At 38.8% G+C, this 65,460-nt stretch overlaps 7 protein-coding genes and 1 non-coding gene across 16 annotated transcripts; 5 read left to right on the top strand and 3 right to left on the bottom strand.

The window, feature by feature from the left end:
* The first annotated feature begins 19,254 nt into the window (after positions 1–19,254).
* LOC104113741 (uncharacterized) lies at positions 19,255–21,819 on the top strand. Its single transcript, XM_009624003.4, has 4 exons — positions 19,255–19,653; positions 19,998–20,059; positions 21,104–21,221; positions 21,522–21,819. Exons 1-4 carry the CDS (start codon positions 19,424–19,426, stop codon positions 21,598–21,600), a joined length of 489 nt encoding a protein of 162 aa, XP_009622298.1. The 5' UTR covers positions 19,255–19,423; the 3' UTR covers positions 21,601–21,819.
* A 531-nt stretch (positions 21,820–22,350) lies between these two features.
* Positions 22,351–23,845, bottom strand: LOC104113740 (uncharacterized protein At4g14100-like). The gene is made up of 2 exons (XM_009624002.4): positions 23,265–23,845; positions 22,351–22,647 (listed from the first exon to the last, which is right to left on the bottom strand). The coding sequence occupies exons 1-2, from the start codon at positions 23,749–23,751 to the stop codon at positions 22,457–22,459; spliced, it is 678 nt and encodes a 225-aa protein (XP_009622297.1). The 5' UTR covers positions 23,752–23,845; the 3' UTR covers positions 22,351–22,456.
* Positions 23,846–24,238: 393 nt separating this feature from the next.
* LOC104099523 (succinate dehydrogenase assembly factor 2, mitochondrial) lies at positions 24,239–28,976 on the bottom strand. The gene is made up of 5 exons (XM_070197678.1): positions 28,696–28,976; positions 28,514–28,618; positions 28,291–28,417; positions 24,697–24,765; positions 24,239–24,608 (listed from the first exon to the last, which is right to left on the bottom strand). The coding sequence occupies exons 1-5, from the start codon at positions 28,800–28,802 to the stop codon at positions 24,462–24,464; spliced, it is 555 nt and encodes a 184-aa protein (XP_070053779.1). The 5' UTR covers positions 28,803–28,976; the 3' UTR covers positions 24,239–24,461.
* Positions 28,977–30,872: 1,896 nt separating this feature from the next.
* Positions 30,873–33,391, top strand: LOC104099524 (uncharacterized). The gene is made up of 4 exons (XM_009606534.3): positions 30,873–31,141; positions 31,674–31,932; positions 32,018–32,212; positions 32,625–33,391. The coding sequence occupies exons 1-4, from the start codon at positions 31,050–31,052 to the stop codon at positions 33,018–33,020; spliced, it is 942 nt and encodes a 313-aa protein (XP_009604829.1). The 5' UTR covers positions 30,873–31,049; the 3' UTR covers positions 33,021–33,391.
* Positions 33,392–34,961: 1,570 nt separating this feature from the next.
* On the top strand, positions 34,962–43,497 carry LOC104099525 (calcium-dependent mitochondrial ATP-magnesium/phosphate carrier protein 2-like). Of its 3 annotated transcripts, XR_004507852.2 has the most exons (8): positions 34,962–35,898; positions 37,743–38,528; positions 38,616–38,706; positions 39,416–39,445; positions 42,768–42,812; positions 42,900–42,980; positions 43,081–43,149; positions 43,229–43,497. XR_004507852.2 is itself a non-coding variant. In XM_033656951.2 (6 exons), the coding sequence occupies exons 1-5, from the start codon at positions 35,499–35,501 to the stop codon at positions 42,782–42,784; spliced, it is 1,389 nt and encodes a 462-aa protein (XP_033512842.1). In that variant the 5' UTR covers positions 34,962–35,498; the 3' UTR covers positions 42,785–42,812; positions 42,900–42,955. The 3 variants fall into 3 exon arrangements, 2 of the variants coding, with proteins under 2 accessions (XP_033512842.1, XP_033512841.1); XM_033656951.2 differs by lacking the exons at positions 43,081–43,149; positions 43,229–43,497 and having other exon boundaries at positions 39,416–39,510; positions 42,900–42,955; XM_033656950.2 differs by lacking the exons at positions 39,416–39,445; positions 42,768–42,812; positions 42,900–42,980; positions 43,081–43,149; positions 43,229–43,497 and adding an exon at positions 38,822–39,400 and having other exon boundaries at positions 34,965–35,898.
* Positions 43,498–46,899: 3,402 nt separating this feature from the next.
* On the top strand, positions 46,900–46,981 carry TRNAS-AGA (transfer RNA serine (anticodon AGA)). The gene has a single exon. It is a non-coding gene; the product is annotated as a tRNA-Ser (tRNA).
* A 53-nt stretch (positions 46,982–47,034) lies between these two features.
* On the top strand, positions 47,035–48,758 carry LOC104099528 (pentatricopeptide repeat-containing protein At5g61800). The gene has a single exon (XM_009606542.4). It carries the CDS (start codon positions 47,106–47,108, stop codon positions 48,723–48,725), a length of 1,620 nt encoding a protein of 539 aa, XP_009604837.1. The 5' UTR covers positions 47,035–47,105; the 3' UTR covers positions 48,726–48,758.
* LOC104099526 (sucrose nonfermenting 4-like protein) lies at positions 48,668–55,449 on the bottom strand. Of its 7 annotated transcripts, none has more exons than XM_070197676.1 (14): positions 55,092–55,449; positions 54,880–54,967; positions 53,897–54,079; positions 53,602–53,736; positions 53,442–53,501; positions 52,020–52,109; positions 51,073–51,210; positions 50,641–50,782; positions 50,459–50,533; positions 50,215–50,278; positions 50,032–50,101; positions 49,454–49,550; positions 49,257–49,372; positions 48,668–49,039 (listed from the first exon to the last, which is right to left on the bottom strand). In XM_070197676.1, exons 1-13 carry the CDS (start codon positions 55,157–55,159, stop codon positions 49,281–49,283), a joined length of 1,302 nt encoding a protein of 433 aa, XP_070053777.1. In that variant the 5' UTR covers positions 55,160–55,449; the 3' UTR covers positions 48,668–49,039; positions 49,257–49,280. The 7 variants fall into 7 exon arrangements, 6 of the variants coding, with proteins under 6 accessions (XP_070053777.1, XP_070053775.1, XP_070053776.1 ...); XM_070197674.1 differs by having other exon boundaries at positions 50,357–50,533; positions 53,897–54,040; XM_070197675.1 differs by having other exon boundaries at positions 50,357–50,533; positions 53,897–53,983.
* Between the last annotated feature and the right edge of the window lie 10,011 nt (positions 55,450–65,460).

Below are 65,460 nucleotides of genomic sequence, written 5' to 3'. Positions count from 1 at the left end.
CTTTAGGCCTCAAATATTTTACTTGTCACAATCCAAAAATCACTAGTCGTAATGGTACCTAACTCGACCCGCGAGGTAAGCCAACTAATAGACAATACAATCCAAATGAAATTGTAGGAAAATAATGAAGAATTATCTGAACTTTTACAAATTAACCCAAGAACTGGTAGTACGAATCATGAGCTTCTATGACTTAAAATTTATAAAACTGATACAAATAATTACACGATCTGTTTGAAAGTTACATAAACAGATTAACAAAATCAAAAGCTACAAAGGACAAGTGGCAGCTATATCCGGAATGCACGAACATCTTCAGGGTCAGCTCCCGACATCACCAACAGCTCCGCTCCAAAAATCTGCACACAAGGTACAGAAGTGTAGTATGAGTACAACCGACCCCATGTACCCAGTAAGTGTTTTGTCTAACCTTGTCGAAGTAGTGACGGGGCTTTTTAGTAAAAAGATGCTCAATAACAAAAATCTGCACCGAAATCTAGCAATAGAACTATACTACAATATAATAGGATAGAGTACACGAAACGAATGTATAAAGCAATAACAGAGTACTAGAAAAGATCACAATTCAACAGTTTCCAATATCTCAACCAATCTTTTCCTTAGAGAGAAACCAATAAACCACAATAGTCACCCCATAACTTTCATAACGTGAGGAATATATTCTGATATCAAGTCAATTGCACGGCAATACCCTTCGTGCATTTATCTCATCCTCACCAAATATGCATACAACAGTACCAACCGGATGGCAGAAATGCCGATAACAGAAATGACAAGTAGGAAATACGCAAGTAGCAATAATGAACGAGAATGTACATAAGGGCATCAGTAACAGACTAGGCGGAAAACATAGAGGTGATGACAACAATCAGGAAAAGGAATGTAACGTTAAATAACTAGCATGGTGGATGCATAAATACAAATATAATGAATAAGAGGGGAACAGATGATCTTTATGCGTTAACAAGTAGAAGCATGAATGAATAACACGGTAGAAGGCATGTACTAAGTGAAACCAAAATAAATATGACAAAGATATAATTATGACATCAGGAAGTAGGCATGGTATTTGCAAGTTTAGCAAGTAGATAGCATGAGTGCAACAATAACAAATAAGATAAAGAACAAGAATAGGGCATTAACGACAAGTCACATAAGAACCATAAATACAACAATAACAGCTCAATGTAACGGTATGAACATATACACAAAGGAAAGATATTACAACATAATGCATGTCCCCCGTCCTCACCTGCACGGAACACCCATCGTGCCATGAACTCATGATAATTTAAAATATGATAATATAAATGAAATGGCACGACATCACCCTTCGTGCTTTTACTCACAAATGATATGGTACGGCATCACCCTTCGTGCTTTTACTCATAAATGATATGGCACGGCATCACCCTTCATGCTTTTACTCTCAATAATATGGCAAGGCATCACCCTTCGTGCTTTTACTCTCAATAATATGGCACGGCATCACCCTTCGTGCTTTACACTCTCCCTCACATGATAATGTATAAACAAAGGCACGACATCATCCTTCGTGCTTTACACTCTTCCTTACCAAGCATATGTATATCAATAACAAACAAGACAGGAAGCATAAATAATGTCAAGGAGAGTGTTTAAACGAATATTCCAAATGAATCTCAATCACAACTTTTCAAGCCAACAATAGTTCAATAAATCCGCAAGAACCTTATTATTCAAGTATTCCAACAAATCTCACAAATGATCTACAACACAAGTATAGAATCTAGTATCTCAAGAATATCGGCTGTAGCAATGTATTAATGATTATGCATATTGATGACCGAACTAAACACACCAATATATTCTCATAATTCCGTCAAATTCGACCAAGTTATAATAAGCTAAGTCTTAGTTCTAACATTTAATACTATGTTCTTAATATCTAGGAGTCAAGTAAGGCATGAGGCAAGAAGGTCACGTGATTCTACAAGACACAATTTATAACATAATTTACCCTCGAGCATGGTTAAAACTAGCACATGCATATATGCTCGTCACCTCATATATGTATCACCTCCGCATGTAGCAACCAATGTTAAATAGTAGAAAATATTCCCTCAACAAAGTTAGGCAAGACACTTACCTCGCTCCAAAGATCAACTCAAAGCTCAACCACAGCTTTTTCCTTTCAAACAAGCCTCTGAACCAATAGAATCTAGCAATTTACCAACCAAACGATTCACATTAAGCCTTAGGAACTACCCACGATTGCAAAAGATTCAATTTAGGCCATTATTAAAAAAGATAATAAAAGTTAACTCATGGGCTCGCTTGGTCCAAACCCGAAATTCGGACCAAAACTCGAGTACCCATTCATGTCCGAACCCGGTTATGTAATTTGTTTTAAAATTTGACCTCAATTTGAGGTCTAAATCTCAAGTTTACAAAAATCTCTAATTCTACCCAAACCCCCAATTTTCACCATGAAAACACTAGATTTTAGGTTGAAAACTTATGAAATGTAATGAAAGATTGAAAGAAAATAGGTTAGAATCACTTACCAATGGATTGGGGGAGAAGAGTTCTTTGAAAAATCGCCTCTAGGGTTTTCTAGTTTTGAAAATTTGAAGAATGAACAAAAATCCCATTTTTCCTTCTTTTACCTAGCTGCAGTTATCGCAATTGAGACACAAAGTTTGCAATTGCGATAATTCCTCGCAAATGCGAAGAATCTCTGAGCCTGCTATCTTCGCAAATGCGACGCATATGTCGCAAATGCGAGCCAAGGTCCTTCGCAAAAGCGAACTTCTGACTCGCAAATGCGAGTCTGCCTTGATCTGATTCCAGTAGCAAATGCTACAATATTCCCGCAAATGCGAACCCTGCCCCCATCGCATTTGCAGGCTTCTCTTCGCAAAAGCGAAGCTGACCTAGTCCCCTCCCTCTTTGCAAATACGAGCCTGACTTCGCATTTGCGAGACTCGCATTTACGATCAAGTCCTCGCAAATGCGAGATCTGCAGACCTGGTGCACCAGCTATATTTTTTTCTAAGCCTAAACCACTTCATAGCCTATCCGAAACTCACCCAAGCCCTCAGGGCTCTAAACCAACTATGCACACAAGTCTAAAAATATCATACGAACTTGCTCGCGCGATTAAATCGCCAAAATAATACCTAGAACTACGAATTAAACACCAAAATCAAATGATATTTTCAAGAAAACTTTAAAACTTCTATTTCAACAACCGGACGTCCGAGTCACGTCAAACCAACTCCGTTTCTCACCAAATTTGACAGACAAGTCATAAATATAGAAATGAACCTATACCGGGTTCCGAAACCAAAATACGTACCCGGTAACAATAATTTCAAATATCGATCAAACCTTTAGATTAATTAAGCCTTTAAACATCCAAATTTCAACAAAATGCGATAACTCGAGTTAGGGACTTTCAAATTCGATTCCGGGCATACGCCCAAGTCTCAAATCACGATGCAGACCCATCAGGACAGTCAAAATACGGATCCGTATCTGTTTTCTTAAAACGTTGACTAAAGTCAACTCAAATGGGTTTAAGGCAAAGATTTCATTTTTTAATCAGTTTTTAACATAAAAGCTTTTCGAAAAAACACTCGGACTGTGCACGCAAATCGAGAAGGGCTAAAATGAGGTATTTAAGGCTTTGTAACACAGAATTAGGTTCTAAAACATAAAATGACCTATCAGTTAATCACATAATATATCATAACGACCAGTCGGGGCGTTACATCCTCCACCACTTAAACATACGTTCGTCATCGAACGCGCCGGGAGTCATTCTAAAGCTATCAAATCACGGTGTAACCTACTATGCATATATCTGGGGGTGATCCCACATCACCCTGCTCCATATAGGCCTGCCAATGCAACATAACTAGAGATCCATACTTCAACCTTGGTCCTTAAATCTTAGAACCCAATCTCTAACATCCCGAATTCATTACAAGACCCGAATCTCACATCTACACACTGTATTAGCCTGAACAAGCTGTATTAGGTCATAACCATAACCCCAAGATGTAATCACATGGTACACCCCATCACTCAGACATTCACAGCAGGAGCTGCTGACCACCATTACTGCCCAAAAACAAATCCGGTGCCGGTAGCAAACCTCATATCAATTGGAGCCTCGTTCAAAACCTTCATACCCTACCGATGATGAAAGAAACACACATAACCTCTTAACCACTCATCTGATCAATAAGCCAAGAAACTCACTTGTCCGACCAGGGCCATTGCCTAAATCCTCAGCAAAATATGGTATTATTCTCCCAAACCTTCCTCATCCCAATACAATAGTGCAAATCTCAAGTCTAGAAACCTCATCCCAGCCAATACAAGCAGCCCCACCGGCAAGTATCAACAATAATCATATGGAACCCCACACAACACGGTCCCGAACACCAACAAGTAATAATTCAGACATGACATATAACAGTAAGAGAGTTAAATAAGAAGACTACTAAACAAGTTAAGCAGGCAGAGAAATTTTAGCATTTTCCTATGAACTATTTTCAACAAGGTGGAAGCAAAACTACACGAAGTAAGCATCAGAGGTTACATTTCATCACAGTACCGTTGCAGTGTGCAACCCGATTCCATCATATCAATCCACATAAGATACCTATCGAGCCATAATACTCGAGCTCACTGATCACATGTTGCGTATAGGGATTTCCTCCTGGATGAGATCAAATAGAAGGTTTCTGACCGATCGGGATTGAGTTTTGCATGTGCAGGGTCATAATTCAGTTTTGAAGGGAAGGTCATGAATTCTTAGACAGCACGGATGATTTCAGATGTCTAGATGGATGCTATTACTACTTGGTATTGCTTGAGAAGGATGTGCATTTCATAGGGCACATTGTGTTTTGACTTACGGATGCATCATTGATATTGCGGTGCTCGCCTGGTTAGTCAATTGCTGAGATTCAGATTTTGTTATGTGGCATGAGAGAATTATAGAAGTATTCCTCATGGGATGATCGTATACGAGATATGTGTTAGATATTTGGGCGGTGAAGTTAGGATCAGGTAGGGTAATTCGTGTGTTCTATGGATTTGGAGATTGGGAGTTCTCAAAAGCAGATTATTTCGTGGTTGTGGACTGTGAAATATGTCCAAAGCTAGCCAGAGTGTGTGTTATGGTTATGTCCTTGCAGACTTTTGGAGGGCTATTTGTCCGTTCGGGGATGACCAGAGTTGATTTGAGGGCCCATTGGTAGGCCCAATGAGGATGTGTATTCTATATCGGATTGAATTTGATTGCTCATGCGCAGCTGTTACCACAGGTATATCGTCAGGCGGAATAGATGCTATTCGTGCCTTGGTCTGTGTTATGTGTTCCTCTCTTATGCCGTGACGGGTTGTGAGGGTTACATGGTTCTTCGTACGCATATTGTAATTCAGTTTAGGCCTCATGGCGCTATGGGCGAGATGGCCTTCGTGATGTTGATTTGCTTATTGCACCATAGCTGTGCCTGTCCTTCTTATTATTGTGTGTTCTTAATAATTTTATCACAGTTATATTAGAAGTAATTTCTTCACGATCCACCCTTGATGCTTATTTGAGTCATTTGTGCCTTAACTGAAATTGTTATCTCTTCTATTGCCGTGTTATCTTTCCCCTAACTGCTTATCTTTATTTGAAGTTATAATTATCTCTTTTGTAATTGTTCATCCTTAATTAAGGCTATGATTATCTTTCTGCTGCTTATCCCTAATTGAAATTGTTGTATCTATTTCTTAATGTCCAACCTCAAAAGAAGTTAGATATTCTATATTTTAGTTGACTTGTCCTTATTTGGAATTATTCGCCTTGTGTTAGCTCCCTTGTTGTCGAACTGTATATTGTGGACCATTGTTGCATAATATTTCCTTTCTTGTTGAGTTGTTCTTATTATGACTAGCATTATCTATTGTGGCCTCTCCTTGTGAATTAATTCCTCTGTTCCTTTGAGTTCTGAAATTTCTGAGTTGATTTATTTGTCATACCCTTGTATTAGTATTATTGTTGTTGTTGTACTTGTTGTTCTTGCATATTTACTTTGGGACTACGAGGCGGTACCTCGGGAGATCCTCATATCTTGCATATTTACTTTGGGACTACAAGGCGGTACCTTGGGAGATCCTCCTATCTTGCATACTTACTTGTGGGACTACGAGGCGGTACCTCGGGAGATCCCCTGTTGAGCATTTACTTTTGGGACTACAAGACGGTACCTTGGGAGTGCCCTTTGTTGACATCTCTTTGTTATGGGGTTGCACGAGGTTTCTGCCGTGCTATTGTTACTATTGATATTTGCACATGCGGTGTGACAAGGCGAGATATATATGTAGGTTGTGCATGTAGAGAGACAAGGTGGGAACATTATTATGTACGTGTGGCGAGACAAGGCGGGCATTCACTTTACTATTGCACACATGGCGAGACAAGGTGGGCTATGTCAGGGATTGATTTGTGATGATTTGTGATGGCCTTGGGACATTCTTGTTGTTGATATTTGTGTAGTGGTACACTTACCTGTGTGAGCTTTATCTTGTGAAAGTTGTGAGAAAACATTCTACGTGATGTCTGTTCTTTTCCTTATGCTCACTAGCTGGTATAAACTATGTTAGGACACTTGCACAAGCATACACGTAGTTAAGCACTCTTATCGGATAAGAAGTTTTCTTGATATTGTTGAGTATAAATGCACACCCTTGCTTACTTGCCTTCTATGTGAGAATGGCTCTATTTGGCACGCGAGTCGTCAGTGCGGTTATGAGGTGTAATGAGGGCACAGGATGCCAAGTGTTAGGGTTCAGGTATTGAGACCCGTGAGTTGTGATTGTCCGAGGTTCGGTACCTCGTGGAGTTTATTGACTAAAACCCGATGTGAAAGTTGTCATATTGTTGAGTTGTTACTTGTCCTTTCTTTATCTGTGATTATCGGACTTAGTTTGTGTTTCCGTTCATTCTTCTATGTCATTATTATGGTGTTCCGCTGATAGTTGTTGTTTTCCTTCCTTATTGCAATTACCGTATTAATTGACACTTCGCGTAGTCTTTATGTAGATATCATACTATGTTGTTTTTATACTTATACTTGTTCAGGTTATTTAGTCCAGTAGGTGTCTTGACTGTACCTCGTCACTACTCCATTGAGGTTAGTCTTGATATTTGTTGGGTACTGCCGTGGTGTACTCATACTACACTTCTGCACATTTTTGTGCAGATCTAGGTATTTTCGAAGTCTGTTGATCATTAGCTAGTTGTGCAGATTATTACTGTGGAAACTCAAGGTAAACCTGCTACTGCGTTCGCAGGCTTCGGAGTTACCTTCTGATTTGTATTCACACTGTTTACTTTATTTAAAACAGTTGCATTTAGAAAATTATAACAAACTCCGTAGAGCTTATGACTTATGCTACCGGTTTTGAAAATTATAAATTTTATAGAGATTTCTATTTCAAAAGTTGTTAGAAATTTATTATTGTTGTTATTTCATAAATGTTAGGCTTACCTAATCCCTATGAATAGGTGCCATCACGATACCCAACGGAGGAGAAATTGGGTCGTGACAAGTTGGTATAAAGAATAAAATTTATAATTATTTTTTTTGTTATTAGTTGATGTACCAATTTATTCTCATATTAAAGTTTCATAAAAAATTTCCTCTCGCGCAGTATTTCTATAACTTAATTCCTACTAATTTCTCTTTATTCGTTTAATCGCTTATGTAAATCTAATAATTCAACTTACTCTCATTTGTTTTTCTTTACATAGACTACATTTTTCATGAGCCACCACAAGACATCGTCGTTGGAAGGCTGTCCAGGATGCAAGTGACAAAGTTTGCAACATCCAACTCATTCAATTTTTTGTATTTTATAAAATCAAGTTCTCATTCCCCTATTTCAGTTTCTTATATTCATCTATCTATTCGGTAAAACGTCAAGGTGTATGAGTCAAAATCTATCTCTAGAATACTTAAGTATGGATGGTATTAGCGAAACATTCCCAGGCCGCCACGTGTCGAAGTGGTTTAAGGAACAATAAAGGTCGTGGTCGAAGAGTCAGCTAGGACTGAGGTCGAGGAGTCAGCAAGGATCTAGGCCGAGGTCGAATACCCTCGATAGAGTTTAAACGGCTAGTTTCAAGAGAAGACATTAAAGAGAATATTCTAGTGGATATTCTCTGCACTTGTACTATTAAGGATTCTAGGAACATGTTCCTTATAAATAGAAAGAGACACAATGATAGAAGGGGACATTTATTTTTGTAAAGAACACTTTGACTTTATAGAAGAGAATTTGGTCTTATTACAAGCATACAAAAATAACCTTTTTACTAAGATTCTTGTCTACACTTTTCCACTAGATCCGAGAATAACTCGAATATTCAACGGCTTATCAATCATCCATCATTGTCCAAGAGAACATCTACTGATTTCATTCTTTCTTGGGTGTCTCATCCGTTTTATTTACATAAATGCTATTTATTGTTATTTATTACTATTTAATGTCATACTCCATCTTTTAGATCACTGAATATCACTATTTTCGCTCATATTTATTACCATCCGGATAGGATACATTATTTATTTGGTTTAACACACGTAGCTCTATCTATGGATATTATTTTTAACTAAGATTAACTCTTTCTTTGAACAAATCTAATTGGTTGAGCCAAAATCAATATATTTTGGTCAAACGGTTTGGCGCCGTCTGTGGAGATTTCTTAGTTAAATTTTTAGCTTCCTTTAATCTGCAGCTAACGTGAGTCGCTAAACCTCACATACCCCAAGATCTTTCTTTACACGTACAAAAACTTACATGGCAGGTAACCAAGGAGAGAGGATCAACCTCATGAATGCTATCAACGAAAGCTGTGAAACCCTAGGCGAAGATGTGATGCCCACTGCCTCTCTTAGTTACGAGAGGTCACCTCCTCCCAATTGTAGCATAACAAAACCCAACGGAAAAGGGGCTTCCACATCCACAGAAGAAGGGACGCCACCAGCCGTGAAAAAGCTCCTCTAAGCATGGCTGACTCATACGCTAGTAAACGTATTCAACAAGCATGTTCCATGGACAACTGCAGAAATCGCAAGAACCTGCACAGTACAAAGAGCAGACGAACAAAGACCAGACCCTACGACACTAGGTATAACTCACAATGCTACTAACAGTGCAGGTGATAGATCCATCATCGTTGTTCTAAAGAGGATGGAGGAAATGGAGAATGAAAATAAAGCACTCAGAGACTAAATAAAAGAACATTAAGAACGAGTCAACAAGATACCAGGCTCCCCTAAGCTATTGCCAAAGAGGGACGCAGGCAGGTTCGTAAAACAGTCGTACATCGAAGAAGCAACCCCCCATGCCATACCAAAGACCTTCAAAATGCCACCCTATCTCAGAATATACGACGGAACGACCGATCCCGAAAATCATGTGACTCATTACGTCACCTCCGTGAAAGGCAATGACCTCACCAAGGAACAAGTATCCTCTATTTTGCTGAAGAAATTTGATGAAACCCTCATAGGAGGGGCATTGACATGGTACTCACAGCTACCAGCCCGCTCCATAGAAACTTTTGAGGAAATGACCGATAAGTTTGTAACGATCCATGCCGGAGCCAGGAAGGCCGAAACAATGGTAAACAATATATTCGCCATCAAGCAATCCTTGGGAGAAGGACTGAGGGACTTCCTCGCCCGATTCAACAAGGTAAGGATGACTTTACCAAATGTGTCCGAGGTGATGGCGATCGCGGCCTTTCAGAACGGGTTAAGTAGAGATTGTTCGAGAGCAACTAGAAAATTGTTGAGCTGATTGATGAAATATCCTCTAACTACTTAGGACAAGATCCATAATGCTTATTGGTGCTGAAGTACAAGTAGATGAGAACGACCTTAACGGACCAACCTATCGGTTCGTCTCGGTACAAGCCGAGTCCAGAAAATAACGAAGAGACAACATTAGGAGAGATCACCCGGTCTCACGATCCAACAGAGAACGAACCCAGCCATATGTTAGGGCCCACACCCCACATTCTCTCCACTATGAGGATGCCCCATTATTATATGCTCACAATTTTTGCGTATCACCTACAGAAATTATCTACGCCCTGGGGAAGCTCGGAACGAAGGTAAAGTAGCCGTCAAAGATGGAATCCGACCCCAGCAACAGAAAATTCGATGCCCTCTACGAGTTTCACCAAGAACGATGGCACAAGATAGAAAATTGCATCACCCTCAGGCAAGAAATTGTGAACATGTTACGGCAGGGACACCTCAAAGAGCTACTAAGCGACAAGGGGAGAAACAACTTCGCTAGAGGACGTGAACACCAATGACCACCTAAGTCGCCATCACCAGCTCGTACTATCAACATGATCATCGGCGGCAGCGATGATGCCTCTATCAACGACGTGAAATTCACCAACACTCACAAGCTCAAGCGATCTATCACCCGCGAACGGTATGACGAACTCGAAGAAAGTATCATTTTTGATGAGTTGGATGCCGACAGTTTGACTTTCCCTCATAATGATGCCCTCGTCGTTACTTTACACAATTTTGATACTGATGTCAAATGTATCATGGTGAACGATGGAAGTGGAGCGTGCATTATCCATCCCCGAGTCCTTACCCAAATGAGACTCGAGGACAAGATAGTGCCACGCTGCATCACACTAACCGATTTTAATAATGCACTTGAGCAGACATCAGGAGAAATTACTCTTCCCGTCTTGACCAGTGGCATGACGCCGGGGACGACATTCAACATCATGGACCAGGCCACCGCGTACAATGCCATAGTGGGACGACCATAGATACATCCCATGAGAGCCATACCCTCCAGCCTATACCAAGTAATCAAATTCCCAACACCTTGGGAAATATTCAGCATACGCGGAGAACAACGTACATCCTGGGAGTGTTACCACATCGCCTTAGACAACATGATAACCCAACATAAAAAAGACAAAGAAAAAGAGACATAGCAACCAGCAGGGTCGAGGTCGACACAAGATGAGACCAGGGACGTCATCATAGATCCCGAAATGGTCGAGGTTGCGGACTCGACCATAGAAGACCTCGACCCGTCTAATTAGACCCCAATCACTGTAGCAGAAAGGCCTACATCGACTACAAATTCCGAGAGCCAGGTAAATTCCGTAATTCTTAATGACTAATGCAAATTTGCTTGCCTTCATCCATGCAAATATGCCGGACATCCCCAGGGATATTGCCACACACAAATTAAATGTCAACCCAATCTACCCCCTCCCCAGTAAGGCGGGTCAGGCGTAAATTCAACCCAGCCATCAACGATGATGTCCGCGATGAGGTGGAGAAACTATTAGAGAATGGCTCCATCAGGGAGTCAAAGTACCCCAAGTGGATCGCCAACGTAGTGATGGTCAAGAAGAAGAATGAGAAATGGTGGATGTCTATGGATTTCATAGACTTGAACAAAGCATGTCTGAAGAATTCGTTCCCATTACCACACATCGACCAACTCATCGAAGCAACGAACGGGCACGAGTTATTGAGTTTCTTAGACGCTTACTCAGGCTATAACCAAATACTTATGGAGGAAGAAGACTAGGAGAAAACAACTTTCATCACCTACCAAGGAACATACTGTTATAGGGTCATGCCATTTGGGCTGAAGAATGCATGAGCTACATATAAAATATTAGTCACGAAGATGTTCAGAGACCAGCTCGGTAAAACCATTAAAGTATATTTAGACGACATGCTGGTCAAGTCCGTAAAGGTAGAGGATCTTATCGGTCATTTGAAGGAAGCTTTCGACATATTAAGACGGTACAGAATGAAACTAAATCCAGAGAAATGTGCGTTTGGCGTAGCCTCTGGAAAGTTCTTTGGTTTTTTGGTATCACAACGGGGGATCGAGGTCAACCCAGAAAAAAACAAAGCTATCAAGGGGATACCAAAACTCTTGACCACCAAGAAGCAAGTCTAAATATTGACTGGTCGAATCGCCACCCTATCGAGATTTATCTCGCGGTCGTCTAATAGATGTCATAAATTTTTTTGGTGTGCTTAAAAAGGACAACGGTCTCGAATGGACTCCCGAGTATGTCCAAGATCTGCGAGAACTGAAGGCATACCTATCATCACCACCTCTGCTTTCAAATCCCGAAGCTGGGGAGCACCTACTCATTTATCTAGCCATCTCCGAAGTAGCGGTAAGTGTAGTTTGATCCGTGAAAACAAATGTACGCAATCTCCCATCTATTACATTAGCAAGACACTCGTTGATGTCGAGACGAGGTACCCGCACCTCGAAAAACTAGCTCTGGCATTGGTCGTAGCTTCACGAAAGCTTAGACCATATTTCCAGTGCCACCCTATCTCGGTCGTTATAACCTTTCCCCTGATGAGCATTTTTCATAAACTCGAGCTATCAGGGAGGCTGGTCAAGTGGACCATCGAGCTAAGCAAGCACGATATCACATACCAGCTGCACACGGCAATAAAGTCGCAGGTGCTCGCAGACTTCAGTGCAAAGATAATGCATGAAGTTGAAAAGGAAGCCGCCCAAGCTTTCCTCCAAATATGAGACCTCTGGGTCCTATACACCGATGACACATCTAACACGTCATGATCCAGACTGGGACTCGTACTTGTGGTCCCTATAGGTGAAGTGATTCGCTAATCCATAAGGTGCCTGGATATGACTAACAATGAGGCCGTAATTGCACGGTTGAAGCTAGCACTCAAATATGGGGAGAAGCGGTTGAAACTCCGCTGTGATTCCCAGCTCATAGTCAAACAAGTCACAGGGACTTTCCAAATCAAGGAACAAAGGTTGCAAAAATATCAGACCAAGATTTACAAGCTACTGCCTGAGTTCGATGAATGTCAGCTCGACCATATCCCATGAACAGAGAATGCTAAAGCGAACGGCCTCGCCAAACTAGTCACGGATACCAAAAGCATCACAATCGGGGATAAAAGTGTAGTCCACCTCATCACTAGACCAAATCGAGGTAAGAACCGTAAGCTTAACTTGGGATTGTCGCAATCGTATTATCGCCTATTTATAGGACGACACTCCCAAACGACAAAAAAGAAGCCAAGCAGCCAGATACAGTCTCCTCTATAGCGACCTATACAAAAGAGGACTTATAACGGCCCTCTAGAAAAATGCTTGGGCCTAAACCAGACCCAGCGTGTCCTGGAAGAAGTCCATGAAGGCCATTTTGGTGCTCACTCCGGCAATCGAGCACTCGTCAGATGCCCCATATGGGCAGGATACTATTGGGCCACCATGAAAAAGGACGCATCAGACTTCGTGAGAAAATGCAAAAAATGCCAAAAGTACGCCCCTATGATTCACCAAGTAGGCGAACACCTCTACTCGGTCACCTCCCCGTGGCCGTTCATCAAATGAGGAATGGACATCGTGGGTCCCCTCCCAACAGGGCGAGGTAATGTACGATTCCTTTTAGTTTTAACTGAATATTTCTATAAATGGGTAGAAGCAGGAGTGTTCGCACAAATACGGGAGCAAAAGGTAATCACTTTTATGTGGAGGAACATCATCTACCGATTCGGCCTACCAAAGGAGATCAGCTGCGACACCCCAGTTCACGGAAAAGAAAACCGCCGAATTCTTCGAGAAATAACATATCAAGAGGATACATTCAACCCCATATCACCCAGCGGGTACTGGACAAATAGAGTGCTCCAACAAGTCCATACTAAACATCATGAAGAAAAATCTCGAAGACGCCAAGGGACTGTGGCCAGAAGTACTGCCAGATGTATTATGGGCGTACCGAACAACTCCGAAGACGAGCATAGGAGAGACGCTCTACTCTTTGGTCTATGGGACCGAGGCAGTAATATCGGTCGAAGTCGGAGAACCCAATCTAAGGTACTCCCACGAAAGCGCTACGAGTAATGATGAGAGTAGAAGGCAGGAACACGACGAAATCGATGATCGAAGAGATATGGCATACATAAGAATGGTCGCCCAAAAACAATAAGCAGAACGCTATTACAACAAGAAAGCAAAGGTAAAGTCGGGGACTACATGCTCAAAGCCAAAACTCAAGCGAGCAAAAACTCATGGGAAGGCAAGCTGGGAACAAACTGGGACGGTCCGTACAAAATTACAGCCAAAGAAAACAAGGGTTCATTCCAATTAGAGACAATGGAAGGAAAGCAATTACCAAATAATTGGAACATTAGCCACCTCAAATACTTCAACTTCTAAGAGAACATGTGTCCCCCAAGTCGTACTCTTTGTCCCATTTGGGTTTTATCTTGAGTTTTGTCCCAATTGGGTTTTCTCAAAGAGGTTTTTTAATGAGGCGGCGAAGGGAACACTTAGAGTCGAAGTACGCGAGGGAGGGACTATTTTTACTCTTTTATTGCCAGACTCCTCTATACTCTCCAAGTCAAACAATGAAGAGACTAGGTAGACTGGGACTAGGACTGGAACGCCAACCAACACCTAAAATTTATAACTCTCTCAAAGTATATACCCAAAGCAACAACATCGAAGTAATAAGTACGTTTATCAGGGACACCTTTTTGTGTTAAGGGTATGTTCGACCACACTCGAAGAACACCTATCGGCCTCCGACCGCGATATAAATAAAAGGTTAAGTTTCATCCAGTTCGAGAAACACCTATCGGCCCTTGGCCAGGACAACGAAAAGGTTATGTTCGACCCCGCTCAAACAACACCTATCGGCTCTCGGCCATGACTATGAAAAGGTTATGTTCAACTCCGCTCGAACGACACCTATCGGCCCTCAATCGCAATTTAATAAAAGGTTAAGTTTGATCCAATTCGAAAAACACCTATAGGCCGCCGACCACGATCTAAATAAAAGCTTAAGTTCGACTGAGTTCGAACAACACCTATCGGCCCTTGACCGCAATTTAATAAAAAGTTAAGTTCGACCCAGTTCGAACAATACCTATCGCCCCCCCAGCCGCGATCTAAATAAAAGGTTAAGTTCGATCCAGTTTGAACAACACCTATCGGCGCTCGGCCGCTACTTAACACAAAAGGTCAAGTTCGACCCAGTTCGAAGAACGCCCACTATCCCTCGGCCGCAAGTTAAAAAGGGAGAAAAATCAACCGTCTGAATAACACCCATCGACCCTCAGCCGTATTTCGACAAGCTTTGACATATACAAGAATAACAACAAAAGTACGAAGGAGCAAAACATGAAAAATACAGAAATAAACCACAATAAATAAAAAGGTGCAGATGAAAGCAAAACCAACTCCGATATTTATAAACAAAAGTTTCTTACAAAAGGCTTATGAAGACGAGAACAAAAATACACAAAAATATCAAAAATACAAAAAACTGCTACTGGCCACAACCATCACGATCTGTGACACCCTCGTCGGCCTGACCTCCAATATCTTCCCCGTCCTCGCCTGGAGGGTATATGGAATCATACCAGGCCTCGTCCTAAAGACGATTTATAGCTTCCTCGTCATCCCCATCTTCTTCACCAGGACGAGGCATAGTTGGGTCATAGCCACAAGCGACCCGAGTCTCACGGGCCTTGACCCTAGCATCCTCAAAATTCGCGGTAGGAACAGAACTTCCATGTGTAACTCATGCAACACGTCTAGTCGGGCCTCGGCATGAATCCACTCTTCATATAACTCGCAAGGAGCATTGGGGAAGCCAGAAGCTGAAGATGAAGAAGGCCGCATAAGTAATTTGGCCTTCTCAGCCTCCAAAGCGACAACCCGATCATAGAGCTCAAAAGTCTCTTTCTCCAACTCCCCAATCCTTTCATCAAGACGCTATTCTTTAAGATTCGCTGTCGACAACTCATTTTCTCGTTCAGAGCAAAGAGTTCGGTTCGCCACTTCAAGAGATTCCGCCCTCATCTGAGCCTCTGACCGAGCAGATTCCACCTTCTCTAGCTCCTCCATCTTCTCGGCAACCTCGCCACAAAGAGCCTCCTCCCTGTATTGACACTCCTCAAGTTGGCCCCGCAGCAGGACCACTTGGGCTTGGAGATCACTGCACTGGCTTTTACCCCCTGCTAAGCTCAAGCTCTTCCTCTTTGCTCCTCAATATCCCTTCGAGGACGCTACATTTCCCCACGACCTGCACCGACTCTTCGTCCCTTTCTTTCAAGTCATCCCTTAGCTGGCGCACATCGCCGCTTTCGTGGAGCCGACACCGAATCTCCCGATACTTCAACTTCGCATAAATGTCTTTATGTTTCTGCTCCCGAGAGCACTCTCGATCTCCAAAATGATCGCCTGAAAAACGAACGAAAGGAAATAGAACCTACGAAAGAGAGAAAACGTAAGGAAAAGAACGGATAACAAATGTACTTACCCGAAGGGCGACACCAACAATGTTATTTAATAGGGTGCTATTATTTATAGTCTTGAGGGTCGTACCCTCAATTTCAGAATAAAGAGGACCGAGGGAGGGAACTATCTCATCGGTGTTCATAAGAAGATTACGATCCATTGGGATCGCAATAGTCCTGGAGCCCCTTCCAACCTCACCTCGAGTTGAGTGAGCCCCCCATCGATCATTCTTAACTCGTTTACGTCCATGTCAGAGTCAGATCTGATATCCTCTTCTATGACAGCTTTCCCTCTGCCTTCGGTCGTAGAAGAAACTTCTGCCGCAACCCCAAAAGACGAGGCCCCCTCTTGTCTAGGAAGAATAGGGTCGTCATTGTGTACCTCGCCCTCGACTGTGTCCTCCGCAGGACGCGTGCTCGTCTCCCCCAAGTGCGGAGCCTCGGGACCCTCATTGGGGCTCTCTCCAATATGCACTGTGGCCGTCTCTCAAAGAACAAAGCCACAATTCCCCAAATCTACGGCTATCGACCTCCCCTCCCCTCCCCCCCTCCCCCTGCATCCACGACTCTCCTCTTGCGAGGCACTAAACCACCATCGTCAGGAGAGACGTCGTCCTCATCGACTAGTGAAAAAAGTTGAGGGGTCGAAGTAGCAGGTGGAACGAAAACAGGCTCTCGAACTGCGGTAGCCGAAGAAGAGACATGTACGAAAAATGCGGGAGTCGCGACCGGGATAGAAGCTGAAGGCATAGTAGCCTTCCTCCGGAAAGAGGGTACCGGTGCCCGACTCCTTCGAGAAGATCCCTTGCCTGAGAAAAAGGCCTCAAGTTAGCAAAATGAATCTACACTTAATGGGACGAGATCACAGTCAAAGAAACGAAACCACCTGTCGAAGGAAGAACAAGTTTAAACTTCTTGAAGAAACTCGACTAATCACGGATTCCCACGATATGGGGGAGGAGTCGTTCGACCCAGTCAGAGATGTGAGCGACCAAAGGAGGAGGCGAGCTCTTGGCTACAGAAAAAGAAGGCGAGAAGTCAGAATTTGGGATCGAACAAATATAAAGGAAAAACCAGGTACTTACGAGTATAGTTCCAAGATTCAAGAAAGCCGTTGATGCTGGACACAATGTCCTCGGTTCTGACAAAAAAGAAGTTAAACCATAATTGACGACTGGCCTTGTCATCCATTTTCACCACCAAGCTTTTGCCCCTCGGTAGCGAAGGTTCAGCATTGTTCCCCTATAAAAGCTAGGGGTGAATAAATGTAATAAGTGTCTCAGTGTCAGTTCGACCACGGCCAGCTCGGCAAACTTAGTGAGCATCTTTATAATTTTATAAACGAACGGTGCGAGCTGAGCATGACAAATGTCGTAGTAGCGACAGAACTCCTCCACCAGCGGAAGGAGGGAAAAAGAATAGCCGATTTGAAAGGGGTAGGCGTAGAGGGCGCAATACCAAGGACGGTGAACCTATACCGTATCCCCCTCGGCCGGGATCAACTCGATATGATTGGGAAGGCCGAGTTTGGCTTTGAGCTCCGCTAACTTATTTATCGTCATTGTTGATTGAAAATCTCCAGGCGCAACCTCTGGTGCTTTGGTCAAATCAGATCTGGAGTCAGAGTTACATGGGATTATCTCCTCCACCAACAGGAAAGCTTCATCCTAAACAATGGAGGAAACGCCCTCCCCATGGGGGGAACACCACCGCCAGGGGAGTAACACGACTCCCTTCACCAAAATCATAAGACACGTTTGACATGATTCAACGTAATGGAGAGAATAACAAGTAAAGAGGAATGAAGAACAATATAAGTCAACGAAACAGAGAAAAAAATTCGGAGAAGAAGAGAGCAATAGAAAGGTATGGTGTTTCGAAACGTTAGAAAGTGTAAACTCCAAAATTAGGTTCAAGGATCTCTATTTATAAAAACCATGGCACCAAAATCGAAAACGGTTCATCATGATTGGCACCAGAACCGAAACGGCAGGTCTAATCAAAGGTCACGCGTGAAACGAAGCGATGCATCGGGAATGTGCATCATAATGACGCATGACATCATGACGTCATCCTAACCCGTGGACAACTTAAATCAAATAAATCACACGAAAAATTCGAAGCATTTAAAATATGCAGCTCACATAGGGCCACGTCGCATGCTCGTTGCAATAACCACGACCCGTGTAGTCCGCTTGATTAGCTCGACCACCAATAACATGATCCGCTCATCGAACCCGCCCGCGAAGTTGGCCTCAATAAGCGGAGGGACTAACTGTATGGGTCAAAATCTATCTCTAGAATACTTAAGTAAGGATGGCATTAGCAAAAAATTCCAAGGCCGCCACATGTCGAAGTAGTTTAAGGAATAATGAAGGCCGCGGTCGAAGAGTCAGCTAGGACTGAGGTCGAGGAGTCATCAAGGATCGAGGTCGAAGTATCGAGGTCGAAGTTTTTAACTGAGATTAACTCTTCTTCAAACAAATCTAATTGGTTGAGCCAAAATCAGTATTTTTTGGTGAAACACAAGGTTCATCGAATATTTTGATTTTGCCCATTCTTTCTTAAATTTTTCTCTAAACTCTCACTTCAAGTAAAAATATGTATGAATTTTACTAATATATTTAGAACATCTTATTAAGGGTCACGAATTATAAATTATTTATATCTGTATAAACTAATTTAAAGTGAATATTTACGCAGTCAAGTATGAAAGTTTAATGTCTCAAGAGAAATTACTAGCGAAAATATCGAAGCATAGAGAAGATAAGAAAAAAGTGTCCAAAAAAGTGGGTTTGTATGGGGAGCAAGACAGCCACGCGTTCGACGTACAACTTGTAGATACGATAGGCATCAAACCAATTACCTCAACGCAAACACAAATTTTACCACTGAAACATCACCCACTTATTTCCAATCTCCCCCCTACTCTTCTACTTCTTCTTTCTTCGTTTCATCAGTTCATCAAACAGCTAGCGAGCAAAGAAAAGGAAACTGCAAAGGAATAACAAAATTTAAAGGCCAAAATTATAAAGAAAATGGCCCTGCAAACACCCACTAGAATTCCAGCTACTCCTTTAGCTCCAAATGGTGGCAACAGTGGTCTTCGGCAGCCACCAAATAGTTTAGCTCTGAAATCTTCATTCTTTTCTCCATCTGTTCATCTATTGCTCCCACCTCCACCATCGTCTCGTGCTGCTCCTGCTACTGCCCCCAAGTTTTCTATGCGTGTTGCCTCCAAGCAAGCTTATATTTGCCGGGATTGCGGGTAATCTACTAATTAATATTAACCCCTCTGTCTTGTTTCTACTTAGTCTTGAGTTGTTGTTGCCAATAGCGATGAAATTAGGATTTAGAGTTTGAATTTCAAAGGCGTAATCAGGATTTGAAATTTATGGGTTTTAAAACTACGATTGAACTCATACCGAGTTTAATTACTGGATTTGTCTGAACTAGTAGCTGGCATTGTAACTCTGACCCGAGTGAATTTGATGTTAAAGCAAAAATATTGGATTCAGTTAAACTCAAAAAACTGCTCAAAAGAATTCTGCTTTATGCTTTTCATGGCATAGTAGTAGTACTAATCTATGTTTTGGGATGAATGTGGTGCAGGTACATTTACAATGACAGGACTCCTTTCGAGAAACAATTACCTGACAAATACTTCTGTCCTGGTAAATACCCTTTTATAATCATTGCATCTAACCTTATACTAGTAACTTAGTTGTAAAAAGACCAGCATCTCCTGCCATTATCGTTATTTGTGATTGTGCAAAATACTTGGGAAGCAGTGTCTATGGTCACAATTAGCTAACAATATCTTATGTTTTCTTTGGATTGAAATCAAAGTGGAATCTTTTCCTCTTGAATAATTAGCGATACCACAGAAAATATGTTACTACACTAATTTGGCTTTGTGGCCAACGAAATTTTCTATGAAAGATGAGCTCATACTTAAATAAGATAGGAGTAGTATTTATCTGGAGTATAGACACCATAATATGAAGGTTCAACATCGATAAACTAAGAATTTGATCAGTCTAGGTGTGATACAATACAAAGAAGGGGACCTTGGGCCTAGTTATTATTCCTATAATTACCGGATCAAATATATTATTAAAGGTATAACTCTTAAAAGAGGAAGAAGCCGAGCTACAAGAAAAATTCCCACGGCTACCATGGTAGAATACAATTCAGAATTCAAATTCAAAAGTTAGCTCATCGGATGAGAATTATTCAAAATCATATAAGGAAACCTCCAGACCCTTCCACAACCGATATACGACTCTAACACTGCGAAGTTTATGTTTTACTAATTACTATAATGAGTTGAATATTCAAAAACTATTATCTAAAGATAGAACTAAATATGAAAAAAAAAGTTGCGGAAACAATCCTTCTAAAAAAAAATTTGGGGAAACGTCTTAATAGTTTTTTAAATAGGAAATAGATAAAATGAAAAGTTCAAAAAGACAAAATGAAAATACTGATAGTGGAAACTAGAAAAAGGAAAAAGAAAAAAGTCCAAATGGGAAGGAATACCTGTTAGCTCAACACTTTGTGACCTATCCATTATCCAGATGCAAACTTTTAAAAGTTCACCAATTTACTTTTTTCAATCTTGTAGTTCCTCTTATAGGGCTTCTGTATGTGTTACAAGTTACAACTGTACAGTAATAACCGTACCTGAATTCCCTGGGTTCATTTGTGATTTGCAGTGTGTGGAGCTCCTAAAAGAAGATTCAGGCCATATGAACCTAAAGTAACCAAAGATGCTAATTCCACAGAGGTTCGTAAGGCCAGGAAAGAACAGTTAAAAAGAGATGAGGCTATTGGGTAACTTCTTTTCCTTCAAATTTCACCTTTTTTCTTTTTTATCAGTTCTTGAAGGGGAGTCTTGGAGCAACGGTAAAGTTGTTTCCGTATGACCTATAGGTCACAGGTTCGAGCCGTGGAAGTAGCCATTAATGCTTGCATTAGGTTAGACTGTCCTTGGGTGCAGTCCTTCCCCAGACCTTGCGTAATGCGGGATAGCTTGTGCTCCAGGCTGCCTTTCTCAGCCCTTCTCTTTTATCAATTTTCGTTCCTCATTTGAACACTAATCAACATAATCCTTGATGATTTTTCGCGTTGTAGGAATGCTCTGCCTATTGCCATTGGAGTTGGAGTTGCTGCACTTGCTGCTTTATACTTCTACATCAACAACAGTTCCTAGATTGAATTGGAGCAAAAATGTCGTCTTCAGATTACCAGAGATCTAGGAGATTGTTAATTGTATTGAAGTTATATATACAATTGTTTATTCTATCCATTCATTCTCTAAATTCCACTCCTATAGAGATGGAACTATGTAATTTCTAATTCGTCGACCTACATACAGAATTCCACCATTAATCGTAAATGGGAAAGGCCAATTCCTCTATTATTTTCACAACATTTTCAATCTCAGCTTTCAAAAAACCCTTTGATCAAATTCTAACGCATTTTCATGGCCAAAGATGAAATTTTTTGCGTGCAATAGCTGAAAATCCAAAGAGAGCAAATTATTCTTCACATAATGTTAAATAAGACAAGATGTATACATGGTGGGAATATATAACAAAAACATTTCCTTATCATTTTCTAGAGTTTTAAAGAGTAATGAGATTGAATGACATGATAATTACATAAGATGAAAAACATGGTATGAGGACATCTTAATGTTGATTGAATTATATGAGATGGAATAAGAATTTTTGTTATTTGTGAAGAAAAATGATTTTCGCCTACCAATTGGCTAGATTTTAAGAGGACCAACATTTTCTTTAGGAAGAACATTTTCTATTATACCAAACACTTGGTGCTACCAAATACTTAGCAATTGTTTTTCGCATTGGCTGGGACATACTTTTAAGCTGGTTTGACCAGCTTTTAAACCAATTTAAACACCCCTATGTCAACAATGGTAGGTCAACTAAAAGTAAGATTAAAGAGAAAGCAAAAATAAGTAAATACATGAAAAGTTGACCAATTTATGGTGTCTAAGAACAACTCAAGAATGAATTATTTGATACATGAAAATGCAACAAGAATCAGCGCAGCAAAGAAACATCCATAGCTGCTCCCATGAGTCTGCCAATCGAAACATCATTACTAACAAAACTATCAATTACAGGAGATATTTCTTGTTCCTTGGACTCTTTGAAACAGTAAACAGGGGCTTGCCAATTCGGATCCTCTAGCACTTTTCCTACTTCGAAAGTCATTACATGCGCGATCATACCTGCACCAACCCAAATTTATGATACTAAATTTAATTTATTAGAAGGGAGCTTTGGAGCAACAATAAAGTTATTTCTGTGTGACTTATGAATCACGGGTTGGAGATGTAGAAAGTAGGTTGTTTACATCAGACCCCTTGTGGTGCGACTCTTTGCCGAACCCTACATAAATGCAAAATGCTTTATGCACCAGACTGTCTTTTTTCTTTTTTTTTAGTAACGTCACACAATTACTTTTTTAATTAAAGTACCTAAGTGAAGTCTTAAGACTACTTTTTTGTCACGCTAAAATAATTGAATTTTACTTATATAACAGGAAAGTTACTAAATTTCACCTACTATAATGATAAAATCTTCCCATTAAGATGACCTTACTGATATAGCAAGTACAGTTTTTTGACTTCAATTCAATTATTTTGACATGGCAAAAGCTATTAACTTTAGTGTTAGTATACAATTCAGTGACCAAAACGTGAAATTAACTAGACCATTCGAACACAGTCAGTTCACATTCTGCTCTATAACCTAAACTCCAAAACAACACAGCAATAATTAATAATTGAATTAAGAAATCAAACCAGAAAATGCTACCTTAAAAGACTTGTAATTTAAGCATTACCTGTGAAGAAAGCCCAGTAAACGGGTCTCTTAGTAACAACATCCTCATAGTACCAAATGAAATCAACTTTTTCCCATACATTGCAGAGAAACCCATCCATATATCTCTGTCCCAAAAACTTTCCGCCTTGTAGCCAATTAGGCCTAAGAATTCCCACTGGAAAATGCATGACCCTACATTCCTTGTTAGCGTCCAAAGTGTAGTAATAAGAAGTGCCATTATCCCATTCCAAATCGTAAAGAAGCTTTCCCAATTGGTTTTGGATTATGTTGAAGTTCCTGCCATTGGGATAATCGTACCACAAATCCACAACCTGGAGATTCCCTTTGGTGTTATTCATAAAGAGAATCGAGTGGAATTGTTTTGGCCATGGGGTAGGAATTGGGTCGCTGGATTTTGAAGCATTGATTAAAGTGAAGCAAAGAGAAGATGCCGTTAGAAGGAGGAGGAGAGCGGAAATTGTAATGGGTTTGCCTGAAATCAACATTTTTTTTCTTTCTCTTACTGGAAAGGCACTGATATAGTGATAAAAGAAATTTTCCCTTTTGGTTGCCTTTAACCCATATCAAGAAAGGGTAAAGGACAGAAAAAGCAGAACACGTGGAGAGGTTTCTGTTGAGTAAAGGAGAGCAATACATAGATAAGGTAGCAATAATAACTAGGGTAAAAAAAGGAAAATCACAATTATAATTATGTAGCCGTTTACTCCATTTCTCTGTGTCTACCTCTATCATAGTTCAAAATAATAACGTTTAAGACTTTTATAATCCCATCTTTGTCCACATCTGTTTATTAGTTATTCTAAAAAAATTGGGATAATGAGCACTAAAATAACAGGCAGGCAAAAATGGAATAATCCTAGGGCGTATCCTCCAAATTTTTAAAGATTATTCAGCTCGTACAATCTTTTCAAAAACCAACGACCAAATCACATCGAAAACCATTCCAAAAGAACACAAACGAACATCGGCCCAGAAGAAGAAGAATGCTCTCCAATTTCTTTTATTGGAACATAAAAAAATAAAAATAAAAAGTAATCGAGGATAACACACAGCATCTATCAGCACATTACTGAGGCCTTATTGCAACATATATAAGATGCTATATTTATTCATACACATGCATAGAAATTAATCAAGTTCCTTTACAAAACTATAGATTAGATGTTCTTTGACACCTCCCAGCAGAAAAAGGGATCTACTGATTTCCAGCAATAGGCGCATCTCGACCTCTCTTGATATCATCCCATCCTCTAACCCAAGGTTTTCCTGGAACAGCCCGAGTCTCAGGAGAAGCATGTTTGTCAAGGTTGTTCATAACCTTTTCACGCACAGCAGAAAACACCTACAGCCCAAGTACCGATCAGATTAAATAAACATCCAAACAAAACCAATCAGATAAAGCAGCAATTCTATATTGGTTCATGGCTCACAGGATTAGTGATTATTGCATCTGGCGGTTGCTCCTGACCAGTCAGCCACTTCCACAAATCCGGATTCTCCTACAGGCATAAATAGAATAAACTGAATAAGACAGCTCAAGTTCATCATCACAAAGGAGAAATTTGATTGCTACGACCATTCTACTGCATCTAAACGGGTTACCTGTCTTTCTTTTTCCTTCATTCTTTTGTTGGGTTTTGGGGCCGGGGTGATTTGGGGGGGGGGGGGGGAGGGGGCACGGTGAGGAGGTATGAGAGATGTTAGTTCATGGCAAAGGATCAGACGACCATATTTGGCAGAATCACAGAGAGAAAACAATGTGAACATTGCAAAGAGTAGTTTTGAACCAAGTTTGAGTAACTATACTTCCTGATGATCGCTAACTCGAGTCAATGTGGTGCATATATTCTATGCTCCCTGAATAACATACAGGAAACCAGCAGAACTTCACAGCACTGCTCACATTATTTGATCTTTGAGTTGTAGACCCACTACTAACTCAATGTGGTCCCCATCCAACCTTCCAACTTCTTCCTATATGCTTTTTTCCCTTCTTCCCCTTTGTACGCCTTAATTTTACACTCCATAACTTTTGTTTTCCCTTTTCCTAGCATATTTGCGAGTTCTCCGGGAGAGGCAATCTGAATTTGGGAGGGTGGTCTGAGTATGAACACAAAAGAGGGGAATACGCCTATGGTACATTATTTTCCTTCGTAAGTAATAGTAATTAAAAATATTAAGCCCAATACTGACACACTGACCTAGCACCAAAAGTACCAGAATATTGGGCTCATAGCATTGACTGTCATTTATATGAGTTATCCTGAATCAGTTCAGACCAAATTAAACACTGGTCTCTAGGTCTGGCTTAAAACATCAACTCCCAGTACTGAATATATTCATATATATGAAGTACATCTGTACACGGCATAATAGATTTATACAGTGCAGAGCTGGCTGTCAAATTAAAGCACCAAGAAGCAAGACACCCAATGTTAGCCCAAGGCATTAGCTCAATAGTCAAGGATTTAAAGTCCCTCAGCATAACAATGCTCCTCTTAATCCCCGAAGCCAAGGAGTAGGTACCCGTAGGAACAAAAGTAGATGCACCTGGAAAATCGCCTATACTACACTTCATGAAACTACTGAACATATGCTATAACAGCTAATCAAAGAAACGATGGGAACTACACAAATGCTAGTCAATGTATATCCCTCAAGCACAGTAAAAATCATCACCCTGCGGCCTGGACAATTGTAACCACCAATGCCAACATAGAGCAGTTGTCTCTCAGTGCCCTCCCAAATTCATACTCAGACCGCCCTCCCAATATCTGAGCAATCTGAGTACGAACACAAAAGAGGGGAATACTCAGATGGTGCATTATTTTCCTTCGTAAGTAACAGTAATTAAAAATATTAAGCCCAATACTGACCTAGCACCAAAAGTACCAGAATATTGGGCTCATAGCATTGAATGTCATTTAGATGAGTTACCATGGACAAGTTCAGATCAAATTAAACACTGGTCTCTAGGTCTGGCTTAAAACATCAACTCCCAGTACTGAATATATTCATATATATGAAGTACATGGCATAATAGATTTATACAGTGCAGAGCTGGCTGTCAAATTAAAGCACCAAGAAGCAAGACACCCAATGTAAGCCCAAGGCATTAGCTCAATAGTCAAGGATTTAAAGGCCCTCAGCATAACTATGCTCCTCTTAATCCCCGAAGCCAAGCTTACCCCCCCCCCCAAAACCCACTCAAAAGAAAAATGAAAAGGGAGAAGTAGGTACCCATAGGAACAAAAGTAGATGCACAACCTGGAAAATCGCCTATAATATAACAGCTAGTCAAAGAAAAGATGGGAACTACAGATATGCTAGTCAGTGTATATCCCTCAAGCACAGTAAAAATCATGACCCTGAGACCTGGACAATTGTAACCACCAATGCCAGCATAGAGCAGCTGCAGCTGGTATTAGATATTACCAGTATCCTCTACTAGATTGTTGCAGATTCCTCAGTGATTTGCTTATGAATTGAATCACTAGTCAGTTGTCTCTCAGTGCTTTCATGAAATTATCTTGCATGTTGTAAGTTTCCGCGAAGACCTTTCTGTAACAAATGCTAAGATAATCATAGACCTCACTATGCTTATCAATCATCCTATTTTCCCCATATAATATGAAACCATAAAAGAAGAGACGGAAAAAAAAAAGTTCGAGGCAGAAGTTGAGATTTGTGTTAACAAGTTGTTGGGGGTCAACATGGGATTTTGTTAATAAATATTACATACGGGGGGCTGGAAAAGGGAAAGGGGTACAATTGCAATTGAACCCACACTTATTGAGGGTAAACTTCCACTAGTACCACTAGGCAATAAGTCTCGGTTAACATGTGGTTTATTCTTTGAGTTCAAATTGAGCAACGGCAAATTGATGCTATTGAGGATCTAGGGGGTGACTTTTCATGCCTTTTTCTCTTTTTGTTGGTATTAAGCTGACAATCCTATCATCTTAGTGGAACTTGGGGGTAAATGTTCATTGGCAGATGTCATATAAATGTAATGGGCTAGGAATTGTTGGCAAAATAATATTGTATTTCAAAAGATTTAGTAGAATTGTCATTCATGTACAAAGGAAATTTTACAAATGTCTTAGCATGTGTAAGTGTCTTTGCATTTAAATGTGCTCATTCATTTATAGATTTAAAGAAGTGGCAAAAGCCTTTGAAGAAGTGACGAACAAGGCGCCATGTTGATGACAAGAACAAGAATGCACGCACACAATCATGGCTATAAATAGCCATCATTACCTCAGCACTGGATACCAAGAAAATTAGCCTTGATCATAAGTTGTCATTACAAGCCTAAGCTACTATAATTCTGTCGTCCAATTTCCATCATTGTTCCCTTTTCTATAGATTCCTAATTGTTTCCTTTATTGTTCCTAACTTGCTAGTTTATTATTCAAATTTTGCTATTCCTATTCCCTCTAACAAGAGAAAGGCTTGTTCAAACTTGCGAAACATTCACACTGCTGAAAAAGATTCTTAGGACAGTGAAGGCTAATTTTCTTGATGTCTATTGATGAAGTAATGATGGCTATTTATAGCCATGATCGCCTCCATTCTTGTGCTTGTTAGCAGCGTGGCTAACCTTGTTTGCCACTTATTCAAAGTCCACATTTAGATGTAAAGACACTTGTCCTCTACAAGATTCCTATTTTTCTCTTTATTGTTCCAAACTTGTAGGTTTATTAATTAATTTTGTCGTTCCTGCTCCCTCTAATAATAAGAGGTAGGCTTATTCACTCTTGAAAAACTTTCACACTACTGGAATAGTTTTTTAGGACACGACTTAAGCAAATTTGTGTATCTGTTTTTTCATTTTCACTAGATCATTCACCTTGGATACTTGAAACATACTAAAACCCCAAAAGAAAAAGAAAAAACAACATAACAAGATCCTATTACGAGCTAGAGCAGCAAAAGCATGATCTCTAATTATCGGCATACAAAAAGGAGAAGTCCAAAGGAAATAAGAAAAAAGAATTATAATGAAAAACAAAGAAAATTACCAGGTCAAGGACATGAACAAGGGACTTAATTCCATTTTCGTCCATGGATTGTATATGTTCCTCCACCCATTTGCCCAGAACAAGGTCCAGCTCCAAATACCCTCTTTGTTTACTACGATAAATAAGCCTATATCCATACAAAATAAAACCACCAACAACATATCATGAACCCGCCGGAGGAACTTATAACCCATCATATTAAATAGTAAAAGCTTAAAGTCACCTGTTAAATAAACGTCTTTTGCTCTCTTCGTTGGAGAGATCAATATTATTTGGCGACGAAGCCTCGTTGGAAGTAATGAAACGCGAAAATGTTCCAGTCAAAGGCCTAAACAAGCAAATATAATTATTTTTTTTTTTTACAGATAACAGGTAAAGAGAGTAAGAATGTTGGATTTTTGAAACCTGTAAAGATTATGAGAGGGGAGCGTGGAGGTTGCAACAGATGTCCCGTTAGAGGAATTGAGGATCCGAGGAATGGTGAAGAGGAGTGCCCTTCTTAAATTCGCCATTCTTTTAGAGTTTTAGTCCCACAACTATGTTATTTTGAGGATCAAAACTCAAATCAGACTTTTGTTGAGGAGAAGATGTTATTCGGTTTGGAATTTAAGTTGGAAGGCGGTCTGCCTAATGCGGTGCGTGGCCTTTTGACGTCCACTTGGAACCCGCTTGGGAACACTCAACTTGGGCTGGACGCTTTATTCGGTAATCGCTATTTAAGGTCCGGCTCGGTCCGTTGAGTCGATTTGACTAGGCATAATTCAAGTTTGATCAGTGCTTCCCTTAAACTCTAGTACTAAATAGAATATTTTGTAACTAACTAAATAAGATAATTGCATATAAAAAATTACTTTTATCGTAATGATAATTACTGTGATAAAATTTATAATTGCGTCCTTCTTCGTGAGAAATAATTAAATATTTAATCAAATTTTAACTTAGAGTATGTTTGGAAAGCCCCCTAGAAATTGATTTGGGTGTAATTGAGTATAATTACCCAGTTTGGCATATTTGTCATGCCAAGTAATTACTTAGTCAGCATGGTATAATTGGAGAAGTATAATTACTCTCCAATTTTTAAGGGGAGGTAAGAATTGGTGGTAATTACACTGTGAAATTACAAGATTAATTTTTAATTTCTTTCCTTTTTGTTTTTATTTTAATTTACTTTTTATACTAACTTTTTATTTCAATTTCTTTTTATTTTAATTTGTTTATTTAATTTTTAATTTTTAATTTCTTTTTTAATTTTAAAATATATTTTTCTTTGTACATTTTTTTTCTCTACCTTTACGTGTGATTCCATGTAATTGATCGTATATTTTATTTCTTATTCGTTTTATTTTCTCCATTTAGCATAACTAAATTATTATTCTAGTTTTTGAAGCTACATCTCCTAATATTAGAAATAATGAGTCACTAGCAACCTTGGTATAGAACGAGTGATGTCATTAAAGTAGAATTTCGTTGTTGAATGAGGTTATATACTTATTATATTTTCTAATCTTAAGTTGTATTAGAACTTATTTTTATTATATTGGAGTTTGACATATGTTAAACTATTTTTTTTTTGGATTTTGAAATTTTATTTATTTATGGTTCCAATTTACTTGTTTTAGTAGTATTGGCTTTGTCATTTCACATTGCATGTTGTTCATTTTTTAGTTAGAATTAATAGATTAGTTTTGTCAAACATTTGAAAAATGTTATGACATTATATTTATAAATATTAATTTTTTTTGTCAAACATGCATTCCATTCCATGATGTTCTTACAAAACGTATATTTTTAGTTTTTATAATTAATTAAACTAAATATTATTAATTTGAAATATATATATCAATTATTTTTATAATATTAGTTATAAATATATGATTACCATTTAATGTATATTCAAGACAAAATATGTATCTTAAATACCAAATCTAATATTATTTATACTTAAAAAAAATTATAGTGATATATTTATTAGATTAACTTTTAAATTTTGATAATTATTTTATTTAAAATTTAATCTAACTGTATAATTACACTTGTGCAACCAAATAGTTCGCTTGTAATTACACTGTAATTAAGTCATGACAAACAAATCAATCGATGCATTACTATATTGTGTAATTACTAGGTTGTGTAATTACTACCCTAGTAATTATACTAATTTCAATTATCGGGTGGCTTTCCAAACAAACCCTAAGCTGATTTACAGTGACATGTTATAGTTTTAAATTAAGAATTCAAATTATAAGTGAAGTTTAGTTTAGGACAATTTTTTTTGTCTTTAAAATTCTCAATTTTATGTTTTAAACTTAATTTTATTGTGTTCCAATTTAGTGTCTAATAGTATGTGAATTCAACTATAAACTTAAATTATGAGTTCTTTTTTTATTTTTAAATTAGTTATATTATTGTGGATTCAATTTTTTTCAAAAAGTATATCAATACATGAGGAAAAAGAACATTAAAATGGACCTCCAGTTATAAAAAAAAATTCCCATGGAAATTGGTAAGATACTAGGAACCCTTGTTTAATTATTTTTCCTTTGTTTTATTTATTCAGGTTTATACGGGTGAAGTTTTTAACTGAAGGTTGTTCAAACAAACACTGGCGGAGTACAAGGATTGCTCCAAATATATCGGAAGAAGTACGCGTTTCTGTTACATCAATCAACTCTCCTACCATTCTATCTAACAATTATTCGGACCTAAGCCAAATCAGGAGATGATTTGAAGAACAATCGCCGACGATAGTAATAATAATAATGGATAAAAAGGAAAAGGCAAAGGAAAGAAAGGAGCAAAGACGCCAAGAGATCTCTCTTCTCCGTACTATTCCCTATTCTGATCATCAAAGGTCTGATTTTTCCAATTTCTACAGTTTTTATTTTACATTCTCTCTTTACATTTTGGGCTAGATCCATCATCCAATCAAAAGGGCAACATTCATAATTTGCCACACACATGAATGTATTGATCATTTTGCATTTTATTAGGAGAGCTTAATTTACTCTGTTGCCTAGGCCGACCCTTCAATAATCAAAGATTCAAAATAGAGTTTCCAATTAAATACGGTAATAAAGAGGAGGAAAACCATGCATCTTTGTCTTAGCTTCTCGAGCAGAGACAAATCTACGATTTAGAGTTAGTGAATTCAGAATGTGTTTGATTTTATTATATTAATACATTTTAAAACTTGTTTTGCATATGTATGCATAGTTTGAATCAGAAACAATGGTTTCAATTGAATCCATAGAACGCGCCCTAGATTTCTCCACGATGGTTAAATTTGGTGGCGACTTCTTTTTATCAGTATAACATATCAGAATATTCTCCCTTAGGTTCTTTAATTTGAGCATAACGCTAATTACATGCTACATGGTTTTCAGATGGTGGTCATCTGACACTATTGCTGTAGTGACGGGTGCAAATAGAGGAATTGGATTTGAGATTGCTCATCAACTTGCATCACATGGCGTAACTGTAGTTCTTACGTCGCGAGAGACTGCCGTTGGGGAAGAAGCAGTGAAAGTATTGCAAGAAGGAGGTCTAAATGTTGCATTTCATCAATTGGATATTGTGGATCTTGAATCAGTCCAAGTTTTTTGTGATTGGATTAAAGAAACATATGGTGGCCTAGACATACTGGTATTAATTAATCTACTCTGATTGCCACTTTGTCTTTTATTATTATTGAGAAATATGTCCAGCTAATGAGATATGGCACTTGTAGATCAACAATGCAGGAGTCAATTTCAATTATGGCAAAGAAAATTCTGTGGAATTTGCTGAAACTGTTATCCAGACCAACTATTTTGGCACCAAAAATATGATTAATGCTCTGATCCCGTTAATGAGGCCTTCTCCAGCTGGTGCCCGAATTGTTAGTGTGACCTCACGATTGGGAAGACTTAATAGCAAACGAAATGTAAGTTATCAGAGCTTTGTTTATTTCATTCTTGTTCTTGGAATAAGCGTCTGTAATAGTTAAGGAGTATAGGAGACTTGCGGGTTTACTCTTGGCAGAAGCGGATCATCCGTAGCAACCGCGACTCAAATTACCGGTCCTCAGAAATCCTCACATGGTGGATTGATCCCCTATTTTCACACCCTCTTGTTTGATACAGAAAACTACTAACCCTAGCCCCGTTTGTTGTATGTATTTGTCGGTCTCCAAACACCCATAACGGTTTATATAGACTGCACTTAGGGTTGGGGTTAGACAGCCTAATAGACCGGCTAATTAGCTAGCTAGCACCCCTTATGCGTGTACTAGGCCCCAAAAAACAATTTTTTCCAACAATATCTGAGAATGATCTATTTTTGCTTGATGTTACCAGGGAATTTCAAATGTCAGTGTGAGACAACAACTGGAAGACGTGGACATGCTTTCCGAGGAAGTGATCGATAATACTATGAACAAATTTTTGGAACAAGTAAAAGATGGGACTTGGGAATCAGAGGGATGGCCACATGTGTTCACAGATTACTCATTGTCAAAGCTAGCAGTTAATGCTTACACCAGATTAATGGCAAGGATACTCGAGGAAAGGCCAGAGGGTCATAAGATATATATCAATTGCTATTGTCCGGGTTGGGTGAAAACTGCTCTGACTGGTTGGGCTGGGCATGTTTCTCCTGAAGAAGCTGCTGATACTGCAGTCTGGCTTGCTTTGCTCCCTGATCAGTTTGTGAGTGGTAAGTTTTTCGCAGAGAGGCGTGAGATTAACTTTTAAACTGTCAGTGTATACTGATTCCAGAATTAGCGAGGAGTTTCTTTTGCTTTTATGAACAAGAATGTGAAAGAGTTCAGATTCAAGAGAGAAGATTGCTTCACAGAAATTTATGTTATTAATCTGCATTTGCTAACTAAAATGCACACAATTGATTGCCTAGAGATGAAGGGGTGACCTGCTTTTTGTATTTTTGGGTTTTTTTGCCCGAGGTATCTTGCAACGCTGGTAACTCAGTAACAAGTAACAGCCGCAGATATTGATGAAGAGCAATTTGTTTGTACTTATAGTTGTTTTTAACAGGTTGCAGGGAAGCTTGCTTTTGACCTCTGTAATGGATTTAATAAATAGTACTATGCATTATGTTCTTGTCACGTTTCAGTTTTATAGCCTATAGATATGTACTGTTTTGGATACAAGTATACTACACATAAAAAGGAATTCTACGAGGGCAAAAAGGAGAAAAGAGAGCAAGTCGAGTATGTATTCAATATTGATCAGCCGTAGTCCGATGGAATCTACTTCTCCTCCTGATCATTTTCCCACATCCCCATTTTGAAGAATTAACTTAAATAACCGCTCATTCAAGCACTTAAATTTAAAATAGCCGGCGTATGCATAATATGTGTATAATATACTGGCTAGAAAAAGTTAACAATGAATTCGACCGGGTTATTTTGTGTAAAGATCCCAATTGAATTGGTCCCAGCCAACTTCCCATACCTGCATGGTACGAACTTCGAAGCACTTGAATTAGGATATGTCATTGTTTGGTACAATTTGTTCCCGAATGGAGGTGGAGCAACAAAGTTCAACTTACCAAAAATTAGATACAACCTTTAGGGTCGTTTGGTATATATGGTGTATAAGATAATTAATCATGGTGTAAGAATTGTATTAAGTTAATACATTGTTTGATTGTGATTTCAAATATAGAATAACTAATTCATAATTGGTGTATTATCTTGTTCTATCACTAACATTGAGTAACTAATCAATGTATAATAAGCTATACATGGATAAAACACCAAAAGGACAAAACTATCTTCTTCTTCTTTTTTTGACAAGAAGCCTGTGAAAACCAAATATCCTGAGGTATAATTGTAAATATATTATTTTTAGTTTAAAAAGTAAGTAAATAATTTTTTATGATACTTTGTATGCGTAGTTTTAATGCAATGAACCAAACACCCAACACAAAATAATTTATGTACTATTTATCCACGTATTATTAATCTTTGCATTAGTAATCTCTGCATTGCTAATCTTTGCATTACTAATCTATATATAATTTGTCTTCAAACCAAATGATCCATAGAGTATCCATATACTCCGAATTTTTTATTTTTGTAGTGTAAAACGGGCCAGAATTGATTATTACAAATATTAAATTAAGTTGAAGGATGAAAATCCAGTTTACTTGCTATTGTTAATTTATCTAAATACGTCACACCTTAAATTTTAATGTCTATACTTTTCTTTTTATTTACATAAGTACTGAGTAATAAGTGAAAAGAAAGATCTCATTATATTCATGATAATTTTAGTTAAAAAATTTTGAGTTATAACATTTTACCATTTGACTTTCTTAGAGGCTAATTGTAATATTTACTTAGTGAATCAAAAAGGCATCTCAGTTTAGTTATATTTTTTGTTTTGTTTTAGACACATAATATATGAAATTTACTTATTTGATTTATTTGAATTTTCGTTGCATAAGATATCATTAAAGAGATATAACATCCTACACATAAAACTTTTTAACTTTCAAGGCTTAAACATGAAATTTTTAGTTAAAATTCATGAGTGCAATGCGCTATATTCTGTTTTCCTTTTTCTTTTTAAATTTTGGCTCTAAATTTTTGGAATAAAGGCGCAAGAAACATGAGTATGAAAACGAAAGCGTGAACATGACACCAGGCTCATACGGCATACCCACCCCTACCCCGGGGGGGGGGGGGGTTGAACGTGCGGAATCATGTTCCCATCAATATAAATTGACTATTCCATAAAGTCCTTCCGAATTTTTTCTCACACACACGCACTGAATTAGACATCACCGGTAGCTACCGCTTCAGCTCCGCCGACTCCCCCACCGCCCCCTAACAATTTATTCAGACGCCCATTGGACCCTCCTAACTGGAAATAAGAAATTAGGTAATTGGGTTCTTTGTCCATGTCTGTCCGAAACCGGCCATTGACGTTTTCTTTAAGCATTGTTTAAACAGTAGTACAGTACCCGATAAATTAATCAGTTTCTTCAACTTTGGTAAACTTTGACTCTTCCCTTCCTTTTTTGACCCGTTAACAACAAAACCCGCGTCTTAAACCGGGTTTATTCCTCGGATCCTTCACAATTATTCTCTTTTTTTTTTTTGGAATTAATTCGCCTCTACAGAATTACTACACAAAAGCACTGTTGCGTTTGTTCTGTTAGATCTGAAATTATTTTTAAATTTCCATGCGGTGAGAAACCCAGCAATGGCAACTAAGGACCGGCCTGGCTGCTGCAACCCGGTGAAGAAGCCCGGCCCGGTCTCAATGGACCATGTTTTATCAGCACTAAGGGAGACTAAAGAGGAGAGGGACATTAGAATCAGAAGCCTATTCAGTTTTTTCGATTCGGACAATGCGGGTTACTTGGATTACACGAAAATCGAGAAAGGATTATTTGCTATGCAAATTCCAGCTGATTATAAGTTTGCTAAAGAATTGTTGACGGTGTGTGATAAAGATAAGGATGGGAGGGTGGATTATCAGGAGTTCAAAAAGTACATGGATGATAAGGAGCTGGAGCTGTATAGGATTTTTCAGGCTATTGATGTGGAGCATAATGGCTGCATCTTGCCTGAGGAGCTTTGGGATGCCCTTGTTAAAGCTGGTACTTATCATTTCCCTCTTTAATTTCGTTCTCTGAGATTAATCGTAAATGTTAATATTGCTCTCTTGTTTACTGGTGTAATTACTTATACTGGTTTGTGCAAGGAAACTATGTCTATACCACTGGGGTGACTTTTAACAATTTGCAATATTGACTGATGCTATTATTTATCTTTATCTTGCATTTAGTTTTTTTTTTTTTTTTTGCTTCATTAAGTTCTTATTGTCTTTTTGTATGTGTTTATTCTTTAATTCTTATATTTAGACATGGTTAAACAGCGTAAAGATCTGTACTGATCCTTTCATATTGTTGAAGAGAAAACAAATGTATAGGATGATTCATGTGTTGCCTGCATGTGTTTTTAATCTCTACATCAGAAGTACGAGGCTTTGTACTGTTTTAGAACATCAAGTAGGTTGACACTTTGTACTATTTTAGAACTTCAAGTAGGTAATTTTTGTCTGATCCATAGCAGTGAGAGTAGACGAGGTGCTTTTTTGAAGAGTTGTATTGCTTGGAGTTCTGAAGGTTTCCTTCCCTATCATAGTGCTAAACTCTGATTTCAGTCCTATATTTTCTGTTCAAGTTAGATACAAATGGTGTCCTAGTTCAGTTATTAATAGAACCATCTGAATTCTGAACTAATGGTAGAATTTGGTACTCCTATAACTCTTTCTGAGTTTAAAAGAGAAAAGGAGTCAAAAGGAGGACCATCCTTTCCCTTTATTGCATTCCTACATCTGCTTTTCCTAGTTCCCTTCCCAGTCTTTTGAGTTGGCATTGAAGCCTCAATGGCTAATGTAATCAAGGAGGGAAAGACAGGAAGCAAAAGGTAGCATGGAATGATGGAGAATTGGAGGAAACGTGGTGATGAATTGTAAGGGATTGCTGGTGTTTGGGACGTGCCGGAGGGGGCAAATTTTGTCGACCGGTTATTTTTCTTCCGTGCTCTGGTGAAGGAATTGAGTTTAGATGAGGTTTAAGTCTCTAGGTATTTAAATTTGCTGTAGTATTGAAACTGAGGCCAGCAAAATTAGGTTTAGGCTTAGTTCCAGCGTTGAGCTGGATACTTTAGCCTTATATATGTAGGGTAGAACTAAGTATTATTTGTGGGATACCTTGCTTGCTGTTTCTGAATGTCCGGGCTAATTTTGGAGAATGAGACTGATCTTGTACAAGAAGCAGGTTAAGGTGCTTATCAGTGAAGCTTCTCAAACAGCCAGTTCCAAGAAAAATGAAGCTTCTCAAACAGTCTTCTATTCATGGCATTCTCTGCACTCTACCGATTTCTAGCAGATTCAGAATTTTCTTTATTATGATCAGTTTTTTTTTTTTTTTGTGTGTGTGTGTGTGTGTTTCTTTTTTTCCAGATAAGGAATCAGTTGTGTCTTCTTAAGATGCTCTGTCTAGTAATTGATGTTTGCCTTCTCTTAGTGATAGAAAATATCTGTACTCCTTGTTACAGTGCTAGTTGGCCTTGTGAAATTTTCTGACTCATAGTATAGAGGTTTTTACTTAATTGTGAAGTTTCACCTATTATGTAAATGCTCTACACCCGTACTCTTTGTCTGCCTTTTCACTTTTGCTACATGGTTTGTCGGGTAAATATCTCCTTTAGTTTCATCTACATTAAATAAGATGCCTAAATGGGTCTGGGTTGATTAATTGGATTATACTTTCTGAATGTACTGAACAAAAATTCCATCTTTATTCGTGAATTATGTTGCTATTACAAATATTCATCTCTTCTGGATATATGTTTCTGGGTCATAATTGTTCCCAAGCCTCATTTCATTTCATTAGTTGTCTTCCTCTTATAAGCTAGGGCAGTTTCCTTTTTGCAGGGATAGAAATAGATGATGATGAACTTGCACGTTTTGTGGAACATGTCGATAAGGATAATAATGGGATTATCACTTTTGAAGAATGGAGAAATTTTCTTCTACTTTATCCACATGAGGCCACGATGGAGAATATATACCGATACTGGGAGAGGGTATGTCTTGTAGATATTGGTGAGCAGGCTGTAATTCCAGAAGGCATCAGTAAGCATGTTCATGCAGCTAAGTATTTGATTGCTGGGGGAGTTGCAGGAGCTGCTTCTCGTACCGCTACAGCTCCCCTTGATCGGCTTAAGGTGGTTTTACAAGTTCAGACTACCCGTGCTTCTATTGGTCCTGCTGTCAAAAACATATGGAAGGAGGGTGGTTTATTGAGTTTTTTTAGGGGCAATGGATTAAATGTGATGAAGGTTGCACCTGAAAGTGCAATCAAGTTTTACACTTACGAAATGTTGAAAAATGTAATTGCTCGTACGAAGGGGGAGGAACAGGGTGACATTGGAGCTTCTGGGCGTCTTGTGGCGGGGGGCTTGGCTGGTGCAGTAGCACAGACTGCTATCTATCCCATGGATCTCGTTAAGACTCGGTTACAAACTCATTCATGTGAAGGTGGAAAGGTTCCCAACCTGGGAAAACTATCAAAAGATATATGGGTTAAGGAGGGATCTCGGGCCTTTTATAGAGGACTGATACCATCTCTTCTTGGAATTATACCTTATGCAGGCATTGATTTGGCTGCCTATGAGACATTGAAGGATTTGTCCAAGATATATATTCTTCATGATAGCGGTATAGCTTCTAACTGTTCAACTGCTACTCACTTTTGTCCGACAAAATGAAATGCAAATTTTTCTAACAATTGTGTTTGATATACAGAACCTGGCCCTCTTGTGCAACTGGGTTGTGGGACAATTTCCGGAGCGCTTGGAGCAACTTGTGTTTATCCTTTACAGGTCGTTCGGACGAGGTAACTCTCTATGTCTAACTGATGCTGCTACCATAAATATTTGCATTTGAATGTACTTCATGTGTTATCATGCAATTTGCCTTTCTTTTCACACACAAACTTCAATTTTTGCTAGAATGCAAGCTCAACCTACAAATGCTGATGCTGCTTACAAAGGAATGTCTGATGTGTTCCGGAGAACACTTCAGCATGAAGGTCTCAGAGGCTTCTACAAAGGACTTTTTCCAAATCTTCTAAAAGTAGTTCCAGCAGCAAGCATTACTTATCTCGTTTATGAATCCATGAAAAAGAGTCTAGAACTCGATTAGGTGATATATTCTTGATTGACTGCTCCACATTTGGGGGTAAAAACAGCTGATGCGGAGGATGATGATGAAAATGAATTAAGATTTTAGGCTCATTGGTGCTTTGATCGTCAAAATAATGCACTTGACTTTAACTTAACAAAAATAAAAATAAAAATAACATACACATGATTGATGCGCCATTGCATGTTGAAGAAATTTTAACGGGAGTTTTTTTCTTCTCCTGACAGAGAAGTCTTCTTTTGGTGATTTCTGTCTGAGTTCTATAGGCACGTCCTCTGTAAACTAATGCTAATTTTTACATACACAATGTAATACTGTAAGGTGTAGATCTTACCATTTTTGCTATATGGATAATTTGCGTGGATGATCTAACTCATTTTGCTCCATTTTCCTTGGTGCAGACGAGACCGTTGTATTACCAAAATAACCAGGTGCTTACTGTGTAACCAGAATTCATGGTTCGACATTAGATTTCTTATACTCGTAAAGTGGGATGGTAAGTAATCTGTTATTGTGCTCAAATACTTGAGTTAATCAAACAGCACTGAAAATTGAAATCCCGGCATACTCAATCTGCCTCTGTATTAAGTAAAACTAACCAAAGTATACGCAAAAGAAGAAAGAACGTTCACGTGGATGTATGTATGTAGAAGTAAGTATAAAGTTAAACGAAATCAAAGGTAAATATGAGAGTTGAATAACAAAAAATTATTGTTGCACTAGTATAATATGAGAGTTGAAAAACAAAATTTATTATGATAGTATAATATGAGAGTTGGAAAAAAATATTTATTGTCATAGTATAATATATTTTTCTAAGGTTGCGAGAAGGGTACGATGTCATTCTTTTAATTTTTTTTGCCCTTTCTCTATCCGACAGGGAAGCAAGAAGTATTTTTTTTCTTTCTAATCTACTCGTTAGCAAATAATGTTAGATTATTTCCTTAATTTGGCGTCAGAAGCTCAAAAGTTTTAAACTTTCAGTTTTTTCTATATTTAATATTTACACGCTAAACAAAACCCCAAAAATAAATTATTTAATTTTGGGCCGTAAAATTTTCAATACTGCTGTCAGTATTTCTTGGTTAGCCGAGGTCTGGGAGAAAAATCACTATAAATAATGTTTTTTTATTAAGCGAGTGAGAGGGTGCCGTTTTCTGCTGAGATCTGAGGTAACTCGCCGTTTCTCTCGAATCATCTACGTGTGTATTTCAACATTACTAGTTTTTATATACGTGCCTCGCACGTATAATAAAAGGCGCACCTAATAGTTAATAATATGAATATACTTGTCACCAAAAAAGTGTTAATATGAAACTCATGATATTAAAGATTTACTTGTAGCTAATTCATTTTCTTTATCACTATTAGTTTTTTAGTTACTTATATGAAAAAATGGGCAAAAAACATATAAAATGGGCAAGAAAGATTTTCGTGCATATAAGAAGACTTGAGAGATTGAACCATAAGAACTTGCTTCGTATCGTATCTTTTACGATATAAGGAAGAAATTTTTTTTTGGTTTTTGAATATGTTAAACATGGACTTACAATTTATCTAGAATTGTTATTATTCATACTCTCATATAATTAATTGACCACTACATTATTTTTGCTCTTTCTTCTTTCTTTTTTCCCTTCCAACTGTGAAATTAAGATATGAGATGGTAATAGTAGATATGAATTTATAACTTTAAAATTATAACGCATTAAATGCTAAAAAACTTGAAGGTTGAACTTATAAAATTTAAATCTTAGATTCGCCTTTGTATAGCATGCTATCAAATTAATTCGTCAATATATATGTCAGACGGTTCGAACACAACGGTCATTAAGACAATCTAGGTGGTTCGAAGTGATTTTAAGCATCCAAAATATATCCTTCTTTTGTTGTCGATTTTTCCGATAGTACAAACATGGGTTATGGTGTAGATATTACCAAGATCAGTCATATAATTTTTAGTGTTTGTTTACATGACTTATTCATCCATGAAAATATATAGTACACGAGAGTAAATAATGTTTCCTTTAGATTAAAAAATCAATATTTAAATCTTTAATGTTTTTCTTAAACCTTTTTCCTGGGGATTATTAATGTTCTCCCAAAGAACCACTTTGCTAATTAATGGAACTTTTAAGAAATAAATAAATTTAGTCGAAATAGCAATAACCAAATAAAATAGGTACACACAATAGAGCTTAAAGGAGTACTCCTACATTTCAACACATCCATAGAAAAAAAATAACCAATCGGTTGTTACAACATCAGTGTAGCAATTGAAAACACCAAGTGTCTTGAATTCCGATTAAGTTTGTTAAGATGAATGCACGGAGGTCTGATAATACCAAGCTACAAGTTATACAAATTAGTTAACACAAGTCATTCCTTTTCAAATTGAGAGTACTCCTTTACCGAATAGTTTTCTTATCATTCAATCGGTTTCTTTTTGACTTCAAATCCTAGATATTAGAGTACTAAATATTAGGTAAAGTTTTGGGTGTTACAATTTTATCCATCATGGAGTTATTTATTTGCACAAATAATTCAATTTCATAAAGGGAAAAAAAGTCGATTAATATTTCAATGATATTTTTATCGTTCAATATTTAGCGTTTTAACACTCGTGCTTTTATAATAATATAGATAGATATAAATATATAGCGCTAATATAGAAACGCACCCACATCTACCTATATATGAGGTATGGAGTGGGAAAGAAGCAAAGTTATTTTTCACATGCATGCCACGGGCTAATTAACTTGTTTCGTTTTTTTTTTTGAATTTTTTTCGCCTCGTTAAAACTATGTCGTATATATATGATTGAAGGAAAGCAAATATCTTTCGGTTTATGGAGCTTAAACAGATTTTAGGTGCCATCATTCTGGTATATTCATTCATATTCAAGTTAATTAGCGTACTTTGCTAGTTGGAATGGCCTTTGTGATACTAATTATACTTATCGGGGAAGATGAATAATGTAGGATTCCTAACGTATAATATTATGTCCTAAAACTAATAGGATTATAAGGCCAATATTTAGAATTCCGGTTATGTCTTTTTATTATGAGTTATTATGCTTAATGTTATAAGGTAATTTTTGTAAACCGACATTGTATTCATGCTATTATAATAATATAAATATAGATAGATAGATATAGATAGTGTTACTCATGCGCTCTTGATTTATACAAATACTGTATTTTCTTGCGTAGATGTTACTGATATTTCAATAACCTGCTTATCTCTCATTATGTATTATTCACAATTCCGGATCTAGGATTTTAATCCTAGGTTTAGGACTTAGGTTCCAACCACTGAAACCATCACCTTGTCTTTCCCTGGAGCTAAAATACCAATAGACAGGAATTTGTTCTAATAGCTTTTGATCTTTTTTCACCTGATGTTTTGTTTCTTGGAAGCCATATGATCCTATGCCTTTTATCCCTATTATTTTAGGTGTTGATAAGTTTTTCTTAGGTGTGTCACTAGTGTTTAGGTCTAAGACTATTGGTTTCCTTTAACAAACTACTATTCATTATATTCTGCATTTTTATCAAATGGTGTTGGCCTATGAATTGCATATACACATATTGTTATTTGGAACGACATTATTTACACGCACATATAGGGAAGGTTTCTGTGAAGCTGTGTCGAAAAACACCTCTTATCAGAGGCTGTCTCTGCCAATGTGTTTGATAATATGTGTTATTGGTCATACTTGTTAAATTTCTAATATCTTTGGTTAACTGTCAGCAACTCGTTACACCTGATATCTTACAAAAACTCCTGCACAAAATGGTGAGTGACCGTTTGAGTAATTGAACCTCATCCTCTTATTACCCATTGCCCTTTGACTTTGAACCATATATCATTTGTTCTCCTCAGGTTCTTCCGAATGATATTGATTAAGCTTGGGACAAAAACACATAACTAAAGTCTCTACTCCAAGTACCTACTTGTTCTGTGGTAATGTATAACCACTGATATTCTACACATATTGTTTGATCCGTTGTCACGTCCTTTGTTTTTTGCCTTCTCTTCTTTTAACTCTAATCAACTGTTGCAGGTTGTGAAATGTCAATGCTTCTTCAATACGCAAGTAACAAGAACTTGGTCTATATTCTTGTTTGTATAGGTATTCTTTTGATAATTAACTATTAGTTACTGATTTAATAAGGTACTAGCTACTAATAACTTCTTTACAAATCTTACAGGGCTACGGATTTTGGTCGTGCACAATCGCTTGTTCTATGCTCCAGCTGCCAACAAGAGACATGTACACCATCACCTATGAGATCGAAGCTTACAGAAGGGCTGCTGCTCCTTTAGGGTTAAAAAAGAATGCTAAGATGATCGTTTGCCTGATATTTAGCTATAGTTAGTTGAACTACCAAGGTGACATATATATAAGTACTTAAAGGATGTGTTAGTCAACAGATAAGTTTTCCGTTTACTCAGCTTCTTTTTGTGAAAACATTCGTACTATGAATAATTTGGCTGTCGTATTAGTCTACTGCAATTTGAAGCGATTAATCTTCTTAGCTTTCGATTTTATTCTTGTGAAAAGAATAGTCCATATATGGGCGTCAACTTCTTTGGTCATTCATATATATAATGCTGGGGGATAGGGCTTTCCGTTGACTCTCAATACAACAACAAATCCGGGGTCTGGGGAGTGATAATGGGTACGCAAACCTTACCCCTACCCGGAGGAGCAGACTCTGAATAGCGTTGTGATTGCACTAAGCAAATCCAAGCGTGATGTTTTCTATGGATGTTAACTGGTACAGAGAAAAATAGAGTAATTATTTGTTATAGCTAGTTAAGTTGCATTTATAGTGTAAAATTTCTTTCATATTGTCACTACATATAGATTAAATCCTTGATATGCATGCTAGAAAAGTTGGGAGAAAAGGGAAGATAAACACCATTATACTTAGTGGACTAGAAAGGTAAGAACAAGACTGTATTTCTTAAAAAGAAGGCATTGCCTCCAACACCATTAATAGCAAAGCAACAAACTCAACAAGGACATTGGTTGAACAGTAGTTTAATCAAAAGCTAAAAGACTAATAATAGCAAAGCAACAAACTCAAAAGCCAGGCTGATCCATGATATGATGGAGAAGTAATATGAAAATACAAGAAGAAAAAGGTAAAAATCTGGAAGAAAGGCGTTGCCTTCCCTTTGCCGCTATGACTTGCCTGTTAACCCTTGGTATCCGATTCACATCAGATGCACCAAAGGGTGTGACCTAGTGTTCACATAAAAGTTGTAGAGATCGCCATTTCCATCCTCGAGTACTCCATCAAAATCCTTCTTTTTCTTCTTTCTCCACATCTTCTTATGCTTCATAGCCTTATAGTGCAACTAATTATAGGAGCTGAGTTTCTGTTTTCTCTTGTCTCTACATGTCCTATTATATAGGAGTAACAATCTTGAAAGCCAAGAATTTGTCCACCATATTATCTGTAGACTATAGCCAAGGGCTAGAAACATAAAGAAATGGTAAATTTTTATGGTCCCCCTCCTAGCTATATTCTTTTTGTATTAGGCCATCCTGCTTATCCACCACACCACTAAGAATATTTATATTCTTTCTTTCAAAAGATTTAAATTAATACAACAACAACGAAGGATGAAATGGAGACTCATTTCCGGTATTTCGTGCGATAAGAAGGTCCCACCGAAACTTAAAGGTAAGTTCTACAAAGTGTTGGTCAGACCGACTATGTTGTATGTGAGTGAGTATTGGCCAGTCAAAATCGCTCATGTCTAGAAGATGAAGGTAACAAAGATGATGATGTTGAGATGGATGTACGGGAATATCAGGTTAGATAGGATTAGGAATGAGGTTATTTGCGATAAGGTAGGTGTGGCCCCTATTGAGGACAAAATGCGGGAAACGAGTCTTAGGTGGTTTGGACATGTGAGGAGGAGCACAACGCCCCGATAAGGAGGTGTGAGAGGTTATTGGAGGGCCTACCGAGAGTTAGAGGTAGGCCGAATAAGAAGTGGGGATAGGTGATTAGGCAAGACATGGCGCAATTTCAGCTGGCTGAGGACATGACCCTTTGATAGGAACGTGAAAAGGTCGAGGATTAGGGTAGTATGGTAGGCGGTCTAGATTGTTCATACCGATAGTATTGGTACGCACTCTTGCATTCTGTTGGTAGTAGTTTTTTATGACTAACCGTTGTTTTCTTTCATTGTTGGTCATCTTACTATCTTGTTTGTTTTTATTATGCTTTTATATGGCTTTTTGGTGGTCCCTTCTTGTCTATATTTTTATTAAATTGGTGCTTATACTTTCATGAGTCGAGAGTTTATTGGAAACAATATCTCTATTCTTATAAGGTAGGGGTAAGATCTGCGTACACACTACCCTCTTCAAACCTCACAATGTGGATAATACTAGGTATGTTGTTATTGTTATTGTACAACAACGATTATGTCACAATTCCAAATAAGTTGAAGTCAACTATTCAACTTTTTGGTGTTATGTCGCTCTATTTAAGTTCATCTCAATCCGATAATAGATTTAGATTAATAAAGGCGAGGAAATCTATGCACTCTCCATGTGGAGAAAAGCAAAAAAAGAAAAGGATAAACAAATTGATTCCGGGGGAATAGAGAAGAGGTAAAGTTAACTGACAAGTGGAATGCGTTTCATCAAAAGATGCAACTCAGATGGATAAGTAAGTGGAAAGTGTTGGGTTAAAACTTAAAAAGCATTTAACGAAGGCCATTAAACATTAAAAAAAATAAGTAAAGGATGCTAAAAGAAGAAACAGAGGACCCTCCAACCTACTAAAAGTGGAATATGATGCAGATTGGCTTTCTCTTAATAGAGTACAATTACTTTGCATCGTTCGTTTTTAATACTCATTAAAAAATTTCAAATGGTTCTAAGGAATCTTGTGGAAGCTGAAAGCCACTAATCCATTAAGTGGGGAGGAGGCATTATCCCAGCAAAAAAGGATCTAAATGTGGAAAGTGTACAATATTTGTCATTTTCCATTATATTCCTTTTGAAAGTGGAATTCTTGGACCACTGGTAGCATTTAGTTGAACTAGTAATTTTTTATTAAGATATTATAGTACACATTAAAAAATTTATTAAATATGTACAAATATTAAATTTCGAACTCAACAACTCAAATAGTCCTTGAGTTTAGTGGCATTTCGTACCATAAATTTCAAATATTTGCTTCCTCTTGTTTGAATTAAGTTCACGTAACTATTTTGATTACTGCCTTTGGACAAATACTTCAAATTACCATCGACAATGACATTGTGGTTATTATTCTAGTTGCTTTGTTTTCAGAGGCAAGAAAATGATACTTGACTACGACTAAATAATTGGTAATGGTCAAGATCTACAAATCCGCGAAACAACTATGAGAACATGACAACATGTTACCTTTTCAAATGAATTACTACAAGTTTCAATTATTATGCACTTAAAGCAAAAGAACAAACCGAATAATATGACTCCTTTCTATCTTTGATTTTTCTTCCATAATCGCTAGCAGTACAGTCTCCGTTAAAAATTAAGACATTATCGATATTGACCTTAAATGTCGGAGGTGTGCTAATATTGACAAGGTAATAAGCTACTGAATCATCATATGACAAGTTGCTGCATTAGCAAGTAATAAGCACCTGCGTCAGATATAGTTGATACTTTCGTTATCGGTAGCCAAAATAATACTGTATCCGTAGATCTCGAGCAAATTCTATCTTTGCTCTATTATCCAACTATTATGTGCTCGTTTTCTCTCTTTTAACCAAATCTTCTTTGCCAAGTATGTCGGAATAGTAAAGGAAAAATTGTAAAACAAATATTATAAATAGAAACTTTTACACTTAAAAGAAAGCCTCGGTGGACGTGCCGGAGTGGTTATCGGGCATGACTAGAAATCATGTGGGCTCTGCCCGCGCAGGTTCGAATCCTGCCGTCCACGTTTTTTTCTTTTTTATTCTTTTCCTTCCCAATTACCATTCTTTGTGCCAGCATTCCCATTCCACAAAGAACTGCCACTTTGCTAGTTATGGTTTTGGTTTCCACAATGAACAACAACAACTCCTATGGTTCAAATAAGGTACAAACAATCATCGTTGTTGATATTTACACTAAAGCAACAATGCAAGACCATTTCACAAATTCAACAAGTCCATGCTCAAGCCATTACCAATGGCCACCTCTCTTCTTTTCACTCTACTCTTATCCTCACTCAAATCCTTCATTCTTTCACTTCCCTTCTCTCTTCTCTTCCTTTACAACCCAACACACATCACTATGCCACTCGTTATTTCACCTCCATTTTCAGCCGCATTGAAAACCCATCAACTTTCTGTTACAATACTATCATTCGAGCCCACACCCTTCTCTTTTCCCCAAATACCTCTTTTTTATATTTCCTCAAAATGCACCGAAATTCGGTCCCACCAGATTCCCATACTTTCCCTTTTGTTCTCAAAGCTTGTGCTTTACTGAATTCTCTGTCCCTAGGCAAGACCCTTCATTCTCAAGCCTTGAAATTTGGGTTTTTAGCTGACGTTTTCGTGTGTAATAATCTTGTTCGTGTGTATACCGTCAGTGGTAATACTAGTGACGCCCATAAGGTGTTTGATGAAAGTTGTTGTAGAGATGTTGTTACTTATAATTTAATCATTGATGGGTATGTTAAAGCGGGTGAGATGGACAAAGCGAGGGTAGTGTTCGACGAAATGCCTGAAAGAGATGCAGTTTCTTGGGGCACCCTTTTGGCTGGATATGCAAAATTGAACCAGTGTAAAGAGGCTATTGAGCTGTTCGATCAAATGGTTTCGCTAAATGTAAAATTTGATAACGTTGCGTTGGTTTCTGTTCTCTCAGCTTGTGCACAACTGGGGGAACTAGAAAAGGGAAAGACCATACATGATTATATTAAAAAGAAGGGGATTCACATAGATTCATATTTGTGTACTGGATTGGTAGATCTATATGCCAAATGCGGCTGCATTGAGATTGCTAGGGAGATATTTGAGACAAGTTGGGAGAAGAAAATGTTTACATGGAATGCTATGCTAGTTGGATTAGCCATGCATGGTCATGGCCAGTTATTGTTTGATTACTTCTCAAGAATGGTGGAAGGTGGTGTTAGGCCTGATGGGGTAACGTTTTTGGCACTGTTGGTAGGATGTAATCATGCAGGTCTTGTTCAGGAAGCTAGAAGGTTCTTTGGAGAAATGGAAGAGGTTTATGGTGTTCGTCGAGAACTAAAACATTATGGGTGTATGGCGGATTTGCTGGCACGTGCAGGGTTGATTAAAGAAGCTATGGAGATGATAGAGGCAATGCCAATGGCTGGTGATGTGTTTGTGTGGGGTGGTTTGCTTGGTGGGTGTAGGATACATGGGCACGTTGAGCTTGCTGTTAAAGCTGCTGAAAATGTGATGGAGGTGAAACCGGAAGATGGTGGGGTTTATTCAATCTTGGCAAATGTGTTTGCAGATGCTGGCCGTTGGGATGACTTGGTCAATGTAAGGAGAAGAAGAGATTGTGCACAGATCAAGAAGAGTGCTGGTTGTAGTTTGATTCAGTTGAATGGGATGATACATGAATTTATTTCATGGGATGACTTGCATCCTCAAAGCAACGAGATATATTCTGTCTTAAATTGTCTGCAACTCAATTTGAAGCATTCTATAGCCAGTAGATTTTGATGAACTAACAATACATTCTTTTCACTGATACTACTATACTACTGTCATTTGACTAGTAAAATAGTTCTTAAAGTAACATCTCAACTGTGTTTTTTTTTCCTTGACTACACAAACTTCGTCTGTTATAAACAATTCTTACATAGCATTTCTCTTCCAAGAGCTACTGAAGGCAATACCGCTGGGTTATGCTTTATTGCATAATTGTATGAATAATTTGTATTCATCCTTCCCCCTCAGCCTAACGCATAGTGACACAAATTCTCTTCGAGCAAATGAGCAGCCATTACCAAGCCATCATACTAGTTTACTCCCACCTGCCAAAGAAACAATGAACTGCAATTGCCATTAGCATAAAACCTTTAGTAATAATGAAAAAACAGATAATTGGATCCAGTTTACTACTTCTCTTCAAAGTAACTTTTATGTTCTTTTAGTTAGTCAATACTTCACACAAAAGCTCATAATCAGCAAAATTGCAAAATATAATATGCAAACTGATTGTGGCCATTTCAGGAAGTAAAATCTAATTACCCGCGACATCGTTCAAGAGATATTTCAGCTTAAAAGAAGATTAAACACGTCTCTCAATGTGATTATGCCTTTTACATGCCGGGTATTGGGATCAATGACCACAATGCGCCTTGTGACTGAAACAAAAAGAGAGGGCACTCAAATTACAAGATAATGAGGTCACAAAGAGAAGAAAAAGAAAAAAAAGAGGTACAAACTTGGATCTGAAAGGAGCTCCATTATCTTATACAATGAATCAAAACGTGTGCATGTCCTACAACGATCACAAGATGCTTCATCTAAGACCTCCAGGACCTGTGCTCAAAAATTAGTGCATTATATGCAGAAAAAGTAGAAAAAACCTTAGGTAACAACAGGATTACAACTTCAACAAATTACACGCTACGGGGATTTATGCACACAGTGATAGAATGCCCTCATGCCCTAAAAGGTTCATCAACAATGCCAGACTGTTTACCAAAAAGATTTCTCAGTACTTTTACCCATAATATCTCGAGTTAATCAAGATGAAAGCGTTCCAAGAAGAGAGCAAAAACTAAATGGTAACTAATAAGTTTAAGCAGCTTCATATGACCATACAAGTATGACGCTCCATTTAAGCCTTCACAGAGTAATTTTGTATGCCAAAAACTAACTAGTCGAGAAAAATGTTTTAAAAGACAAATTCACCAACTTTTGTAGCCCATAGAGTTCTTTTGCATACTAGCACCTTGCTTATATTAGCAAGCATGATAATCTTGAGGAGACGAGGGACGGTGGTTTGAAATGCACTTACTTGAGCCATTATCATCTGGTCAAGCCGAAAGCGAGCATACACATTGCTTCTCGCCAAAGAGGTAACATCACTATGTAAAGACAGCAAAATCTCAAGTTTGTAAGGCTTAAAATAACAAAGCAACTTCAATGATGCTGAAAATGAAAAATTTCAAGCATTTACCATCAGAAGCGCATGAATTACCTCCGAGAGTACACATTTATAAGGGCTCCATTATCATCAAGGATAGGTATTGAACTTATCTGACCTGTCAGAGCAAGAGAAAGACGTGCTTAGTACACGTCTTAGTTAAACAATTTTGTTCTACTCATATAATATTGTGAACCTTCTATTAGTAATTTAAGAGCAGAACTAAGGGGATCTCTGCTGTATAATGTTAACAAATCACGGCTGCTTGCCCTTCCACCAACTTCTCTTGCCCATGTACCTAATGGAAGATTACCCACTGGTTGCTGCAGAAGAGGCAGATACTCAAGAGAGTGCCTAAAATGCCTGCATATGTCTAAGATTTTCCAAGGAAGAGAAATAAAACCAAACATAAGCCTTTGCGAAAAACATTATGAGGAAAAAAACTGCAGAATTGGAAAGCAAATTATAGAGAAAACGCACGCTTTGATATTCCTGCAAGGCATGCAGTATGCAACAACTGCACACATGACTCGTCTTCTGGTGAATGTAAAAGTGGAACTGCAGAGATCTTATTGTGTAATAATAATAGGGCCACATCTTTCAGTGAGTCATCAGGTCCAGCCTGTGATTGAAGAGAAAATAGGAGGAATGAATAGAAAGAATAAGATTCTAGATAAAAGCTACTCTGAGAGAAAAGAAAGAAAAATTTCTCATGGTTAGATAACCTGCAAATACGTAATCGCCCCCCCCCCCCCCCCCCCCCCACAAACCCCAACCCCAAGCCAAAAAAAGAAAACCCGTACCTCCAGGGAGAGACATGTCAAACAAAAGCAAAAACCATGTTATTCCATATAACAATTAGAAGAGCCAAGAATAGTTTGTGAATACTCCACTAAGCATAAAATTACATACTTGCAGTAACACCCTTCTGTTTGGAGGTATCATAGGCCCTGACACTTCTGCATGCAGTTGGAATTTTTCGTATTTCCAAGCTGAAACAGTGTGCCTTTCAAGCTCATCGTTGCTCAGCATTGAATGACTTCCATGGAGCTGCAAAAAGTAGTTTACCTTGGGCATGATATATAGGAATGAAGCATAGATGAAACATGACGACAATGCACTAGTTATATACAAATCTAATAGTAGTAATAAAATTTATCATTAATGATCAATAGACAGCCTCGAAGGCATCCAATAGGAGAATTCAACCGCATAAAAATATACATAGTAGATGGAATTCAGAAGAAAGGCACTATCTTCTTGTGATTAAACCTTACTATATCAATTCTCCCCATAAAATACAATGCAAGGAACATTCATCTGCAGGTTTATGATCCTCAATTGAACATAGAAAAGTCACTTATTTCAAATTTAAATGAAAAATCGCTCAAACGACATAGGATTCACTCTTCACTATTTGCTGCATTAGAAAGACCAAATGCTTTGACATAAGGTGGACGGGGGTATTCCTCCATGGACAAGCAACTTATTAGCCATATAGAAATGGAGTTTCTGAGTTATTACTAAAAACATGGATTTTGATTATTAAGATAATGAGAAACCAAGCCAGAAAATCTTCCTCAAGAAAATATTATTCTCCAGCTCATTTTCAGCACTTAAATTCAAAGCTAAAAAAGGTTCAAAACTCAGTGGACAATGGACCCGTCCCTCTACCCTTCTCCACTTAAAGACCAGGCTTTTGTCTACCGCAACATTCAAACTGGTGACATGTGCCTAACTCACACATCTTGTGCTCCACTCTAACTATTATATCAAAGCCCTAGGGCCTCAAAAATATTTGGAAAAATAAAAAATTTAAAACCAGTTGCCAGTTGTGCTTAACAACTACTAAATAGTACCTTCAACAATATCAAAATGAAATCAGAAGCAGTAAGCATTCCCGATATCTTTGCATTCCGCTCATCCCAAAGAGGCATCACAGCAAGTCCCTAAACATATGCTCAACTAGTGAACTTCAAAATATATTCCAAGCATAAAACAAAAATCAACATGTAAATTGAATGGAGAAAAATAGTGTACAACAAAACATTAAAGACATAGTAAGATTGCATGAACTATTACCGGACACTAGAATTTTTCAACCATCACAGTTGCATTGATGCCCAACCTATATCCAGGGAAGAGCCATACTTTTGGCAGGATTCACCTGCACTGAATAATGTTTTTCCTATCCTATGTTTTCTTCAATGAAACCAACCCAAGAAATAGATTTTCTAAAGCACTGCAGATTAAAGGAAAGACACTCTCTTCCCCATCACAGAGAAAGTTGACAAATTAATATTACACGGCTATATTCCACAACCTAAAATATAGGAACATCTGAAACATAAATGGATAAGGTGCCATACTATAGATCTTCCTACCCTGTACACGAAGAAGGTCTCCACAAGTCACTTTTTGGAATAGGCCATATAAGCAAGAATCCAAAGGGTAAAACAAAGTGGTTTCATGTAATAGAAACAACTATGCTTCTTTCGCAAACTAGTCGGGTCGTCTATATTAATTCTCAATATCCATTATGTTCTGTTTGGACCCATTCCCAATACTCAATAATTTATCATTTAAGGAAAACTAGTGTTCACTAGCTGAAGAGGTTCTCTGTATTTTCTATTACATACAAATCTCTAAAAACTAAAAGGACTCGTGGAAAACACCAAACAATAGTGTAAATGTGGAAACACGACAAAGTCTTAACCCCAACTAGTCTATATAGAGTATATGGATCTTCTTATTTCCATAATGTTATGTTCTTCACCAAGTCCACATAGATTCTGGAAAATTGAATGACTTTGAGACAATATCCCTCCATGTAATTCTAGGTCAATTTTATATGTCCCAACAGTCAGGTTTGGTCCTTCAGGCAGCAACTCCCGCTGGTATACAATCCACAAAGGAAATTGGGCTACGAGGTGAGTAACTATATCCGACTATTATTTGCCGATCCATGCAATTCAATAACAAATAACAAAGCAAAATGATAGATTCATCTCAGATGGCAAACCATTCCGAAATCAAGAATAAACTAGTCTTAATAAAGTGCAGACATTTTGGTTGTAGATTTATTAATCAAGTCCATAATTGAAATGTATAATTTGGATATTTACTCGAGTTAACTCATATGCAAATCTCCAAGACAAATTACAACTTCCAGAATTTGCTTGAGCACTTATTAGCTACAACCTTGAGCTTGAGGACAAAGGTGTCTGTGACACCCAAGAGGAACCAAGAAGATGGTCAATAGTGTGCATAGAAAACCGAACCTGTTCATACATGATATGAAAAGCCTGTTTAACAGCCACTTCAGAATCTAATGCAAAGACCTATGAAGAATCACCAGATAGGTAGTCAGTAAATTTAAATAGAGATATTATTAAGTAATGGCACAATACAAGGGGAAAGCATAGATAAAGACTTCCAAACCTTTCCTGAATTTGGAATCAGCCCATCTGCTCGGGAAGATGACAACAACATGAATAGACGACGGCGGGAAACATCTATTTCATTGGCTGACAACTGCATGACTGGTTCAAGCTGTAGTCCACGTGAAGATGAAGCCTGGTTGGTATGACAAAGAAATTATACGGAATTAAAATGTTAAGGAAAGTGGTTGGATGAAATCATTATGAGTCGTTGTCAGAATGAGGGACGGAAAAGGAAACTGAGGTATGGTCTTTAACCATATCAAGTAAGAAATTCTTTTCTGGTCAGCACTGACCTCAAGATGCATGCTTCTAGCAAAACCCGAGACCAACTTCGACTGAGTATCCTCTCTTAGTAAGGCAGAAGGTGTGGAATCTGATTCCTTAACAAATATTAAGTTATTGATTGCACCATATTCATCCTGAACACAAAGCTGTTCCTGGTCGACTTGCCAGGTTCCATCAATCAAGAATTTGTACTGCATAGTTCATTTGGAGCCAGTAAATTCAACTCCATACAAAATGTGCACTTTCCTTTATTTTAAGCAGGTGTTACTGTGCATGTGTAACATATCAGTAACAGCTATAATATGTAAAACTTTACGATACTCCATATCTTGTGAAGAGGTAACATTTGCTAATGGTTAACTTGTTAAGAAAGCAAGGATGTTCCTGAAAATCAAATTATTTACCAGAATAGCCATATTAGACACAAAATAGGATCAGTTTACACAACAGCCAAAGCATCAAAAGCGAAAAATACCGTAATCCTAGGGAACTAGACACGAAAAATCATTATCAAGAGAAAAACATGTGCCTGTACAGTAATACTAAATCTGGGAAATATATTTACATGCCTAAGTATTTGCAGATACTTAGACGCTAATAAGCATATCGATGCATCTTCTTAGAGGCAGTTAAAGTGCAGAAACACAAAAAGTGTACAGGGACTTAGACGGTAAGATGGATCACAGTGAGCAATAGCATATCTCCCGGAGTATTCCCTCAATCTCAATTTAGTTAACTAACTTTGAGTTATAATCCCTCCAATTCATTTGACCAACCCAGGTTATCTATTTCTTTACTTTATCAAAACTTCTAGCTCTGTGAACTTGGTAAGACCCTTGCAGATATTCTGTATGAAAAAGATGAAACTATTTTTCGCATACAGCACCTAAGACAAAATTGACATCGAGCAGCCTTTTCTTTTGATTTTAGGTCTACTTGGTACAAATTCATTAGCTCGTTACACAATCATCACATAGAATTTAGGGAATACCTGATGATAACCTGGTGGAAGATCAATGATCCTCTGAAAAACGGCGGCCGAACCCTCCACCAAATTCATCAGTAGCTGATCAGTCCAGCTGCACCACCCGAAATCACAGGCACTTAGGCCATATAAAAAGCATGTAACATGCACTTTGTTGAATCATAAAATAAGGGGTTTAAAAAAAAAAAGAGTAGTTGTAAATGAGAAATTAAAAGTACCCATTGAAGGAACCATAGAGGAAAACTTGACTACCACCATATCGCCATGTAAAAGTTATTAGTACCATTTCCTCTTCAGACCCAAAACTTCCCTTTTGTAATTTCGTATATATACATGGTTTTACGGAAAGACACAATCAGCAAATCAGACAGAAAAAATCAGTGGAAATTCCAGAGAAAAGAGGGGAAATGGGGAAGCAAAGAGCATCGGTATACCCGAATGACAAGAAGCCAGCGAAGAGCGGAAATTATATTTAAAGAAAAATGACTAGAGTAAGCAAAGAGTGGAAAATGAAAATGTAACAATGGATACGACATGGAAATACTACTATGATGTTTGTGTATTTAATATTTGAAATAGTTGCAGAGGCTTTCTATTGGTTTCTATTTCTTTTCCTTTTTCAACGTTTTTTACGTTTTGTCATTTAGGTTGTTTGGCTTTATATAGCAAGAATGACATTTGCATTTAGTTTCTCTTTCATATTTCCTATGTGTTTGTCTTTTGAGGTGTATGGTCTCCAGAAATAAGTCATAATTAATTTTAAAATTAAATTTGATATAAATTTATCTTACGTTTGATTAGGATAAAATTATAATATAACTATTAAGATTGTAGTATTATTTTTATCCTTATGGGAAGGTGGGATAACTGATTTTCCAATCAAACGACCCTAAGATGGTGTGTGAAAATTATGTTCAGTCTTGATGAAATATATTTCCTATGAACTTCAAACATAGATGTCTATTTGTTTCTATATGATATATAAGTATAATATACTCCATTATTCTTACTTTTCCACAAATCAGATACTATGTGTTCGAGTTTACAGAACGGATAAAAGTGATTGTCTTAACTGTCTCTACCTCAAACAAGTCGCTAAAAGAAAGACTAGTTTGTCACATAACATATAACCACTAATATTTAGGAGTTCTAATTTTAATACATTAACAATGTGTTTATCCGAAAAACGGATAGAGTTAAATTTATACGTAGTTCTAAGGATACGCGGTATAACTCGACACAAATTAAAAAAATAAGTTGGGATATATTGAATATTGACTGTAAAAAGGAATGAATACAAACCCTAATTGAGTAGAGAATGATTGATAAATGAACAAGATGAATCAATATCAAAAGCCCAAAAAAGGATAATATTTGCTATGTGTTATGTAAATCTCTATAATCTCTGAATGTGAGAATGTTGTGAATGTATATCAATCTCCTCTTTTACAAATGTTAGTCACTCCTAATATAGTGGAGGAATCCTACTTTGGATATAATTAAAAATATATAGTGGGGATCCCATGATAGATTAATTAATTGACTTTTCCTTGATTCAAGCCGTGATTTCAGCCGAGATTTTTTCCCCAAATGCGGCTATAACGGCTTTGTTGTTCCTTGGCTCGGTCTCGATCTTGGTCGGTCTCTGGGTCTCGAGCTCGACCTTGACTTGATCTCGGTATTTGATCGGTCTCTGGATCTCAAGCTCGACCTTGACTCGATCTCGATATTTGATCGGTCTTTAGGTCTCGAGCTCGACCTTCAAACTTCACATCACAGCTCGATATTATAATGACGAACCTCGGTCCGTCATGCTCCAATCTGGATTAGTCGCACAAAAGGCAAACTCGGTTTTGACTGTATACAGATAGTCCCCTCGTTTCTCGAAAAGAAGGTGGCGAGAAACGATATGATATTTCAACCTCTGACTAGATACATACTGACGTCTACGACGAGCCCGATTGTGACGTATGTGACAAATGTCACGTCGGTCCAGTTACTAAGGCATTAAATGTACGTCAGTCGATGGTCGGCCACTGTCAATTTTGAATCGTCACTGTGAAATTTATAAATAGCCCTCTTATTCATTATTTCAAACTTTTACCTTCAAATCTCTTTCCATTCCAATCTTCACAGTTCTTCGCCTTCCCCAAAGCTCTCTATTTTCAAGTTTTGGAATTTTTTCGCTTGTTCTTCTCAAAACACCAAATACTTCACTCTCCCTTCTTTTTTGTTCATAAAAATTTAGATGGCAAAAATATCTAAAATTATTCCGCAGAAAGAGGTTGCTTCCTCATCTCGGCCGGCCGGCGAGAAATAGTGGTGGAGCCACGCCTTGAAGAGCTTTTTCCCGGGGGGTGCATTATTGATTTTGATTTTAAGGTCGAGAAACCCTCGTCGGTTACTGGTCGATGCAAGCCAGTATCAAGATATATATGCTCGATACCAAAAAGCCTTCTTGACCTGGTGAAAAAAGACTGTCATTGGGAAAATAAAGAGGTTGTGATACCGGCACCGGAGGAGGCGATCACTACCCACGTGGAAGGGTACCTGAGTGTTTACACTTATCCTTTCACGCTGGGTCCCCTCGATTCAGTCACCGTCAATTTTTGCAAGAAATACCAGGTGACCCTCGGTCAAATTCACCCTTCTTACTGGAGGATTGTGATACTGCTTCGTTTTTTTGTGAGAAAATCGATGGGCTTTCCTTCACCTGCGACCACCTCGTAAGATTATATAACCCTTGACTTTACCGAGGTGGGCTGATAAAGCTTCAATGCCGGGCCACCAAGGCGTTCGCCTCGAGCATAGATGAAGACAAAGATCGATGTTGGATGGGCTGGTTCGTTCGAGTGAAGAGCTCAGACCTAATCCCGGCTGAAAGTATGCCATTTTCCGAGAAATGGAATATGAACCGTAAGTGTGATCCCGTTTTTAGGTTTTGTTGTTTTTACTTCTTCATCCTTCATTATCAATGTTTTTCTTGACGCAACCGTTTCTTGGATGCCGGGTGCGGTTCCCTATCTCGAGAACTGGGTCAGGAGCCTGGTTTCGACGTCAACATACGCCGAGCGCACATGGCGAGATTTGTCAAAGGGCAGGTGGGAGGCTCGTACTCATGGTAAACCTTCTTCTTGGCTCATCGATTTTCTTACCGTTCAAGCATTTTTTCAGGCATAAGTTTTACTTACTTTTCTTTCTTTGTAGGTCTCGAAAAAGATGCGGTTATGAGACCCCCATTAGGTGATGAAGAAGCTTTACCGCCTATCTCAAAATCGGAGAAGGTGATTAAGAGAAAAAAGGCCTCGGACTCCGAGGGTCAAAAACCCAAGAAGAGAGCAGCTCGTAAACCCAAGGTGAACATAATCCCTTTGAATATGGAATCGGTCCTGAGTCTAAGGGATGAAGAAGAAGAAGAAAGTGATTCCGGGCTGGTGGCCCTGCACGGTCTGGCCCCGATATTCAAAATACTTCGGTATCGGTGGGAGTTGATACTGCTCCGTCCAGGCTTGATGAGGTCGAGGAGGAGACTTTGACCCAAGTTCCCGAGCCGAGGGGGACCGAGGATATTTTACCTCGAGGCAAAGAGACCGTCGAAGAAACTGTGGACGCCGGTGTGCAAACCGAGCTTGAGGCTCCCCAAGACGGAGGCGACGCCCAAAAAGACCTACTCGGGACAATAGAGATTGGGAATTCCCCGTCTTTCCCTTCATTTTCCCAGTCGATGATACATGACGCTCAAGCTGTGGAGACTTGTCACGGGGAAGGAGCCCATAGAGAGGAGGACCCTTTCCGTGGTTATTTTATCGAGGTAGAAGATGTCACCGGTCCGAGTGACTTGGAGGCTCCGAAGAAGAGCTCGAGCGAGGTGGGAGTGCTTTGCCTTTTCAACAAAGCCCAACAGGCCCTGAATCGGGTAAGTTCATACTTTATTTGCCAATTTTCATACTTGTGTTTTCTTTCCTTGTATAATCCCTTCTTTTTATTTTTGTAGGCTTTTGTGTTTCATCACGAGGCATTTTTCCAATCCCGAAGGGAGCTGAGCCAGTACGAAGCCGAAGTTCGAAGGCTTACTGAGGAGAGAGATGCCTTCAAGCTTCTCAGTGAGTAGAGAGAAAGAGAAGTAAAAGGACTCCGGGCTGAGCTAGAAGCATCTCGAAAAGAACAAGCTGAGCTGGCCTTCGCAGGTAAAAAGAATCTTTGAATTTAATGATATTGACTCAAGAGTGATGGCTAACAGTTCGGTCCCGCAGGTCGAGCAAAAGTTCGATGTGATCAGGCAGCTTCGTGTTGAAGTGGACGTAGTGAAATCGGAGGTCGAGGAACGGAAGAAGAACATGGGCCGCCTCGCCTCAGAAAAGGAGACTGCCCCAACTCAACTGGCTTCGGCTGAGGCCCAACTCCGAAGCTTGAAAGAGAAAGCCTTGGTGCAAGCCAAGAAAATCGAAGTTCCAGTCTCGGTTGAGCTCAGCAAATTCTGATCGAGAGAGACCGGCCATAGAACTTGCAGCGGCCAAATCAGAGGTCGAGAAAACCATGGCCAATGCTGATGCAATGGTGTCCGTTTATCGATCTGATGCCGAAATTGCTTAGGTTCGAGCAAAGGAGGTTGCTGAGGCTGCTCAGGCTCAAGCAAACTGGGTTGCCGAGCATGCTAAATGCCAGTCTTGAAGGGAGACTCTCGAAGAGATCCATGCTCGCGGCTTCGATCTTACAGCCGAGATCGAGAAAACTAAGGAGCTTGAAGCCGAAACTAGAGTGTTGGCCTTTCCCGATGATGATGATACCGGGAGTACGAGCGGATCTGAAAGTGAAGGGGGCCTCGAGGGTGAAGATGCTGCTCCCGGAGAGGACTAAGTCCTTTAGTATTTTTTGTGTTTCTTATAAGACAGTTTTGGTCTTTTGTAGAGAAATTTTATCGGGCCATGCTGCCCTTGTAAATGATTTTTGACATGTATAAAAAAAACTTTCTTCATTTCTGCCTTATAAGATTGTGAAGTTGTATTCTATTGTCGGGGTTCAGATAATTTGACCAAAATCGAACTAGTGTAGCCCTTAGACCTTTTGATCGAGTAAGTGCTTGCTCGAACTCGAAGTAAAGTAACCCTTGGTTTTTTAGTTGAGCGAGGACGGTCTCTCGAACTCAAAGCAGAAAACAACCCTTAGGTTTTATGATTGAGTGAGTGTTTGCTCGAACTCGAAGTAAAAAACAAACTTTAGGCTTTATGGTCGAGAGAGTGTTTGCTCGAACTCGAGTAAAAAGCAGCCCTCAGGCCTTATGGTCGAGTGAGTGTTTTCTTGAACCCAAAGTAAAAAAATAGTCCTTAGGCCTTACGGTCAAGTGAGTGTTTGCTCGAACTCGAAGTAAAAAAATAGCCCTTAGGCCTTATGGTCGAGTGAGTTTTTGCTCGAATTCAAAGTAAAAAACAGCCCTTAGGCCTTATGGTCGAGTGAGTGTTTGCTCGAACTCGAAGTAAAGTAACCCTTAGGTTTTTGTAAAAAGGATTGTTTATGGCCTTGTCCCCTTTCCGGCTTAAACGAGTTTCTTATCATTCGTATTTGCGAAACTTGTAATGCCTTAGCATGAAATAGGGACTTATTCGAGAGTTCAAACAATTTTTGTACTCATTAGAGTTTTCGAGGCTTGATATTATCGAAGCCATTTATGATTTTTCCGGGGGGTAGCCTTTCTGACCCTGTTTTGTTACGGAATTCGGATGTCTCCGATTCGTGTTAATTCAGCAGTAGCCTCTTTAGTCCGAGATTTACGTCTTGAGCTTATTTTCCCGCTTTACTTCAAGCTTGCCCAAAGTATCAGTCCCCGAATGGGGTGGCGTGGCTTATAAAAATCCTTCTTTAGTTCGGGATTTGCTTCTTAGGCTTATAATCTTCGGAGTTTATATAATTTGATCTCGTCGGTTTTTTGGACGGCAGTCCCCGATTTGTGGGGTTAATCATTCGAACTCCGATCATGGTCGGCCCTTAAACTGTTTGCATAACACAAGTAGAAGAACCTTTCTAAGGTATGAGATATCGGTAAAGAAGGAATTTCTCTTTATACATCATTATACATGCGTACATGTTTTGAGTCAGGGCTCGAGCAAACTATGCGGGCATGGTTCGTTTTGACCATTTGTCCTTTACAAATTTTTCCTATCGAGACCCTGTTGCCATAAAGTAATTTCCTTGCATCGAACTTGATATATTCTAGGGCAATGCCCCCCAGTATTCGCGGTTGATTGTAAAGAGGCCTCGGATACTGTTGAATTGTTCTAAGTTAGCACGATCAATGGTTGCCTCATTAAAAACCTCGTCGGAAAACCCATTTGGGACAAAACCGGTCCAAGGAAAAAAGAGTGCAACGCGTGCTTTCAGATCTAAAGGCTTTGTGTTGAAGAATCCATCCCTATTTCTGATCGAACACCTACAAGTTTTAGTTTCGAAATACAAATGAACATGGGAGGGTCGTACCTTAGTAGTAGTATCATTTTAGGTACGATACATTCCAATTGCTCGGTAGTCATTTGCCGTTTATCATACCGAGCTTGTAGGATTCTTTTCCGATGATTCCGAGAACCTGATACAGTCCTTCCCAGTTCGGACACAGTTTCCCTTCATTCGGATTTCGAGTGTTGGGGGTGACTTTTCTTAGCACCAAATCCCCGATTTTAAAATGTCGAAGATTGGTTCTTCGATTGTAGTACCTCTCAATTCGCTGTTTTTGGGCTGCCAGTCGGACGAGAGCGGCTTCTTATCTTTCGTCCAACAATTCTAGGCTAGTACTCATGGTCTAGTTATTTGACTCCTCTGTTGCATATCAAAACCTGATGCTAAGTTCTCCGACCTTGGCCGGGATCAGGGCTTAGGCGCCATAAACCAACGAGAATGGTGTTGCTCCTGTACTGGATTTCGATGTTATGCGGTATGCCCATAGGACCTCGGGTAGTATTTCTCTCCATTTTTATTTGGCGTCGGTCAATCTCTTCTTAAAATTTTGGATTATGGTTTTGTTGGTCGATTCGGCTTGTCCGTTCCCGCTGGGATGATACGGTGTTGATATGATCCTTTTGATCTTGTGATCCTCGAGAAATTTAGTTATTTTGCTGTCGATGAATTATTTTCCATTATCACATACAATCTCGGATGGCATCTCGAATCGACATATGATGTGGTCCCAAATAAAGTCTATCACTTCTTTTTCTCTGACTTTCTCGAAAGCCTGTGCTTCAACCCATTTAGAGAAATAATCAGTCATAAACAAAATAAACTGAGCCTTACCTGGGGCCGATGGAAGGGGGCCAACGATGTCCATTCCTCATTTCATGAAAGTCCATGGATATAGGACCGAGTGGAGTAGCTCCCCGGGTTGATGAATCATGGGCGCATGTCTTTGGCATTTGTAGCATTTTCGAATGAACTCCTTTGCATCCTTGCCCATATCGGTCCAATAATACCCCGCTCTGATTACTTTGTGGACTAGCGAATCGGCACCGAAATGGTTTCCACAAATGCCCTCGTGAATTTCCTGTAGAATGTAATCGGTATCTCCTGGTCCCAAACATATTGCCAATGGTCCATCGAACATCCTTCTAAATAGCGTTCCGTCTTCGACAAGGTGAACTGTGCTGCCTTCATGCGCAGAGCTCTCGATTCCTTTGGATCTGATGGAAGCTTCCCGTTTTTGAAGTACTCTATATATTTGTTTCTCCAATCCCAGGTTAAACTTGTGGAGTTTATCTCAGCGTGACCTTCTTCGATTACCGATCTCATGAGTTGTACGACAGTCCCCGAGTTGAGTTCGTCATCTTTGACCGATGAACCTAAATTTGCAAGAGCATCGGCCTCGCCTAAAGTCCGACTGACATAATAAATATGGAATTGCGTACCTCATTTTTCTCGAGCCAGAACTCCACTTACCGCTATCTCTGAGACAGCTAAGTACAGGTAAAGTTGTTCGTCCACTTTTGGGGTATGAAGCAACGGCGGGCTCGATAAATACCGCTTTAGTTCTTCCAAAGCCGGTTGGCATTCCGGAGTCCATGCAAAGTTGCTTTTCTTCTTAAGCAGTGAGAAAAATCGGTGGCTCATATATGAGGATATCGAAATGAATCGTCCTAGGGTGGCTATCCGTCGCGTTAGCCTCTGCACGACCTTTACATTATTTACTACCGCGATGTCTTCAATAGCTTTTATTTTATCGGGATTGATCTCGATTACTCGATTGGACACCATAAAACCAAGAAACTTGCCCGAGCCACCCCCGGATGCACATTTTTCAGGGTTGAGCTTCATATTGTACTCCCTCAGTATGTCGAAAGTTTTCTGCAAATGCTTTAAATGGTCCTCTGCTCGCAGGAACTTAACTAACATATCATCAATATAAACTTCCATTGATTTTCTTATTTGGTTTTCAAACATTCGATTTACTAGGCGTTGATAAGTTGCACCAGCATTTTTAGACTGAATGGCATTATGTTATAATAGTAGGTACCGTACTTAGTGATAAACGAGGTCTTTTCCTGATCCTCCGGGTTCATCTGTATCTGGTTGTATCCGGAGTAGGCATCGAGAAAATTGAGAGTCTCGTGGCCGGCCCGTGGCATCGATCATACGATCGATATTAGGCAAAGGAAAAGAATCCTTAGGGCATGCTTTGTGCATGTCTTTATAATCTATACATATTCTAAGTTTGTTTCCCTTCTTAGGGACTGCCACCACATTTTCTAGCCATTCAAGGTATTTTACTTCTCGAATGGATCCTATTTTAAGAAATTTGGTTACCTCGTCCTTGATGAAAGCATGTTTGACCTTGGACTAGGGCCTTTTTTTTTGCTTTACCGGATGAAATTTCGGATCCAAGCTCAGTCTATGAGTGGTTATTTCTGGTGGGATCCCTGTCATGTCAAGATGGGACCAAGCGAAACAGTTCATGTTAGCTATAAGAAATTGAATAAGCTTTTTCCTGAGCTCGGGATCTAACCCCGTGCCCAGGTATACCTTTCGCTCGGGCAGATGTTCGATTAACGTGATTTGCTCCAGCTCTTCGACCGTTGATTTGGTAGCGTCGGAATCATTGGGGACCACGAAGGATCGAGGGATCCCATAGTCATCATCTTTGTCAGTCTTCTGATTCTCTAGTTGGGTTGAGGCTGACGTTTGTGATTGATATTTGGTATCCCGTTCCTCTTTGAGTATGATCCCTTTGTCGATGATAGTGAAGATATCGGAATCACTTCATCGACGACAAACATTTTCTTTGCGGCCGGTTGCTCCCCGTAGACTATTTTGATTCCCTCCGATGTTGGGAATTTCAGAACTTGGTGAAAGGTCAAGGGCACTACTCTCATGTTTTGGATCCTTAGCCTCCCGAACAGGGCGTTATATCTCATATCGCCCTCGATCAAGTGGAACTTCGTTTCTTGGATGGTCCCAGCCATGTTTACTGGCAAAATTATCTCGCCCTTAGTAGTTTCACACGCCATATTGAATCCGTTTAGTACCAGGGGTGCGGGCATGACTTGGTCCTATAGACCGAGTTTCTCTACGACCCTTGATCGAATGATGTTGACCGAACTACCTAGACCAATTAACACACGCTTAACTTGAGTTTTATTCATAAGTGTAGATATTACCAGTACATCGTTATGGGGTTGCATGATTCCTTCCGCGTCTTCGTCACTAAAGGACAAGGTTCCTTTTGGTGTGTAATCCTGAACCTGAGACAATCGACATCTTAGTGCGTTTAAGCACCGGCCCCTGAGGGACATCGATCCCTCCGATGATCGTGTGGATGATATGTTGTGGCTCTTTTTGTTCGTTTTGTCTATTGAAATCTTTGTTTTTGAAATGGTTTTTGGCCCGGTCACTTAAAAACTCTCGAAGGTGCCCTTCATTGAATAACCGGGTTACCTCCTCTCTCAACTGCCTGCAGTCTTCAGTTCTATGGCCATGGGTGCCATGATACTTGCAATTTGATTGGGATTTCTCTGAGCTGGATCGGACTGCAGAGGTCGAGGCCACTTAGTATCTTTGATGCGTCCGATAGCCGACACGATGGCGGATGCATTAATGTTGAAGTTATATTCTGATAACTGCGGTGCTTCCTTAGGTCCGGTATGCCTGTCGAACCCATTCTTGTTCATCAAACCCCGAGACCCTTGGCCTCGATCATTTCTCCTTTCGCCTCGTATGGAGTTGCGTGCAGGTTCGCTACCCCTACTATCTCCGTTATACGACCGATATCGGTCCTTGCTCGACCTTGGTTCTCGGTCGATGTCCCTTTTAATAACGGACCCAGAACCCAACTGGTCATCTTCGACTCTAATCTTCGATTGATATCGATTGTGTACATCAGCCCAGATAACAGGCAGGTACTCGATCAAGTTCTGCTTCAACTATCGTGAAGCCATCGAGCTTCGTTCGTTCAGTCCTTGAGTGAAAGCTTGAACATCCCAATCGTCAGTGACCGGTGGTAGATCCATTCGTTCTATTTGAAAATGAGATACGAACTCTCTTAGCATCTCGTTATCTTTTTGCCTTACCTTGAAAAGGTCCGACTTCTTGGTCTCGACCTTTATGGCTCCGGCA

Source organism: Nicotiana tomentosiformis, chromosome 3 (assembly GCF_000390325.3).
Source record: "Nicotiana tomentosiformis chromosome 3, ASM39032v3, whole genome shotgun sequence".
NCBI classification, from domain to species: domain Eukaryota; kingdom Viridiplantae; phylum Streptophyta; class Magnoliopsida; order Solanales; family Solanaceae; genus Nicotiana; species Nicotiana tomentosiformis.
This window is presented reverse-complemented; position numbering and strand designations above follow the sequence as displayed.

Coding starts and splice junctions, on each gene's coding strand:
- LOC104099523 (XM_070197678.1), bottom strand. CDS start 28,802: ATGGCGAATTTAAGAAGGGCACTCCTCTTCACCATTCCTCGGATCCTC. Junction 28,619..28,695: donor CCCTCTCATAATCTTTACAG/GTTTCAAAAATC, acceptor TTGCTTGTTTAG/GCCTTTGACTGGAACATTTT. Junction 24,766..28,290: donor TTGTTCATGTCCTTGACCTG/GTAATTTTCTTT, acceptor TTATGCCTGTAG/GAGAATCCGGATTTGTGGAA.
- LOC104099524 (XM_009606534.3), top strand. CDS start 31,050: ATGGATAAAAAGGAAAAGGCAAAGGAAAGAAAGGAGCAAAGACGCCAA. Junction 31,142..31,673: donor CCCTATTCTGATCATCAAAG/GTCTGATTTTTC, acceptor CATGGTTTTCAG/ATGGTGGTCATCTGACACTA. Junction 31,933..32,017: donor ATGGTGGCCTAGACATACTG/GTATTAATTAAT, acceptor TGGCACTTGTAG/ATCAACAATGCAGGAGTCAA.
- LOC104099526 (XM_070197672.1), bottom strand. CDS start 55,159: ATGGTACTAATAACTTTTACATGGCGATATGGTGGTAGTCAAGTTTTC. Junction 50,534..50,640: donor CCTTGCAGGAATATCAAAGC/GTGCGTTTTCTC, acceptor GGAAAATCTTAG/ACATATGCAGGCATTTTAGG. Junction 50,102..50,214: donor ATAAATGTGTACTCTCGGAG/GTAATTCATGCG, acceptor GTCTTTACATAG/TGATGTTACCTCTTTGGCGA.
- LOC104113741 (XM_009624003.4), top strand. CDS start 19,424: ATGGCCCTGCAAACACCCACTAGAATTCCAGCTACTCCTTTAGCTCCA. Junction 20,060..21,103: donor TGACAAATACTTCTGTCCTG/GTAAATACCCTT, acceptor TGTGATTTGCAG/TGTGTGGAGCTCCTAAAAGA. Junction 21,222..21,521: donor AAAAGAGATGAGGCTATTGG/GTAACTTCTTTT, acceptor TTCGCGTTGTAG/GAATGCTCTGCCTATTGCCA.
- LOC104099528 (XM_009606542.4), top strand. CDS start 47,106: ATGGTTCAAATAAGGTACAAACAATCATCGTTGTTGATATTTACACTA.
- LOC104099525 (XM_033656950.2), top strand. CDS start 35,499: ATGGCAACTAAGGACCGGCCTGGCTGCTGCAACCCGGTGAAGAAGCCC. Junction 35,899..37,742: donor GGATGCCCTTGTTAAAGCTG/GTACTTATCATT, acceptor TCCTTTTTGCAG/GGATAGAAATAGATGATGAT. Junction 38,529..38,615: donor ATATATTCTTCATGATAGCG/GTATAGCTTCTA, acceptor TTTGATATACAG/AACCTGGCCCTCTTGTGCAA.
- LOC104113740 (XM_009624002.4), bottom strand. CDS start 23,751: ATGTTGATTTCAGGCAAACCCATTACAATTTCCGCTCTCCTCCTCCTT. Junction 22,648..23,264: donor TTACTGGGCTTTCTTCACAG/GTAATGCTTAAA, acceptor GGGTTGGTGCAG/GTATGATCGCGCATGTAATG.